The sequence below is a fragment of the Oryza sativa genome, chromosome 11 (genome assembly GCF_034140825.1).
Source record: "Oryza sativa Japonica Group chromosome 11, ASM3414082v1".
In the NCBI taxonomy this organism is placed as follows: domain Eukaryota; kingdom Viridiplantae; phylum Streptophyta; class Magnoliopsida; order Poales; family Poaceae; genus Oryza; species Oryza sativa.
Window position 1 is genome coordinate 19,573,122 of NC_089045.1, and position 72,089 is coordinate 19,645,210.

The 72,089-nt window shown below is 41.4% G+C and overlaps 3 protein-coding genes and 1 long non-coding RNA gene across 6 annotated transcripts in view; 3 read left to right on the forward strand and 1 right to left on the reverse strand.

Annotated features, from left to right (window-relative positions):
* Window positions 1-17,155: 17,155 nt before the first annotated feature.
* Window positions 17,156-23,380, forward strand: LOC4350554 (SUMO-activating enzyme subunit 1A). 2 transcript variants are annotated; one of them, XM_066305343.1, is made up of 10 exons: window positions 17,156-17,390; window positions 17,551-17,949; window positions 18,808-19,003; window positions 19,378-19,457; window positions 19,601-19,717; window positions 20,428-20,478; window positions 21,547-21,613; window positions 21,757-21,860; window positions 21,938-22,045; window positions 23,010-23,380. In XM_066305343.1, exons 2-10 carry the CDS (start codon window positions 17,929-17,931, stop codon window positions 23,121-23,123), a joined length of 858 nt encoding a protein of 285 aa, XP_066161440.1. In that variant the 5' UTR covers window positions 17,156-17,390; window positions 17,551-17,928; the 3' UTR covers window positions 23,124-23,380. The 2 variants fall into 2 exon arrangements, with proteins under 2 accessions (XP_066161440.1, XP_015618029.1); XM_015762543.3 differs by having other exon boundaries at window positions 17,898-17,949.
* An 18,186-nt stretch (window positions 23,381-41,566) lies between these two features.
* Window positions 41,567-42,514, forward strand: LOC136354189 (uncharacterized). The gene has a single exon (XM_066305872.1). The coding sequence runs from the start codon at window positions 41,567-41,569 to the stop codon at window positions 42,512-42,514; it is 948 nt and encodes a 315-aa protein (XP_066161969.1).
* Window positions 42,515-48,981: 6,467 nt separating this feature from the next.
* LOC136354078 (uncharacterized) lies at window positions 48,982-49,826 on the reverse strand. The gene is made up of 2 exons (XR_010737824.1): window positions 49,302-49,826; window positions 48,982-49,217 (listed from the first exon to the last, which is right to left on the reverse strand). It is a non-coding gene; the product is annotated as an uncharacterized lncRNA (long non-coding RNA).
* Window positions 49,827-68,762: 18,936 nt separating this feature from the next.
* LOC4350555 (uncharacterized) overlaps window positions 68,763-72,089 on the forward strand; it is a 3,357-nt gene continuing 30 nt past the window's right edge. The window contains exons 1-4 of one of the 2 annotated variants that reach the window (XM_015759988.3): window positions 68,763-69,090; window positions 69,527-69,591; window positions 70,840-71,047; window positions 71,369-72,089. The exon at window positions 71,369-72,089 is cut by the window's right edge and continues 30 nt beyond it. In XM_015759988.3, coding sequence (XP_015615474.1) covers window positions 68,923-69,090; window positions 69,527-69,591; window positions 70,840-71,047; window positions 71,369-71,857 — 930 coding nt within the window. In that variant the 5' untranslated portion in view covers window positions 68,763-68,922 and the 3' untranslated portion in view covers window positions 71,858-72,089. The remainder of the gene's footprint in view (window positions 69,091-69,526; window positions 69,592-70,839; window positions 71,048-71,368) is intronic. The other variant, XM_015759989.3, reaches the window with a different exon arrangement.

The following is a 72,089-nucleotide window of genomic DNA, read 5'->3' on the forward strand; positions in this document are numbered from 1 at the left end:
TTGGAAATTTTTGCTTTATGACTTGTAGTGCCTTGAGGAGATATCATGCAAAAATATTTGAAAACGCTTTCGAAATATTATGCAACGACATTTCAAAAGGTATATATATTCGGCAACTTGGAAAACTGTTGAATGCCCAATTGTTTAGAATTGCATAGATAATTTGGCAAAATTGTTAACCCTTAAGGTGAAATTGTTGGAATATGTGGGTTTATATGTTAGCCTCAACCTATCTAAATTCTTCATATGAGATCAATCCCACTGATAACATATCACAATGACCATGCATCTAACTACTAAGAGATTGAATTATTACATTCATCCCCCCCTTAAATGGCAATAATAATGCTCACAACAACATGCTATAGATGCCCTACAATGTTTAGAACCATCCCGCGATATTTTTTTTTTAAAAAAAGTGCCTCGTATATATTGATAGAGTAGGAAATCCTGTGATACATGACTATATATGTTATATACGCACTATGATCCCAAAAACACACATGGCCGTGCAATGAAAGATTATGTTCTAATATCAACCATAACACTTTAACTTCACAATCAGCATTAGCCTATATATAGCCCTTCCATTTGGAGTCCATGCGGGCATATATTAGCAATTAATTGCACTTAATTTTGTTCTTGCTTTGGATAAAATGGTTAAGCTGAAAGTCCTATTGTTAAAACCACTTATTATTTCTTTCTCACTTGAAAAGGACTAATATATATATATATATATATATATATATATATATATATATATATATATATATATATATATATATATATATATATATATATATATATATATATATATATATATATATATATATATATATATATATATATATATATATATATATATATATATATATATATATATATATACTACAGTTAAAATGCATAGTTTATATGCCAACCCAGCCTATCTAAGTTATGATTTGGTTCATGGCACCAGCTGGGGACAGAGCAGGTCTCATCCATACGTTTGGGTGGTAGGATGAAACATAGATGGTGCGTGGCCACTGTTTGGAGAACTTGAGAAATATTCCCCTTAGATTTTGTACTGAGAAATATGCCTAGTGAAGGTACAAGAAGAAGGATTGATAAGGGTATCAAGTGACAAATTAGCTTTGATGAGTGATAATTAGCATGCTTTAGGGTTAATTAGTGCATGTTAGAGTAATGTTTGCATGCATAAGTGATAATCATATAATTAGTATCAATGAGGGAGATTAACTGATGAGTAACTAGGTCTCGATCTTTTGATAGGTATTGATAACTCTCGATTTGGGAAAACTTGATACACACAATCCGGCTTCCGATCAACACGATCCAAATCCTGCAATCGTAGCATCATGTCTTCTCTATCAACTGTGCACTGCCTAGTTGGCCTTGCCGAGAAGGTTAATTTCAGCATGCGAATCAAAGAACACTAGCAGAAACAAGTCAGATTGCAACTCAATATGTAGATGAATGATTAAGATCTCAAAGTTCGGGTTCCACGAACCAAACTAACAGTGAAACTGCAATTGTATAAATAATCTAAGGAAAACCCGACTCTAAACGATGACAGGCTACTGAATAAATATAATTAGGGACATCGTAGGATTAGCCCTAGGGTATTCACTCCTTAGGCTTAGCCACGACACAATTATAGGGTTGAATGTCCAAATCAGACTCGAACTGGATGAGGTATGTGGCTTGTTTTGCGGATTCTCGACAGCTGAGGAGAAATTTTGATATGAGACCAAAACCATTGGAAAGTAAACTCCATAAACTTTCCAACTAGTACTCATGGAACTCAAGATTCTTTTCAGATTAATGGCTAGGTCCATTTGAAGTTGATACTTTTAGGAGACCCGAATCTAAATCCAAAACGTGTAAAACTTAATCTTTTGACTTCTATAGACCAAAAGTGATATGGTGATATAGGAGTAGACTTGGGGAAAATCTTGGTTTGATCTCCAATCAACTTCTTTGATCATCCAAGTACTTCGTGAGGCTGATCTTCTTTGCTTCACCCACACAAGTATTTTTGTAAATGAGAAGATACAAAACTCATGGTGTAGTAAGTTTGTTCAAACATATAATAAGTAAACCTTATATAGATTATATGCACTTTTATATTGTTAAGTAAACCTTAACATAAGCATGGTTATATCCGAGACAGTGATGTCCTCATCAATAATATAAAATTATTTATTAAAATTTAGTTCCAAGGGATAGCAGATTAAACAGATGGTGATGAGTTCAATTATAAGAAACATGCATGAAAGGCTCAATGTATACGAATTAGTAGATATATACAAGTTGTCACACTGTAAAGCTCAATAAGTGATCAGTCGACTGCAAGGTAGTGGAGGAATTTAGCGGAGAGCAATAAGTGATCAAGCACAATAGCATATTCATGGTTAATAAAAATTGCATGTGACAGGTCAACCATGAAAAAAAATAGTTTTTCTTATAAATGCTATTGTTATATATATACCCTCTCTCTGTAGAAGAATTATACAGCGTATTATTTTTTGAGAAGTCAAACTTTGTAAATTTTGACAAAAAAAATACCGATGGATTCATCTTTCAAATAGCTTTGATAAAACATTGGCTCTACAGATTTTATGAATATATTTTATGCGTAACTCATGGTCTCTTAAAGACCCCTTTCAAATAAAATACACCCTATAATTTTCTACATAAAAAATGTTGCTTTTTTTCCCCAAGTGTTACACTTACTAGCTATATGGAGGGGGTTATGGCTTTGAAGCCATCCTTGGGTTATGGCTTACCCTCACTAATGAGTAGGGGGTTTAGATATCTCAGTCAAGGATGACCCCAACTTATGTTAGTGGTTACCTTGGCAAAGCTTGTTTGCCAAAGTTATAAGTATCCTCATTCATTTTTAATTATTTGTCGTTAGTTTTGTCCTAAGTTGAATATTTCTAACTTTGACTATAAATTAATTTCTAAACATTTGTATAGTTTAACTATACATGAATTATATATTATGAAATTATCTCATGGTGCAAAAACATAGATTTTATGATGTTAACTATATAAATTTCTAAAAATAGATAATTAAAGTTAGGAATATTCGACTTAGCATAAAGTTAATTAAAATGATGAGTAATTTAAAATGGAAGTGAGTAATATAGTTATGAACCATACACGCCCTCACAGTCTTACTACTACTGAACCCAATTAATTTTCTATCTTATTAACTCTTATTACCCAAATTCATCAACCAATATTTATCCTCAATAACAAACTTACAGTGTTTGTGCCCATATGAAACAATGGAGGAGCAGCTGTGAGATGTTCTGTACTTAGTGCAAGACAAGAAGTGAATAAATCTTATTATTCCATTCGTTTCAATTCAGTTGTCGTTATAGTATTTCATTTTTTTGTCAAAATATTGCCATTCTCACATATTTCGAAGTATTTTTAGAGATGTCTTGTCCTTTCCACCTTTCATCAATTCAAACATATTAGTATTAGTATTCTCACAAGAAACTTTCATTAAGATACTCCCTTAGATAATTTCTTATATGACGTAACGTCATATAAATAAGAACGGAGGTAGTAATTAATAAATGTAGCAATATAATTTGGCATATTTAGCAATTTAATGTGAGATTTGCTATAATGACAAGTAAATTGATTCAGGAGGAGAAGGGGAAAGGATCAGGCTATCCCCGGGTTAAATGGTCATTATTCATGATTTAAGCCCCTATCAACATCAGGATCCACTAAGCATCCCTTAATTTACTCAATGAAAGACTAAAAGTTGTCTAATCAACCGATTTTTTCCAACAACTCAATCATAGATCCAGCAGCCAAACTAAAGTAGCAATTGAATAACAAATAAAAGTTCCCCAAACAAGAAGCAAATAAACCTTAACACAACAAATGTCCAAAACAAATCCCAAGTTAGTTCCTAATATTGTCCTTGCATTGACTTGTTTGTTCACGCCAAATGGTGGTATTCTTGCATCCCGGTGGTGGCGTGAAGGTATATAACACTGCATCCAGAGAGTTTGTGTCACCCAGCTGGCCAGCTGTTTATTTCTTATGTTTAATCAGAAATTTAGAATACACACATGTTTACATCAATTTCAGAGAAGTTTGGTCAGTGTGCCAGATAAAAGTTCTACAATTGTCAAATTTGAGCCTAACTTTATGAATTCATTAATTTGGTCTTTCAGTTTTTAACAAACCAGCTTCTGACGACCAGAGTTTTTTCTTATGTTTTTTGGAAAAATATCGGTCCCGGATAGTGAGATCTCAATGAGATTTACCCAAAAAAAAGTGTGAGAGATAATAAAAGACCTTTTTGTGACAAACATACACTTTGGATATTATATCTTGCATCATAAACCTTTGAATCATCAATATTAAACTTAGTAAGTTTTAGAGTTGAAATGTGGAATTAAAATAATGTCAAGATTCAAAATTCTAAAAATTCATTTTTTTAATAAAAGAGGGGGCCATTTTGCCCTCTTTTTCTCATGTTTCTCTTGAAGCTAATTAAAAACAACGTATATTGTGTATTTTTTTCCAAATGTTTTTGCAATGGCTGCCAATTGGAGTGCCTACTACTCCTATGATCTTATTCTAGCTAAGCTTTCTGCAGAGACAATGTGGATAACTCAGGATGTCAGTGTATACATGTACCTAACTCGTACCGTACGTATAGAGTAGAGTATTCCAGTAGCTTTTTTTTAAAAAAAAAATCAGCTATATCACTATATCAGGATAGCTGCAAGGATTTGCTGCATGTTCCATGCGCCACGTTAGTCTTCATCATATAATTTTAAATTTTGTTAGATTGGCCTATACGGTTTAATTATCATATGTGGCAGCAGGTAGGACAGGGGAACTTGCAGCAGGTAGGACACCTCTCATGATTCAGATGCAGAGAATGCATGCATGTAATCACATAAAAAATGTGATTCAGATTAAGAGGATTACATTATCTAAAAAACAGATTATACACTGTCATATACGCACCTCAGTGTGTTTTTGTGGCTGATATGATGTACATCTTGATACAGAGCTCAGATTCAATTTCATTATCTTTAGAAAACACACACGCCTTAACGTGTTCCGGAGAATTTTATTTAGATTGAAATGATGCCATATATATTAACTGGGCTCTCGTAGGGACTAAAATTAGACCTAATCGAAGTAATTCTCTCCTAGCTAGTTGTATGATCAACTAAATTCTTAATTTTCTTTAGGCACCTTTAGCTTTGACCAAGATGATCGATCATCATGTAAGCTAACCAAGTTGTTTGCATAGGTAGAAGTCGATTGATTGTCCCATTTGAAGTCCTCAAGAGAGTTGAACTCCCTGTTTTCACTCAATGATTCGATGTGTATCCCTGTGCATATGCAGATATGCTTGTCAGCATTTGAGGGGGATTAATTGATAGTAGATAGATAGACAATTAGACAGGCAAGGGACCATGCATGAAAAAATTAGTAGGAGATTATTGCTTAGCTGGTCCTATGTGAGTAATCACTAGAGAATTGAAACAATATTTTTATGTAGGTTTAGGACCATGCCTGTCGTAGGTATCAAGCATTCAAGAAAGATCCGTTCGTTTGCTTGATGGATGTCCATGATCCCTCTTAAATTAGGCATGATTAAAATGTGGTCAAGGCTAATGGAACAATGATAATATAACTTAATTACCAATTGTTGTCGTGCTGAACTAAACATGTATATGTCTGTCAGGTCGCCACAGCAATTGGTGATCTAGGGGAATCTGTGTTGCATTGCAGGTAACCGTATGAAAATACTTATATATATTACCACTCTGCAGTATGTTAATTATTCATTACCATCAGTGGCACGCAGTGTCAGTTCTCACCTATATTTGTTTCATGTTTGGGGATTGATGAGGGGAGACTGAATAGAAAATCTGTCAAGTTAATTTGAGCTCATGAGAGCATATAAAAAAAAATATCACAATCACCCCCTCTCGTCTAGAAACATACTCTTTCTCCCTGTATATGAAACCAATAAATTCAAAAGGCTACCTCCATCCTTTAATATACCTATGAAAGAACAGAGTATATCTCAAGGGGATGGTTGTTTAAATGCAAAGTATGATACCTTATACTTTTTAAAAAAATGTTACCTCAATTTTCTTTTCCAAAATTGCACTTTTGTATTTGTTTTCAAAAATAAATTGCAGTACTGTAATCTATCCTTTTTAGCTTGTTTAGTGTAGCTATATGGTAATTGGTAATACCTTTTTTACCCATACAGACCAAGCCGTTAACATTGTATTTTATATACCTCATTTTAAAGAGGAATGAGACAAACCATACATAGTTAATCAACAAAACTAAAACCACAACTTAACATACTCACAACCAATAAATCTAAACCAGGACAGCTGCCACTACCGAGGCCTTCCCGTGGTCACTTTGCAAGGATATTAACCAATGGGCTGGTAACGGGCTTAATGTGTTTTGCATTGCTTTCACTCAAGGAATTTTTTTCATTTTTAGATTTTTTTTAAAAAATATTTACAGAAATAATCTATCGGCTAAAAAAATTGCAAAAATAGACCCTGCCGCCCACCTCTAGGGTGGCAAGCTGACGTGGCAAACGGGGGAGGGATGGGCGGTGACGGAGGGAGGGTTTTTTGCAGTAAAGCCCTTGCCGCCCTCTGTTGGGGCAGCAAGGGGCCCGAATGCAAAAAAGCCAGTCTGGGTCGGCCATTTTGCAGGCGGCCCCTTGCCGCCCTCTGGCCGGGCGGCAGGCCTCGCTGCCTATAAAAGGCCTGCCGCCCAGCCCCCAGCCCTCATTCCTCCCCCTCAAATCCAGCGAAAAAAAAAGAAGAAAGGGGAGGAGAAGAGAAGAAGGGGCGAAGCCCTGCCAGATTCAGACGCCGATTTCAGGTAATATTCATAGATCCTATATGTGACTATTGAGTTAAATAGTGTGTATTTTTTTAAAACTTTGTTTGAATAAATGCATTATATTTTTAGGGTTTTAGTTGTACTAATCTAGAAGTGTGTATTATAGATATCGGTAACTACGTAGATCTGCTAGTTTGGAATCAATACTTTACCGTTGCATTGGCAAACACAAGAAGATATTACGTTGTAGATGTTTATTGCATGAAAGAGTAATGTGATCTAGTTATTTCGTTGACAGATATGTCAAACAAACAAATATTCCAAGTTTACCATGGCCCAGGAAATGTCCGTTACGGGCCAACTGGGGTAGATCTGTCAGATTTTATTGTATCAGAAAGGGGAATTGATAGACCGGCTGAGAGGAGTGTACCTTCTATAAAAGGATGGTTAATGAGGGGCTTGAGAGTTGATCCACAGACAAGTGACATAACAATCAATGTCATAGTAAGTCGGGCAGCTGAGGGTTTTTATTGGCAACTAATGCCAGTTCAAAACTCTCGAGTATGGAGATGGTATGTGGAAAATGCATTGCAACGCGGGTGGCCTCTAGCTATGGTTCCGTTTGTTCACCCGAAGGATCCATGTGTGCAGATGAACATGGATGATGGCGAGGGACTAAGTGCTGAAGTAAATGAGACTTCTGTGGAGGAGGTCAACGCACGAGAGGACGGGGGTGTAGTAGCTCCAGTGGGCATTCAACCAGGTGGAGTGGCCGACGAGGGGGAGACTGTCGGTGCCATTGTGGATGAAATGGAGAGGGAGGATTCTGACAACGAGCGTGTAGAGGAAGGTGATTCGTCAGATGATGAGACGGATATTAATCCAACAGAATGGGCTAGTGAGGATTTTTCTGAGCTGGTCGTCTCTGAAGAGGATAGTGTGAGATGGGAGTACAAAGAAAATGAGGTTATTCAGGGAGCGATTTATAGTAGAGCAGAAGATATGAAGGAGGCGGTAAAACATTTTGCAGTGTCACTTCATAGAGAGTTTTGGGTTGCCAAGTCCAACCGGTCGCAATATGAAGTTCGGTGTGTTAAGGAAAAAGATAGTTGTCCCTGGAGAGTGCACGCGTATAAGGGGAAATGGAAGGATTATTGGACAGTGTCAGTCGTTACCAAGCATACATGTTTTCTACCTGGTGTTCAGAAATACCACAGGAACATTACATGTGCATTTGTTGCATCTGAGATGTATGCGCATGTCATCGATAATCTCACATATGAACCAAGGTCAATAATACGACACATCGAAGAGACATACAAGTATACTATTAGCTATGCCAAGGCCTGGAGGGCCAAACAGAAAATAATAGAGATGAGATTTGGAACTTACGAAGCCTCGTATGACAATTTGCCACGCCTGCTTGGTGTTATCGAGGAAAGAAACCCTGGGAGCTCTTACGAAGTGAAGAAATTCCCCTCAATTGAACATCCTAGCAAGAGTGTGCTGCAAAGAGCATTCTTAGCTCTACATGCATGCAAGATGGCATTCGTGAACTGTCGTCCTGTTCTCTGCATTGATGGGACATTCATGACAGGAAAGTATCGGGGCCAGATACTAACAGCAATAGGGGTAGATGGGAACAATCAGGTATTGCCCTTAGCATTTGCTTTTGTTGAGAGTGAGAATACTGATAGCTGGTACTGGTTCCTGAAATTGGTTAAAACAAAAGTTGTTGGTATGAGGCCAAATGTGTGCCTGATACATGATAGGCACGCTGGCATTCTGCGAGCGATAGAAGAGTTGCAGTTTGGGAGTATGGAACGAGGATACCCTGGTGAGTGGGAAGATGTACAGAGCAGGTGGTGCATGCGTCATATGGGAGCTAATTTCTTCATGCAATTCAAGAACAAGGAGCTCATGAACATGTTTAAGAGGCTATGCAATCAGAACCAGGAGAAAAAATTCAATGAGCTTTGGAAGAGATTAGATGAGTTGACAGCCAAATGCAGTGATCAGCGTGCAGCGGCTCCATCGACCGCCGATGCTGACCCTCCTCAAGCTCTTGGACCTCTCCCAACGGATAGTCCAACATTGGTTAGAAGAACTGGATTGGAGATTCGGAAATTTTCTCAGTAGATTCTGCATGAACCAAAAGAGAAATGGGCCAAGGCGTATGACACAGGTGGTGCTAGATATGGAATAATGACAACAAATTTGGCAGAAGTTTACAACTGGGTGATGCGCGGTGTCCGTGGACTGCCACTAGTTGGCATAGTGAAGTTCATTTTACATGGGACATGCAGGTATTTTAGGGATCGGTTCCAGGCAGTTCTTCCCTCTATGCCGAACAACAACATTTTGTTTGGAACTTTCATGAAGAAAAAGCTAGAGGAGTTGCGTAAAAAGGCCATGAAACATCGAGCTCTAGTGCAAGGTACCCAACAGCACAGGTTTGAGATACTATGTCAAGATAAGGTAGGCAAGGGTATCTACCGCAAGAGAGTGAAGCAGGAGTGTGTTCTCAAAGCCGATGGCACATGTCATTGCTCTTGTGCAAAGCCGAAGCTGCTCCATAGGCCATGCACCCATGTCATTGCTGCCGCAGCAGAGTGTGGCATACCAGATGCAGTATATGTTTCACAGTACTTCAGTAAGTAAGCAATATATCATACATGGAGCGGCGAGATTTATGGGTTCGGCATAGCTGGGGAGTTCACAGAGACTAACGATGAAGTACTCAATATTCCTGACCCATCGAAGCTCCGAGGCAAGGCTGGAAGGAGGAAGACTCGTCGCATCCGCAACGATATGGACGAGTCGGAGGCTGGCAGGGTGAAGCGTTGCAGCAAATGCGATGAACGTGGGCACACCTACAAGCATTGTCCTAAAGACAAGGAGAAACCAAGTGCGGCGGAGGCAGGACTATCAGGATCAGCAGCAGATGGAGCTAGCCCTACGGGTGAAGGCACTACCTCCACTCGATAATGTCCTAGGCGTCGTCGTGCCACGTCTGGCTACGTGGTGTAGTTCTTATGTTCTATGTTGGCATGTGGCTTTGCTTGTAATTTGTTTCGAACTTATCGATGTGTTTATATTTCGTCGTGTAATGTCAAACTTCGGCATGTCATGTCTTTAGGTCTCGTGATGTAACGTCAGACTAAGGCACCTAGTGTCTTTAGGTATGCTGATGTAATGTCGGACTTCGACATGTAATGTTATGTTATGTTATGTTATATTATCGAACTCTACATATATGTTAAATTGCACGTCATCGTTATGTACCCTTAGTAACGTTTTCTATATTTAAATAGCATGTACTCTTGTTGTACATCATTATTCTCATGATTTTATTATTATTTCATAATTTTACAAGTTATCTTTTGTTTGACATTACTACTTTTTGAATTGTTCTAACACGAAACACTATATTTTTCACAGATGGCACGTCAGGATACCTACTACCACCTTGGTGCCAGCGTCCTCTCTGCCTATGCGGTGATCGATGCCAACTAATGGCTTCGAGGAATCCTAATATTCGAGGAAGGCGCTTTTTTAGGTGCCCTAACTATGACCGTGAGGTATTTTATTATCTGCATATGCTTATTCATTCCGTATGGGCAATCGCTTTATTCTTCGTAACACTACTCTATTCAGCAGACCCGCACTACGGCTTGCGCATACATCGAGTGGATCGATACAGAAAATCCCGTTCTCGACCTAACCACTTGTTTACAAGAAGGTCACTGGTATTTCGCATCCGAAAGTACTGAGCAATACTTACAGAGAAAAGCAGCTTATGAACGACAATGTCGTGAACAATAGAGCGACTGGCGGGTGCTAACTACGGCACTCCGTCCAAGATGCAGGTGTGGTGATCGTTGTCAGGTTCTTCGTTCCATAAAGCCTACAACATTGGGTCGAAGGTTCTTTGTTTGTCCAAATATTCTTGACGACGATTTCATGGTAAGAATATTTTGATTACATGAATCCTTATTTTCTCACAACATTTACTAACTTTGCTCGCTTTACATCTATTCTTTCCTCCTAGGAACCACCAAGGAGATGTCAATACAAAGAATGGATAGACACCAGAAGGGTTCTAACTCCACCTAGCCGTGTTGTGCAGCTTGAACTACCAGAGCAATACAGGGTAACTAAAGCGCGTTTTGAGAGAGGAGAGGGATCCTCACGTAGGGGTTAGCTATTATCGGACAACTTGGCATATTGAAATTTCTACTGTCATGCTTCCTTGTCCCATTACTACATCGTCGTTGTGTTCAACTATTGCACTACCTCCCTCCTAGTTCGAATCTAATATCATCTATATAACCACAATGGAAATAGTTGTATCATGTTCAAATTGTACTACTATTTCTTCATGTTACATAATTCTCCTTGTTTAAGTCCATATAATGTTTCTACGACCGAGACTGCGATAGGCCTATTAATTATCCGAGTACTAATACGTCGAATAAGTTACAAAATAATACCTTACTTAACATATGAAATTGCGAAACAACCAACTTCAATACATTTTTATAACAATATTAACAAGTTTTACCAATAAATACTTCTTTATTTATTATTAACATAACATAGAAAAATCGTTTGGCCGTACTTTTTGCATCTGGGTCCTTTGCCGCCCTCTACTGGAGCGGCAAGTGGCCCAAATACAAAAAGTACGAGCGCAACCTCTTTATGGGCGGCAAAAATTGCAATTAGCCCATTGCCGGCGGCAAGGGGGTAATTGCAATTTTGGCCGACGGCGGCAGACGGCGCGGTCGACCCGCCGTGGGCGGCAGGGTCTATTTTTGCAATTTTTTTGGCCGATAGATTATTTCTGTAAATATTAAAAAAAATCTAAAAATGAAAAAAATTCTTCACTCAAGCAATAAGTTTACTTTGGCTCCCTCAACTTGCTCTTAAGTTAATTCATATTCCCAGCTGTAAATTCGGGTATAACGTCTTCTCCATCTTTAAAAACCGGTATAAAATGGCTTCTTCAGTGGCTTGAAAGACGGTTTCAACCGATGTGACAGCTTTGACCCCCATCAACTTGCTGAGTCACCTTATGGATCCACTTGGCAGTGACTTTCTCCATCATACCTTCTTCCTCACCCCTCTCTCTCTCTCTCCTCTCTTCCCTCGACGATCGATGTGTTGGCATGGCGGTGGCCACAACCAGCGATGGCAGATGCATCCGTGCTCGTGACTCTGCTGACACTCTCCATGGATGGCGCTGCGGCGGCTGGGGCGGAAGCGGCGTGGTGGACACCAAGAAATGGACAAACAAACTAGTGCGTCTGAGTTGAGGAAAAAAAATACTACTACTGGTACTACAGTACTACTGCACTAGCTTTGCGTTCTTGCTGCTCTCAGCTTCTCTCTCTCTCTCTTCTCTCTGGCTGGCTGAGTGAGTGAGTGAGTGATCTGGTTAGGACACACATAATGCATCTGATGGTAGTTTGACGGCGACAGCAGCGATGACGTGGGGTTGAGAGCAGCCGGAGGAGGAGCCAACACCAGTGACATGGAGCGGCACCCCCTGGATCGGCCGCGCCGCCGTCCATCAGTAGAGTAGGTAGGATGCAGGGTTGCTGCCACCGCCACGGCAACAGATCGGTCGTCGGGGAAAGAGAGGACGAAGAGGGAATAGAGAGAGGGGGAGAGGTGAGGAAGAAGATAGGATGGAGGAAGTTGCCAACATAACGACTCAGGAGACAGTTAATAGGATCAAAGCTATCACATCGGTTGAAACCGCCTCCCAAACCAACGAAGGTCTCCATTTGTACCAGTTTCCAACATAGGAAAGACGTTATACCCGGTTTTGCGATTGGAATGTGCGATTCAACCATGAGCAAGAGTTCATTCAGTGATATTGGACCGGAGTGGAGATCCATAAATAACAGGTGCAAAATGATCTCTCTCTCTCTCTCCAGATACCTGTTAAACTGAATAATCACTGAATGGACCAGCAATAATTATCATGCCTGTTCTGTCTTTTGGTTTCTACCTACCAGTACTCACTCAATTAACCAAGATATTAATCGCCTCAGATATTAATCACACGGTGGAAATCGAAGGGTCAAATTAAAAATCGCCTGCTTCTTTCATATGTAGCCACTCGGTTCACCGTTCACACCATCTCATTTCTCTGAAGAACAGGAGCTTAACAGCAGCATATATGCAGCTGCTTTCCGGCGTCCTCTGATTTGCCACGAACAACTGCTGCTTTCTTTGTGTGATGGATCTCTCCAAGTTTGTGGCGAATTTGATAGGTTTCTTCCGCAGGTATGCATGCGAAATTAAATTGGATTCAAACCATTTTTGCAAATCAGGTTTTTGTTTCGTCATTTTTTATGGTTCATTTGGCAAAAGTTTTGGTCAGAAAGTTGATAGAAAGAAAAAGAATTGCCATGCAATGCAGGTGCGTCTCTTCTGATTGTGGTGTTCAACGAGTTACAGCGAGTTGAATTACTGCTAATTTTGTTTGGAAGGCAAGAATTATTTTACAAGATATTCTATAATGTACATGTAAAAATCATACATTTTTTCTTCTTCAAAATATTTTTTTCACTCGATTTTACATGAATATACCGTTTACACGATTCTATCTGAATTACACGATTTTACATGAGTATAACCATGCCATTCGGTGGCAAGGTGCTCATCGCGAATTCAACAGGCAATATAGCAATATGAGTGTATTTTTGCATAATTGTGTGAAAAAATATATTTTGAAAAAAAAATCTGATAAATAAAGTTCTTCAAGAACAAAAACTTCCGAAAATTTTCTAGTGCTTAAATTTATTTACTTGCCAATTGAGATCCTGGAGGAGGGAGTTGGTGAAGGGATTGGTCATTGGTGTTTTACTTTTACTCCCAATCTCTCCTTTTTTTTTCTTTTTTACATCACAATACAAATGCAGGCGCTAACGCACATTCACCCCCCTATGAACGAATACACGCACACCCTATCTCTATGAGAGTAAGGATGGATATAAATTGAATTCGAAGTGATGATGTACGCTAAGATTTAGTTCGTCGTAGTAAAAAAGGGAAGAAGATAGGATAGACGAAGTTTTGACAGAGCTGACTTAGGCAGTCAACGTGGTCAAAGTTGTCACGTCAGTCGAAACCGTCTCCCATACCATCGAAGGAACCAATTTGCATTAGTTTTCAAAGGTAGGAGACATTATACCCAATTTTGCAGTTAAGAGGTGGGATTCAGCCAAGAGCAAGAGTTGAGGGAGGCAGAATAGACTTATTCCTTCATTCAATGATATTGGACCGGAGGAGTGGAGATCCATAAATAACATGTGCAAAATGATCTCATTCTATTTTTTAGGGAAAAATGATCTCTCTTTTAGTAGGCAGAAAATACTTACAAAAAATAACGGTTTCATTTTCCCTGCCTGTTCATATACCTGTTCAACTGAATAATCGCTGAATGAACCAGCAACAATAATCATGCCTGTTCTGTCTTTTGGTTTCTTCAAGTACTCACTCAATTAACCAAGATATTAATTAATCGCCTCAGATATTAATCATCCGGTGGAAATCGAAGGGTCAGATTAAAAATCGCCTGCTTTTTTCGGACGCATCCAGTCGGTTCACACCATATCATTTCTCTGAAGAACTAGTATATGGATAAGATCGTATTGATCCAGTTCGTTATGGTAGGATAGAATTATTTTCCATCTCTATCTCTTCAAGTTTACTTAAGTTCCAATCGTCCCTAAGGCTTATTCGCAGTATCTCTCTCCCTATACTATCTAACACTGGAGCATAACAGCAGCATATATACATGCTTTCCGGCGTGGTCTGATTTGCCATGAACAGCTGCTGCGTTCTTTGTGTGATGGATCTGCCTAAGTTTGTGGCGAATTTGATAGGTTTCTTCCGCAGGTATGCGTCGAATTTTCTCTGGTTCGTTGCTGTAAATTAGATTCAAACCACTTTTGCCAATCAGGTTTTTGTTGTTCATTATTTGGCAAAAAGTTTTTGCTCAAAAAGTTTGACAGAAAGAAAAAGAATTGCCATGCAATGCAGGTGCGTCTCTTCTGATTGTGATGTTCAACGAGTTACAGTGAGTTGAATTACTGCTAATTTTGTTTGGAAGGCAAGAATTATTTTACAAGATCTTCTATAATGTACATGTAAAAATCATAGAATTTTTTTCTTCTTCAAAATATTTTTTTCACTCAATTTTACATGAATATACCGTTTACACGATTCTATCTGAATTACACGATTTTACATGAGTATAGCCATGCCATTCGGTGGCGGCAAGGTGCTCATCGCGAATTCAACAGGCAATATAGCAATATGAATGTATTCTTGCAAAATTGTGTGAAAAAATATATATTGAATAAAAATCTGATAAATAAAGTTCTTCAAGAACAAAAACTTCCGAAATTTTTCTAGTGCTTAAATTTATTTACTTGCCAATTGGGATCTTGGAGAAGGGAGTTGGTGAAGGGATTGGTCATTGGTGTTTAACTTTTACTCCCAATCTCTTCTCTTTTTTTTTAAATTTTTAAAACACAATACAAATACAGACGCTAACAACGCAGTTACACCCACCCCCTATGAACGAACACACACCCTATCTCTATTAGAGTACGGATGTAGATAAATCTAATTCGAAGTGATGATGTACGGTAAGATTTAGGCAAAATTTGCTACAGGACACGCAAAAAACGCGTAATTAGCTGAGGGACACCGAGAAAACGTGAAACTGCCCGAGGACACTGCAAAAATTGTGTAATTGGGCATATGACACTGGTCGCATTATTTTATTATTTCCAGGTCAAAAGAGGTGAGATACTTTTCTAAATGCACGGATTGCCCCTTCTCTTTCCTTCTTTCCCTTTCCCGTTGACTTTACCGGGAACGCGTGATGCGGCGAGGTCGGCGCGATGTGGGCGGTAAAGGGGGGAAGCACCGGCGTGCGGTGGCTAGGCGCATCCCTTTCCCCTCTTCCTCTCTCTCTTCTCTCTCTCTCACGGGGCACGCAAGGGCGGAAGGTGGGCGGCGGCGGGCACAGCTAGGTGCCATGTGGCGGCGCGCGCGGCTGGGTGCCGAGTGTCTGGCGGTGACGCCGTGCCCGTCCACCTCCCCGTCGATTGGTTGGTTCTTAATGGCTTCCTCAAGCGGGAGAGGGGGGAGCACGGTGTCGGCAGCGGCGGGGGGAGGGGGCGTCGTCAGCGGTGGTTGGTGCGGCAGTTGCGGATGCGGAAGCAGCGCCACCTCGATGGCCTCACCGCACAGGTGGCGCACCTCCGCCGCGACAACGCGCACGTCGCCATCGTGCTTGGCCTCACCACCCAGGGCCTCCTCGCTGTCGACGCCGAGAATGCCGTCCTCCGCACCTAGGCCGCCGAGCTCGCCACGCGCCTCGCCTCGCCACTGAAGAAGAAAATATACTTGCCATTGGGGGCAATCTTGTCATTTTGAAAAAAATACTCGCCACTTTCAGCTAGAAAATAATAAAATAATGCGTTCGGTGTCATACGGCAAATTTCACATATTTTGCAGTGTCCTCGGGCAGTTTCACATTTTCACGATGTCCCTCAGCTAATTACGTGTTTTTTGCGTGTCCTGTAGCAAATTTTGCCTAAGATTTATCTCGTTGTACTAAAAAAAAGGGAATTGCCTTCCAAGCATGGAGTTTGCTCAAAGTGCCCCTCCCAACTCCAAAAAAAACTCTTATATATCCACCGATCAAACAATAGACATAAGGGTATCCACAATGTGGTGTAAAAGTAGTCCATAAGCAATAAAATATTTCATTCAACCACCTATTACCATTGTGCAACTAGTTCATATAGAAAAAAATAACAAAAGGTATCCATATACATATGGACTACCCATATGGAATAAATTATATTATCTATCTCTACTCTTCTCTCTTCTCCTAATGATACCTTGTATCCATATACATTGTGGAGATTACCATAGGTAAAAACTATTTATGTGGGTCCCATTCATATGGATCATTTTGCCATATACATTAGTGATGCCCTAACAATCTCCACACTCCAAACTCTCATTCCCTCTATTATATTCCCCTAACCAAACAAGCTGTTAATTAGTGACGCAAACCATCAACCATAGGGCCTGGCCCATCAGCCCATATAGCCCATCATCACCTCAGGGCCGAAACTACCTGCTGGGCCGTTCATCCAAGGCCCAAGGCCCAAGGCCCAAAGCCCAAATCGCAGCCGAACAGAAAAAAAAACAAATAAAAAGAGAAAAAGAAATAGAATGAAGTGAAAGCCATCATCTACTAGCAGCAGCGAAAGCCAAGAACGCCAAAAACCCTCGCTTTGCTGCTGCTCCTCCCCCTTCTCCTTCGGCTGCTGATCGGATTCGCGGCGTCCCAGGCTAGGGATCCGGGCGGTGGCGGCGATGGGCGGCGGCGGCGGCGCGGAGGAGGAGCTGACGGCGCAGGAGACGGCGCTCTACGACCGCCAGATCCGCGTCTGGGGCGTTGACGCCCAGAAGAGGTATCCCCGGCTCCGCCTCTCTCTCTCTCTCTCTCTCTCTCTCTCTCTCTCTCTCTCTCTCTCTTCCCCTAAAAGTCCCGGGTTTTCTTTCGCTCTTCGCTTATGTGGAGGAAATTTTGTTGAGTTGATGCTTCTTCTTTTTCTTCTCTTTTAATCGCAGGTTGTTTCTTGCAGAAAAGGAAGAAAAGAAAATCATTCTTTTGGGGGATTTCATGGTTTATGTTAGAACGAATGGCTGTTGTTTGTTTCTTTAAAAGAAAAACTTGAGCCCGAAGTGTTTGTATTTTTGAAGTGAAGACAGAGATATCCGCTGTTTTCGTATCTTGTGTCTGCTATTGAATTTTCCTAAATCTTTTTTTTTGAGCTTGTTTGGTGCTTTCCTTGAATTTCTCGTAACTTTCACCCCCAAATTATTCTTCCATTCCATCGTATTTGTTAGCTTCGGAACCAAAACTTTTGATGTCTTTCATCTGTTTTTGACTACTGAATCTGTGCTGCTTGGAACAGGCTAAGTAAAGCTCATGTGCTCGTGTGCGGCATGAATGGTACTACTACTGAGGTAGGTATTTTAAGATTTTCCTCTCCAATTGTTGCGTTTTGTTTGTAGTTTACACCGCGTGGGCATTCAAAGCATTGAAACGAAGTTGCATTGAGTTATGGAGTAATAGGGGTTAGTTTCATGGGCCAAATTGCCCATGTTTACCTGTTGCTTTTAGTTCGTTATTATAACTCATTAGTTTTCTGGGCATTTGATTATTGCTCTGTTGTTCTTGTAGACTTTCTAGTGCTATGGATGCATTGCCTGCGAGATAAAATCTCAATGTTCTTATTTACTTTTTAGGCTGGCTTTTTCTCTTTTGTAGGACCCCTGTTGTACCATCTGTTAAAGTTAATTGCTTTTAGTTCTCAACGTTTAGGCTCAATTTTCTGTAGATAAATTCTTTCATTTATTTATGCTAGCTTACGTTGTTCCAATATATGTCTATTTATCCTTTTCTTTTACAGTCATATCCCATGATTATCTGATCAATGCACTTCGCTTTGTTAAGAATATGATTGCTATTATACTATTTACTACTTCCTTCGTTTCATATTATAAGACTTTCTGGCATTGCCTACATTCATATATATGTTAATGAATCTAGACATATATGTGTGCCTAGATTCATTAACATCTATATGAATATGGGCAATGCTAGAAAGTCTTATAACCTGAAACGGAGGTAGTAGTTAAAGTATATGCCTTAGAAACTAGATTTCTGTAGTCATAGAGTATCATAAGCAGCTGCATCCTGACTCAATTGTATATTCATCTAGGTACTTAAGTACCTCAGTTCTTCTGGATATATTGATAAAGCTTAACTCATAATCGAAGGCAGCCTTATACACTAAATGCCATTTCTCTCTTACCCTGTAGTTCTGCAAGAATATTGTTCTAGCAGGAGTTGGCAGTTTATCCTTGATGGATGATCATTTAGTCACAGAGGATGATCTCAATGCAAATTTCTTAATTCCTCATGATGAGAGCATATATGGTGGTAGATCACGAGCTGAGGTTTGCTGTGAGTCCCTGAAAGATTTCAATCCAATGGTCCGAGTTGCAGTCGAAAAGGGTGAGCCTAGTCTGGTTTTCTTCATTGGTTTGGGTGTCAGAATTAGAAGTACATAAAGTAGGATGCCTTCTTGCATTCTTGAATTGCTCTCGTCCTAATGGTTAATCTTTGAATAAAATGTTAAAGAAGAGATTCTATTTCAATTTGTAATCTTACACTTTTAGCTGCACTTTAACAAGGAAAGTTCTTGTAAGAAATCATTTAATTTTAGTAACAGGCACATGTTACTATAGTGTATCATTGTACCAAGAAATCAGCATATATGTTACTGAGAGAATTCTGATATATCTGTGGCCATAACAATGACTAATTCTTTGGATCTTCACAGCATATTCTAAAAACAAATTTCTTACTGTTTCTGCTATTTCCTTTAGGTGATCCATCATTAATTGATGGAGAATTCCTTGACAAGTTTGACATAATTGTAGTTAGCTGTGCGCCTATTAAAACAAAGGTGTGTATTCTTCTCCCGTTTAGTTCTTCATCCTATTGCAAGTTCCAAGTCACTCAGTGTCTTTTAAACTAAAATTCTGCAACAAATTTCTCTTTATTGCGCTCAGTTCTCACAACATTTCTGCATGTGTTGTACTGCTTTAGTTGTTAATTAACGACAACTGCCGGAAGAGAAGCAAGCATATTGCATTCTACGCCATTGAGTGCAAGGATTCCTGTGGTGAAATATTTGTTGATTTGCAGAACCATAGCTATGTTCAGGTATGGGCATATATGACATGCTATATGTTCTGTTGATTTTTCAGTTTAATTTTTTTCCAGCAGTCCACATATATATCTGTAAGCACTAAGCATCGCGCAGATGTCTTAAATTGGTTTATTTTCTCCATAATGTTTCTCATATACTGCTTCCAATATTCCTTCCTGTGTACATGCATGTGGTTTGTGTACTTGTTAGTACTTTTCTTCATGTACTCTAGAGGCACTCATTTTTTTTCTATGATATGTTTGAACTCAAAATTGATGTCATTATGTCAGACTGTTCATGTTAACATATTAAATCTGATGTACTTAGCCTGATGAAGGTGCCATTAAGGATGAGAATTGCAAAGGAGCACGTACTTTTTTTTGGTAATAAAATGTAGTGTACTAATCTGCTCTCACTGACTGGTTTTCAACCAAGTTATTGTATCTGTTCCTTTTCTGCATCATTGAAATGGTGATACAAAGAAAGGTTACTTAGTTTTGGTGCTTAAAATATGGTAATGTGACACTTTCTAGCATATTAAGTTTTGTAATTTGTACCAAGGATTCATCTTGCAATGCTAGTTTTGGTTCAATCGCTATGAATATATAAGCACTTATGCTTTGGAAATCATGATCACTAGAATGTTTCAGGAATTATTTTCTTTGTTCAGTAGTTTGGGCCCTGGATACTTTTTTGAAGGGGTATGTGTTTTTTTTTTTCTCAGAAGGTTGGAGGTGAACCCAAACCAAAGGAGTTGGCATATCCAAGTCTCCAGGTAAATGACTTGTTAAGCTGATCTTTTTTTTATATGTTTGAGAGGAAGCTGATCCAACTTGAGATAACATCTTTCATTTAATATTACATGTTTTGTATTGCCCCTGTAGTTTGTTCTCTCTTGGCTGCCATAAATGTAGCTGTGGAATATTTATGATGCACCTTATACAAGCTACATGGTATATATACATGAAAACCATTTAACCTGAAAAAATAAACAATTTGAATAGTGTCTTCATGTTTTAATAATAGTAAACTTATGTTTTCCTCTGAAAAAAATGATTTTCTGTAAGACAAAAAAATAAATAGACAAAATGCTTACTCTGCTGTTTTTTTGTTTTGACTATCAGAATGCCAGAGTGCTTATTTATTCGAATAAATGTGTATCATATATTATATTTTTACAATACTAAGAACAGTCATCTTCAATCTAAAACAAAGTAAAACCATATCAGCCGGCAATCTACATGTATACATGTGCCAATTTGCAGTTAATCAAATCCTAAAAAGGACATACTTATTTACATAGATATTGACGGAGATCAGTGTAGCATACCAACACCATCTCCTTACTCCTTTTAAGGAGTAGGTAAACTAAGTATGATTGACAATCTGGATAAGACTTGAATACGTAGATACATCTACAGAAGATTGATGTAGAGCACAGCAACACTATTACCAAATCCTCTTTTCACGGCATAGAAAAATACACTTATTTATGCTCATGTAGCCCAGCCTTACTATTGGAGGTCTTCATTTCATGTGGTAATTAAATTGGTTCCACAGAAATCCCCTTTCTGGGTTATAGGTGTTTTTGGAATAATTTTGTAAGAGTTCAAATCTACACTAGACAATGTGCTGATGCTTTCTGGTTTGTTCATTTTGCATACATCCCTAGAAGAATGGAGTAGCGTAGCATGTTGACCTTGACTTTTTAGCTTTCTTTATGTGTATCATCACTTAAATATGTGTTCAATTTGTTGCCATATGCCACCATATATCACCATTTTGGATGCTTCAGTTTGGAATGTTACAGTTTGTTTATCATTGGAAATGATCTTTTATACAGGAAGCTATCTCCGTACCCTGGAAGAATTTACCAAGAAAAACAACTAAACTGTACTTTGCCATGAGAGGTGAGGATGTCAGACTTTTGCAGCACTGTTGAAGATTCATTAGTGCAGTTTTATCTCCCCAAATACTCAAACAAATCAGCCAGCTTTCTAACTTGTTTTTCCCTGCCCCTGCGCATATGTCCTCTTGAAATGTCCTTTTGCAGTACTGGAGAATTATGAGTCATCTGAAGGCCGCAATGCTTGTGAGGCATCACTTTCTGATCGACCTGCAGTTTTGGCTCTGAGGAAGGACATGTGTGATAAAATGGTATATAAGTTTTTGTGTTCCTTAATTTCAATCATGTTCTTTAAGATTTTTTTCATGGTGTGGTAAATAAACTGCAGTCTTTAAGTGAGTCTCAAATTCCTACTGCTCTCCTGGAACGGCTTTTAGCAGCTGGAAAGAAGCAACATCCTCCTGTATGTGCAATCCTTGGCGGCATTCTTGGTCAGGTAGGTACCAATGTTCCATTACTTGAATGTGAAAATTGAGTATATGTGGTTGAACTAGATGGCAATTAAGGATTTACCCTCTAGTAGATGGTAATTGAAGTAAACTACTAACTTCACAATAACCATTTCCCCCAAAAGAAAAAAATAAACTCCTCAACAAATACTATGCATCCACATTTTACTCCTGCAGTAATTCACTTAAACCACATTACTTGGGTCCATGAACTTAGGAACTACATATTAAGGTCCTTAGTGGGTCTTTTCGGACATATTGAAAGACAACTTAATTTATAATCATGAATGATGGCCCCTGGCTGAGGGTGCCTTGCTTGTCCTGGTTGTGGGTCTCACAGCCTCCAGGCCCAATTCCCATGACAGACACTTTGCCCAGACATGTGCTGAAGTTTGACTATCCTTTTGCTACGTAAGATCGATGTAAAGCTAGCAGAAGTGCTGTGTCCTCTAATTATCAGTTATGATTCCCTAGCTCAGCCATACAATTTTGGGAGCATGAATGTGTAGTTCTCAGTCCAGGGGCCCAAGATGCATACTTGGATATTGTGTTGCCACAATTAGATGATAGTTACACATGGAATTGGATCGGTACTCTCACTGGACACCTTCAAAGATGTAAATATTTTATCTACAGCCTTTTGGTGGAATACGGATTTTGTATTGATGGTTCAAGGAATTATACACAATGAAAGAACTAGCACAAGAAAGATTTGAACATTCTGTAGCAATGTAAAATTTTCTGAATTATTTAGCAACCTCAACTCAGTGATGTCTGAAAGGAGTCCAAAAGTAGTAATATTCCTTTTTTTGCCAAGAAAAGTATTCTGTACTTTGTCAAATGTTAATCTTCAAAAGCAGCAGGAACTTAATTTTGTTCTGTTCCAAACAGGAATTTCATCTGTGTTTATGCACAGTTCTCATTGTTTTGCACTCTGTTTTTGCCTAACAGGAGGTGATTAAGTCAATATCTGGTAAGGGTGATCCGATCAAGAATTTCTTCTATTACGACGCCGCTGATGGTAAAGGGATCGCTGAAGACATTCCTCCCCTTTCTTCAGACTGAACCAGTTAACTGCTCGACTCCCATTCAGCCTGGCTTCACTAATCCCTGTACCCATTAATTAGCTTCAAATTAGATTAGCAGTCAATTTAAGTCTGAGAGATACTTAGAACTCTACTATTTGTTATTTAAGTTGTGCCAGCTTAGAAATGGTATCAGATAGAAATTTTACATTTTGTGCCAACAATTTCAAAGCTGAAACCAGGAAAGGTTTTGTGCTGATTGAAAGATTAAATGTGTTGCTCTGTATTCTCTTCCAATGATGTGCCTACAACTATGCCATGCCCGTGTACTAATCTACCCCTTTGTTCTAAAATATAATCATTTATGTGCGTTTTCCAATATCCAGATACATTTTAAAACGCCCAAAAATGATTATACTCTCTTTCTAAATATTTGATGTCATTGACTTTTTTAAATATGTTTGACCGTTCGCCTTATTAAAAAAATTTAAGTAATTATTAATTCTTTTCCTATTATTTGATTCATTGTTAAATATACTTATATGTATACATATAGTTTTATATATTTCACAAAAGTTTTTGAATAAGATGAACGGTCAGACATGTGCTAAAAAGTTAACGGTGTCAAATATTTAGAAACAGAGGGAGTATTTTGGAATGAAGGTAGTATAATTTTATTGGAGTTGGCTTGGTTGGTTATAATATAATACGGTAACACCATATCTTTGCTATAATTAGATGCGCTCCTTTCAGAACTATTCACCGAAACTTGCTGTGATTTGATTATAGAGGAAAGCTCAAGACAACCTGTTGGAACTTACAAATATGATCCAAATGCTGGTTAATTTACTGTTACCATGGGGTAGCCTTTAGCCTTAAAGCTGGGCAGCTGGCAGTGTTGCATGATTGTGATACCACTGAATGAGATTTGGGCAGTATACTTAAGGCATATCAAATCTAGTTTCTGAAAATTGCCATCCCAACCACCTGTCTGTAGCCACTTCAGAACAAAGTCCAGTTCATTCCTGGCTTTCTTTGTGATGAACTTCACTTCACTTGGTAGGGTATTAGTCTATTTTGCTATGGATCCAGTCCTGTCTGTCCTTATGGTTGCTGAGAAGGAAGGCCAAGAAAAAATATTGAGGATCTAGAGCTGCATGTATGGTCGTGTTCAACAGCAGAATGGTTCCTGAATTGGACAGGGAAGAAAGGCACCTGCCACCTGAATTTGTGATCCTGATAGTTGAGCTTAGCCATGAGGGGTGTATGCAAAACATGTCTAATTTTTCTCTCATTATTACAATAGCCTCAAAAACCAAAAGCACAAAAGAATAATGCATTTCTACTTAACTTTCTTCAATGTTGTATATTGTTTTTCTTCCCTCTCATTATTAAAATATCCTCACGAACCAAAAGCACAAAAGAGAAATGCGGTTCTACTTTCTCTCATTGTTACTTTCTTCAGAGTTGTGTATTTGGTTGCTTTCATTGAACCATATCCTCTTTTTATGCAAAGATCATGGCTGTAGGATCAAGGGAGTACTTGTTAGTACCTATATATTCTACATGATGTTTTCTTAATTCTTTCCTTGGACATTCATCCAAGCTGTCACACAAAAGAGGCTCACCCAACAAACCTAAGTCTTGACAAGCAAATAACATGTTCATAGGGGACCATGCAGGCCACCCTTCTTTCAAATGAAAAGGGTTCCCAATGATGAGCCATGTATTTAGTATCTAGTACAATAATACAATTTGTAGAATACAATAAGTACAAACTAACAACCCCTCATTAGCTCCTAATCATAGTCTCTGGTGCACAACTCTCACCCTTCCCTTTAATTCTTTTGATAGCCCCCATGATTCACCAATTAAGTAGATTCCAAGCATTGTGCAATGATGCTACATAACAGAGGATCAGATAGACAGAGACATACATGTATAATGTAATTAAGTAAGCATTTTTTTTAACTCCCAAAAGGAATGTGCACATCTACTTGATCAATCATTTGATCAACAGAAAAGAAAAGAAAAAAAGAGCTTGTAAATGCATATGACCTACTCCACCAAGATGTGGAACCAAGTTAATAAATCTGGTACTACTTGTCATGTAGCAAAATGTACCAATGATGGGTGATGGTAGAACACACACATTGACACATATGCATAATGCACATTGAGTGTTTGCAAGCTAATGAGATCCAGCACATGCTGTGACACGTGTCCCAAATTAAGGCAAGGTCATTGCATATTTGCATTTATATACATAGAGCTGCGTAGTGAGCGTAGCTGGTCAGGTTACTTGGTCTACCCGAGTTCAAATCCTAAATTTGACACAGATACTCATATTTACGGTTAATTATTCTTTCAATGGTAGGTGATGTACCCGTCGACAGCAAGAGATCCGTGGTGACTTCGTTAATCTCAAGATATGTCGACTCAGTTTTCCCGAGGTGCTCATAGGAGTAGGGTGTATGTGTGTGGGATGAGTGCACGTGTTGTGAGCGAATGCGTTTGTAGTTTGTTTCTTTAGAAAAAAGATATACATAGAGCTACTCCATTTAGGCAGGCATTACAAAATGGGAGAAAAAGCTGGAAAAAGGAAGGAATATACACTTGGAAAAAGAATAAACAATGTTTCTGTGTGCTTGCTTGCTAGCTAGGAGTATAGCTCATGATAAGGTGTATGCATTGCCTGTATTTTTATGTGGAAAAAGTGGGCAAATTGATGATCAAGTAGGCAAGCGCGTGGGCTCCAGGATCAAGGATGGGCCACGCATCACCCGATCACCGCCATGATCAGGAAAAAAAAAAGAGAAAAGTTTTTAAATTAAATCATATTATTTCATTGCTTTTTTTTTTTTTACTTTTCAAGTGTGCAGATTGGACTTCTCTTTTCAGATGGTTCTTTGTGCCCAAAACCCCGAAGTCATAAACCGGCCATGCATTACTCTGATTTTTTTTACAAACAAAATATTGGCTATATTTGAATAACAATGAATTAGGAATGCTTAGAACTTGCCAAAAACAAATGAACTGCTTCTAATTGAATTCCCAAACCATATTCTCAAAGGGGGAGACCTTTTCAAACTGTGCGGCGGGCGTACGCTCAATTCAATTCAAACTGTGCATGGATCTCGAGAAATTTGACTTGCAACTCGACATACGAATACGCGTTTCAACTCGTCAAACAACACAAATAATTGAGCTCGGACACACTATCCCGTTTGCTCGAGAGCTGCTAGCTTCAATTCGTACGTCGTATTTGCAGTGATCTTGTGCTCGTTTTTTTCGTCTCTCTTGTCAGAGGAGCACATGACATATACTCTTCTTTACTTTGACGAATGCTCAATTATATATATCAGCAGCCTGGCGTTTTAGAAATATCTCCGGACCAGTGTTCTGACTCCATCTGACTGACGAATTCAGTTCAACAGATACGCATGTTAATTTTTTTTATTCGAACTAAAATAGGTCCTCAATAAGTAGGGGGAATAATTTGGATCTGATCTTATTTGGCACGAATATATGATGTTAAATTTACAGAACAGGAATTAATGGTCAAAATATTTATATGGTGCAATGCAATGGCAATTTTATTACACCTTTACAAGACTCGAGTAGTGCTGGTGAGCGGTGAATCTATCAACACCCACCAATTGAAATTTTGAGCATTAATAAATTAAGTTGGTGAGAATCTGTCACCACATACTCCCACCGTCAGCTGACATGTAGGGCTACTAAGGCTGCGTTCGGGAGGAGGAGGGCACACAAAACAAAATACATATTATTACATAATTAATTAAGTATTAACTAATTTTTTTGAAAAATAGATTAATATAATTATTTAAAATAACTTTCATATAGAATTTTTTTTAAAAAAACACACCGTTTAGCAGTTTGAAAAAGCGTGCGCGTGGAAAACGAGAGAGTTGAGTTGAGAAAACTAGGAAAGAAAGCAGCCTAAACACTGATGCATTTTGGACTAAAAATTATCAAGGCTATGAGAGAGGGAAAACGTATACTTGTTACAATACATGGGTATTTAGCATTTACAAATATATACAAACAAGAACTGAAAAATCAAAATTTACACTACACAAACAAAAACAGGGAGTGCTCGCAGGAAATTAACTTTGATGTTTAAGATAAAATTTTAAAAGTTTATTATAAACAAGGGGACATATCCGGTGAAAACCATCAAATAAGTGAAAATCCATGAAAACCAGACCTAAAAGTTTTGTAAATTCATAAAAAAATTTACCTAAGATAGGTATAGATATGAAATATATTCTCACTAAATTTCAAGTTCAAACTCAACTTTATTATGGAGTGACAAAAAAGAAAATTTTTGAATGAATAATAACATAACACTATTCACCTAAAATTTGTCTTTTTTTTATCTCTCAATTGAAGTTGAGTTTTGGTATGAATGTATTTCAGGTCTATACCTATCTCTAGTCATTTTTATGAATTTTAGATATGGTTTTAGATATGGTTTTCACGGCTTTTTCACTTATTTGATGTTTTTCATTAGATATTTCCCCTTTAAACAAACATTAAATATTTATGAATTGTGTACATGATACCAGCTGATCCAGCCCGAGGTTTAATTGGCCAATCCTGACGATTCTTCCACTTGGACCGTGCGCCCCTATTACGAGTACTGATCCTCTCCACACGGTAAGAATTAAGATAGGAAAATGACACTGGCGTTTTGCACCGACCAGTGTACGGAGGGCAAAAATGGGACACTTCACCAAAACCACGTACTACCATATAGGCAAACAACTGATCTGATCTATCTTAATTCGTTGACCTTAATTTTCATTTCCAAATCAAACTAAATGCTTAAAACAGGACACAATTAATGAAAAGATATGTTGGAGTTTAATTTACTTAATCTCGGTCTTAGTCTGACCATGATCATCCCTGCTAAATGTGGAATTAATCTAACTGATCTAAAGATGAAGCCGTTGAAACCTATTCGTCTATTAATTTCCTTTGCTTGCGGTTCTTTCGTTATTCTTTCTTCTTGTTCTTATGATCCAGTCGTGTCGTAGGAAAAGTAGGGGCGTCGACTTAATCATGAATCGGTGGTCAATACTTTCTGAGTGTGTCTAGTTCATGCTAAAATTAAAATTTGATTAAAATTGAAACGATGTGACAGAAAAGTTAAAAGTTTACGTGTGTATAAAAATTTTAATGCGATGCAAAAGTTAAAAGTTTGAAAAAAAAATTTAGAACTAAACTCGACCTCTATCGATGTAGCGAAATTCTTTCTAGATGTCAGAAACTAGTCAGAGACACTGTACGAACACCTTCCTGGTACGTCAAGTTGATCGGGCGACTTATAATAGGATTTTAAAATTGTGACTTCAATTCATGTATTATCCCTTTTATCTCTCCTCTTTCTTTGACAAAGATAATATAATGGCGGAGGAACTTTGTTATATACCGACCGCACAAAACATAATTTATCTTTAACTTTTTTTTTCTTGATCAGGAAGGAAACGGTGGCTTATCTCCTCCCTAATCGTATCAACAGTGAACCGATAAAATCAACCAACATGATAATGCCATTTCACCTCAACCATTAATTAGCACAGGTATGATTATATTAACAAAATCACCAGATTTTGATCGTGCTAGCTTATCTCGATGAATTAATCGATGATCGACTAGATGCACCCCATCAAATCAGTCACAATACACACAATCATGGCAGGCCCATGCAAATTCATGGGCAACCCATGCCAAGATCCCAACCGGCCGGCAACCGGCCAATCATGCACACGCCGGCCGGCGAACAATTCAAATCTGACGGCCGCCGGGGTAATCGTCGGCGGCGGCGGCTGGCCGGCCATCCGCCGCTCGCAATTATGGATTGGATCGGATCACCAACAAACAAGCTAAAAAGACGTAGTAGCTAGTACGAACCATCCATATATATGCATGCATGGTAGCATTAGTTGTGTGTGTTTGTGTGTTCTACTAGCTAGCTAGGGCCGGCTCACATGGCTCTCAATATATCTATGCGTATTTGTATCTACCTATCTCTTAGCTAGGAGCTCTCCAGTTTCTTAATTATTAATGTTTTGGATAGATAGAATTGATGTTGAATAATTAGAATTTTAACTATCAATAACTTCTAAAATATTTAGCTTAAAGACACTAGAAACACGAGTCTTTAAAAGTATGTGTATGAATAATTATTCTCATGTTTCATATTATAAGTCGTTTGACTTTTTTTAGTCAAACTTTCAAAGTTTGACCAAGTTTGCAGCAAGATATAATAATGTTTTCAATACAAAACAAACTCCCAGCCTCAACATTAGGCTTATCATCATATTTGCAAACGAAAAATAATTTATGAATACAATTTTTATATACATGTTCTTAATGATCTAAAAGCAAAGGCTAAAAAATAAACTACGATGAAAAAACTCCAAATTTAAGGTTGAAAATTTAAATTTTAGCTAATAGGTATAAGCATAAGTGAAAAGATGAGGCCTTTCGTATCAAAATATATCCAATGTTAAATTTAATGAAACTAATTTAGTATCGTAGATATTGCTAACTTTTGCTATAAACTTTGTCAAACCTAAAGAATTTTGACTAAGAAAAAAATCAAATGACTTATAATATGAAACGGTGGAAGTAATCTCTTTAAAAGTATGTTAATAACATTAAATATTTATCTTATATTAGAAGAATGCCCGTGCGTTGCAACAGGTGAACACTATTTTAATCTTATTATTGTTATATGGTTTAGTTAAGATGTAATTTACTATAGGAATTTGATTAGATATATTTTTTTAGAAAATTATGAGCTACAATTAGGAGTCCTTTCTATATTTAAAAAATGAACGAACTTAAAAATCTACTCAAATACGGATATGTATTTCCAAAAGCGAACGAAATTAAAACTAACTCATACATGGATGACGTACCAAAGTACCGACACAAACATCTTTAATTTTTATAATAGTAAAAAATATATGTAATGAAATTATAATCAAAGATATATTCTAGCAACCGTGTTGCTGTCTAAAATATCGAGAAATTATATATGTAATCGGAGGGAGTACTATCACATCATCAATGATCTCTATGTGTGTGTACTGTAGAGAACTAGACAGAGATGTGGATGCATGCATGATGGATGGATGGGTGGCTCTAGTTAAGCTCTAGCTAGGTACATTGTTGGTAGATGGCAGTGAGCCATCGATCGAGTGAGTGATGCGTCACATAGCTAGCTTCCTTTCGATCTGATGCATGTGTACGTGCTCTCCAGCGATGGAGATCGATGGAGCTATATGTGCTTAATTTGGAGCCTATTGGTTGTACCATGCATGCATGCAGATGCTGGCAGTATATAGTCTTCAGGGATGCAGGTCCTCTGCAGTACTGCACAGAGGATCTCAATTGAGTCTTTAGATACATGTTTGCCTGCGTGTACTGTGGTCTGTGGAGAGGATGTGTGAAGAAGCCTCCCATGCAATTGAGCTCGAAATTCTAGTGTTTCATCAACCATTTTGTAAAAAAGTACTACTCCCTCCGTTTTTTTATACAAGAATCCATTAACTTTTAAGATACATTTGACCATTCATTTTACTCAAAATATTTATGTAATTATTTTTTTATTGCGACTTGATTTATTGTCTAATGTATTTTTAAGTATGACTTAATTTTTTTTATATTCACACAAAAAGTTGAATAAGACAAATATTTAAACGTTTATCCAAAAGTCAACGACGTCATATATTTAAAAATGGATGTAGTAGTAGCTACTCTCTCCGTTCCATAATATTATAACCTAGGACTGGACGGGATGTTTCATATAGTACAATGAATCTCATTGCACTATGAAACGTCTCATCCAGTCATAGGTTTTAATATTATAGGACGGAGGGAGTAGCTACTTAGCTAGTTAGGTTTCAGAATGCATGTGATCTATATATACTCCCTCCGTTTCACAATGTAAGTCATTCTAACATTTCCCACATTCATATTGATGTTAATGAATCTAGACATATATATCTATCTAGATTCATTAATATCAATATGAATGTGGGAAATACTAGAATGACTTACATTGTAAAACGGAGGGAGTATCTATGAGAGAGACTCCTTGAGATCCTGGACTAGCTAGCTACATTATCATCGATCGATTTGGGTTGGAACATTATCCAGTTAATTAGATGGATCGTGTGCTTAAACTTTTTTTTCCCACAACCACCATGAAATTAAAGACGATCATCGTGGCAAGGGACAACAATGGCCAAAACCGGTGAACATATCTCTCCTTGGTTTTAGACCAAGTAAACTTCACAACAAGGTCTTGATTGATCCGCCAGCCTATATAGACAGATCAAACAGTACACGTTCGCTACATTAATTACCGGCCAAGATTGAAGATGAGTGTGCAACCGCCACAGCAAAACTACGTACAATTCATCACCATTGAGGGCATGCAAACAAGATTGTACAAGAGAGGAGAACAAGAAAATGATCAAAGAGGACTCGTGCATTTCTATCATCGACATGTCCGATGAGTACATGTGCACTAGTAATAATGTACTATCTTGGCAATATATTTAGGTCGTCTCTACCAAGCCAAAAACATAGGTGACCAACTAATCTTATTGGTTTTTAGTCCTATGATGATCATTGATTGCAAAGGAAGCGTAACTTAAAAGATTGTGACATGTCATAACGATCCATCAGAAGAACATTGTTTTTGGAAAGTTAGCGTGATACATTAATTGTGTTCTCATATGCAGGGGCGGATCAAGGAAAAAAAAATTGGGGGCTTTATTACACAGTTTCTTCAACCTCCAGCTATTTAGGGACCTTTAGTTTATCATTCATGGTGAAAAAATTGAAGGGGGTGCTCCAGGGGTATCCATGGGTCTTGTGGATGTAGGGGGGACTCGAGTCCCCCCTGCACCCACGTTGGATCCGCCCCTGCTCATAGGGACATTATGTTAATCATCTCCTATCAGGAGCGGAACGAGGAGAAACATATAAAATTTTCTAATTTTCTACAAAATTTTGACAGAATCTAATAGAAATAATTAACGGAGATAAGCCTAGAGCTCAAGCCTATCTCTACCCCTGTCTCTCTATGTAAAGGTTTGTATACATACGAGCACTACTATAGAAAACCCTTTTGGTGCCGGTTGCCAGCCCTACATAGGTGCCGGATTTGACAACCGGCACCTCGCAGGCGGCACTTATGAGTATTGTCAATGGTGCCGGTTCAAAAACCGGCACCTTTGAGTTGTATGGATCGCAAGAAAAAAAATACGGCTTGGCTCGTGTCGGAGCCGGGAACTAACAACTTGGATCCGACTATGATTAATGTATCAATCCCTGGATCAGTAAATATTGATACATACAATATATCTGGTTCTTCATTGCATATGTTAAAGTTTTACAATACTAAGGGTTTTACATTAATAGGTACTCACCTAACTAATTAATACACAGCGGAAGTTTCTATACATTCTAACTGGGAGGTATAACCTTTAGGGATTCTCTAAGTTATCGGGGTCATCGTAGTAATAGTCATAAGGGTCATCCTCTTGACCCAAATCTGAAAAAGAGGTTATAAGAGCAAGGATGAGTATTCACAATACTTAGCAAGTTATCATGGAAATATGTTATGCATTAACATATAGTAGGGTTCTTTGCAAAAAGCAGTAATAAACAATCTGAAAGAGTTATAGCAAAAATTTATAAAACATATAGACTTTAGATTTCTAACCAGGGTACCACATGAGTCCCGGTACTCAACTCCATGAGTACAGCTATTCGAATAGTTTCAAAGATATTCTACTCCAGCAGATGTACGCTTTACCCGCAATCCACGACTTGCTGATAATCATCGGTTTTAGTCATGGCCCAGTATTAAGTCATTAACAATTGTGGCACCTGTTCCATGAACTTATATCCTCATATGCTCTGAACGTATTGTTAACAGCAGCAAGAGGAGTTTTGGCGTTCCCGAGGTATTTAAGGGGAACTGATCGTATGACACCACGTCATCTCGATCAGGGTTTAGAAATATACCATATAATTTATACTCGAGTATCACAAACCATTTACCTATACATGGTAATGGTTAAAGTTGCCCTTCGCGGCTATTGTTGCCTCCTGCGCGAGGACTTAAAAATATGAACCACTATACAGAGGAGCCATATTGCTGATTAACATAATAACTAGGTCTGTCCCCATTCTAGAAACTGCGGCGTACTCGTTCGTTCGACATAAGTACCTGGTAAAACTTATATCGATTGAGATAGTACTAGCCACCCGGAAATCAACCAAATCTTACGTACTGTCCCAATCTAAGTATAAGGTATTTTAACCAAATTGTAAGCAAAGTAAGCAATACTAAATTATCTGGGTTTCTATGATTGATTTATGCATATAAAATAGAATATTGAATAGAAGGCTATAAATAAATAATTTGTAAAATATAGGCTTAAATGATCAAAAGGTTTATGGTAACTTGCCTTGCTCGATGTCCTGAGATTGATTGATATTATCTATTAAGTCAGAAGAATCCTCAAGACCTAGGGTTAGACATATATAAAATTCAAATTCAAAAGGAATTCAAATAAAATCCAAAAATATGAAAAATAGAGAAAATAAAATAAAATGCAAAAATAGCAAAAAGGGGATCAAAAGATAGAGAATGATTTTAGAAGAATATTGGTCCAAGTTTCACTGGAATTGGGTCTATATTTTAAAAGATATGGGCTTCTAAAGTTTGAAAATCAAATAAAAGTGAAATGTTACTGTGTGCGGGTCCCACCTGTCAGTCTCTCTCTCTCTCTCTCTCTCTCTCTCTCTCTCTCTCTCTCTCTCTCTTCTCTTCTTCTACCTCTAGCCGTTCCCCAAAAGCGGCCAGCGGTGCTAGGGTTGGCGATTACGGCGGTGATGGAGGGGAAAAGTGGTTGCGGCCAAAGAGGGGAGGGAGCTAGGGTTCTCTGGCTACGGCGAGCGGCGGCGGAGAGATTAATTTGATGTGTGGATGGGTTGGCGGCTAGGGCGGCGGTGGCACGGCTAGGCCGTGATGGTGATCAAGATGATATGAGTTAGACATGGCTAGGGGAGGGGTTCTAGAGCATCTATAGAGTGCCTAGATGGATTCCGATAGCTTGCCGACCTTTGGCAAGGCACGGAGAATAGTTGCCGACGAGCGCCTCCATTGGCGGCGGCCGTGCTCACGTCGGCAGCTCAGGGGGTGGCATGATAGTGCAAAAGGATTGTTAAAATGGAATCTATGTAGTATGTAGATGGTTGAAACGGAAGAACTCACCGAGATCGGTTGAAATGACAAATTGCGGCCGGAAAAACTTCTCGGCGGCGAAGAACAGAGCAGCGCGAGGGCGGCAGTGCTCGGCTTGATGTGGTGAGGTAAAACTTGATGTAGGGCTTTGGTTAGGACTTAGTATGCTAGAACATGGTAGGATATAGGTGCTCTAAGGGATATTTAGGGCGGAGGATGGATGGAGGGGTGTGGAGTCGATCGCGCACAAGGTGTTCGACCGATGGGCGAGAGTGGTTGAAGGAATGTTTGGGGAAGCATAGCTTCGGAGTTGTGGGGTTATGGTTGTTGATGATCGATGATGAACAAGCAAGGGATTGGGGTCCTATTTATAGGGTTAGAAGGAGTGGATGAGCTCGGGCACTGTCATCGCCATGGATGAGCTCAATCTTTGGATAGGGCTGGGGCGGCAGAGGTTGTGAGAGGGCGGCCAAGATCAATTTGAGTGGCAGGAGGCCACGTTTGAATACTTACCGTCGAAGGATTGGCTTGACCGTGTGCGAATTCGGCTGGCGACGTGTTGGCGCCAATCCAGGCGCGACGCGCGGCGGCGGCGAGGGTGAAAACGGCCGACTAGGGAGTGAATGGTTTGAATTGTGAGAGGGGATACCACCGTATATCTTCAATCCAACCGTGCGGCAAGAATTGGCGTGATTCACCCCGGGTAGAAGCGAAATTGCACTCGACGGCGGCTTTGGACGGGCGCGCATGGCGTCGAGCAGTGATTTCATGCGGCAGTCGTCGTCCCGGCTTTGTCGTCGTCAAGATTGGTGCGGCGACGACGGTCTGAGGGCGTCGGACAGGCGACAGCGCGCCAAGGCGGTCGGGCACGCGTGATCAATCCGGAGACCGACGCGCGACGGCTCGGCGCGTGGCAAAGTCGGACGCCAGGACGGTGCGCGCAAGGGGAGGAGAAGGCCAACTAAACCATGGTTTTTGAGTGGGATGTGGTCCCCTAGGATCAATTCTAGACTTTGCACAAGATTGGGTGGGGATTGGGCTAAGTTAGTTGGGCTAGGCATTCTGTCAAACACCTTGAAGGCAATGAACAGTGTTTTTCAGGAATTTTGAATATTTCACTAGGGTTTGAAGTGTAGCAAATCCTCACTAATATTAAGGTAGACTAAAGAAATAATTTATAATTTGAAATTTGAGAGAATTTGCTCAAATTTACTAAGGTTTGGAATAAAGGAAATAATTAGAGTAAGTTAGTAGGGTTCTAAAGAAGTAATACTTGAACCAATTTAAGAATCAAATAGATTTTTTTAAAAAACACACTAATTTAATCAAAAGCCAGCATGATGCAGTCAAATTTTAGTTTAAAATTTGAGGATGTTACAGCTCGGCTCAATTCGAGCCGATGCCTCCAAGCCAAAAAAAATAATCGAAAAATCTAAAAGAAAATGAGATAAGTTCTTGTTCATATAGATAATCACAAATCATACATTAACATCAAACAAATTTATTCACAATCAATCAAAGGAGAGGAAGGAGAGGCCACTGCTGCCGTTCTGCCAAGCCGCCGAGAGGCCCTACTGATGGTAGACAATCGCCGATGGCGAGATCAGCGAGAGAGAGGAGGGCGAGAGAGGATGGCGAGGGAGAGCGGGAAGTAGGGAGAAAACGACAACAAGAACAAGAACAAGAACAAGAACAAGAAAACACTCGTGGGGCACCGCCGCTACCTCCCCTCCCGTCAGATCTGGCGGAAGGGAGGGCGCCGCCCGCCACTATCACCTCTCTTCCTGCCGTCGCCCGCTGCCGCCACCTCCCGCCGACGCCACCGCCACCTCCCGCCGACGCCGCTGCCGCTGCCTCCCGCCGGATCTGGCGGAGGGGAGGGCGCCGCCCGCCGATGCCGCCTTTAGCTCCTCCCGCTGCTGCCGGTATCGCTGTCTCCCCTCCCGCTGGATCTGGCTGAGGGGAGTGTGCCGCCCGCCGATACTGCCTCTCCTCCCATCGCCGCCTGCTACCGCCGTCTCCTGCCGCTGCCGCCGCCACCTACTGCAACCACCGGGGAGGACGAGGCGAGAGAGGAGGCGGAGGAAAGAGGCGAAGAGACGAGTTCGAGAGAGAGATGAGAGATAAGAACGTGACTCTGTTGACTCTGGATGGTGGATGGATGGACAAGAATGGCTTCCCGTGTGGCTCAGCTCGGTATTACTGGGTGCCCTTTTTTTAAAAAAAAAACTGACACATATTCCTTTTACAACAAAGATGCTCGTTTTTTGGTGGGCCCCGCGCCAACTACTCTGATGGGATGGATACTACAAGGTACCGGATTTTCAATAAAACCCGACATCTTTCTCTGACACCAGTAATAGGTGTCGGTTCTTTTTAAAAACCGGCATCTATTGAGAATAAAGGTGACGGTTCTTTGGATTTCGGCGGGCTGACGGGCTCATGTACGGAGAAAGGCGCTATAGGTGCTGGTTTTACCTACTCTGGCACATATAATGCCAGCATCTATTTGATATTTTGTAGTAGTGGAGCGTGACTGAGGGCACCGTACCGAGAATGAAATATGGGTTTCACAATATATATTTCACCAAGAATGCATGAGGTGGAGCTAGGTAGATTAATGTACTAAAAGATATTCCACATTCATTAGTATCATGGAGAGACAAACTGGGGTACCTAGGCACATGTTGCACATATAGGCCAGGACCCAGGACCAACTTAGGTAACAATAGACCAGTTGGTAGCTCATCTAATACCATCAATTGTTGTCAAGTTTGTAGGGCATAAGTTTTGAGTAAACCATAGAAAGTTTAGAGTACAACTTTTTCTAGGTGCATATTAAGGAATATACTCGTGTATTCTCTATCCATTACATCCATGAGAGTTCCCCACAAAGGGTTGAAAACTTTTTAGTTTCTCTAATCTGCTCTCATGCTTTAGTTGAAACACCCCGTTTTCAAAGCTACAGTATATATATGTTTCTTTTGAAAGAAAGCGTTGTTGATTGGTTATACTGACCTTCACTAATAAAGTCGTGCATATCTAAAACCAGTTATGGTGAAATTGATAAGACATTCAGACAATTAAACGGATCCGTATGTTGTCAGTGTCCTATTGTTTCGACATAAAACTAAAATCCGTGCGTGCCTATGGGAATTTATGCCGATGAAAGAAACTAACAATAATTCACAAGCACTGCGATCTGTGGCATATTTATATATAGTTTCTACTGACAGTGCTATGTCAAATTTCTCATCAGCGATCTGTAATACTATCATCAAAAAAAAGGTTCAAAGAAGATATAACGTACAGGGTTCATAAATCTGAATCGTTTCTGAAAACCACTCCTGAGGTTTTTTGGTTTTCATGAAAGCCGTTGACTACGGTGAAATTCGACCAAAATTTGTTAAAATTTTAAATTTTAGTTTGATTTTTTTACTTGATATTGTTACAATCATTGTATAAGGATGTGTCACATCTCGTACTAGATTTGTTTTTATTTGGGATGGAGGAAGTCACATCTCATCCTAGGTTTGTTTTTTATAGAATGGAAAGAGTATATGGGTGTGTTTGATTGCCCGGTATGCACCTGGCTCGCACCTAGCCAGCAGATTAGATTTGTGCCTGTTTGGTTGTGTGCAACTATCTTAGAGCCAGACCCGATGGATGCAAAAAAAGACCCATGGAGCCAGGCTGAGAGGAAATGGTCGAATCAACCTTCGCAACTCAGCCTACCTCGTCTCATGCTGTGAGGCTGCACTCACAGGTGCACTGTTTGCACCCACGCGTGCAGAACCCGTGGATGGGGTCACCACCGTCCCTTCTCTCCTCGGCATTTGTTCCAAACCAGTGGTTTAGTTTTGTATATGTGGTTACACTACTTTAAAAAAAATGTATAAGGACCGGCTTTAAAGATGCCGGTTGGACAAAATCCGGGACCTATTAAACGTTTTTCGCCAAAATCCAGCTGAGAGATGAGTATTTGTATCGGTCTTAATTCAAAACCGGCACCTATTACCCTTCCGCCAATGCCCACCAACAAAATTAATGTCGGCCGCTGGTAAAAATCGGCACCTATGCTATAGGTCCCGGTTGTAATCAATATCCGGTAAAAAAATGACTTGCCATGAGCACGTATATTTGTATGCTTTTTTGAATTGTCAAATATACCAGTGTCGCCGATGAAATTATGTACATGATTTTTGCTATAATAATCACTCTCTTGCATTTTGATCTAGTAAGCCAGGCCATTCCATTATGGACCGGAGCAACTTAGTAAAACATACATACGTAGTACATCGATTCTCTAACAGAAACATGAGCTCAAAAATATTAGTAGGTGGGCATAGACCCAGAGTAACACAATTTAATCTATAACATCTATTGTGGATTAACCTTATCACCCATAAACAGATTTAGGGACTTGAAAAAAATCTCGCTCCACAAACTTTATATGGTAACTTCACCACTCACAAGAATAGATATCTATCCAACCAAACATCTCCTACATACAACCATTCCATCAGCCCTGTGCTACAACTAAACACTTGCATATGTATACGTTAAACCAGGATAAACTGATCAACCTGGATAAGAGAAATGAGCCAGACGTACTCCGGGAATACAAGCAACCAAGCACACCCTATATGCATGCATGGCAGGCTACATTATTCGTTACTAAAAAAAAGCGTGAACTGTACACTGATGGAGAAACCCTTTTTACTCCCGATTGGTAATCCTCTATAGCCAACCGAGAGTAAGAATACGGGACTAAAGATCGCTATCTTTAGTCCCGATTCAAATACCCGAGACTAAAGATCGATCTTTAGTCCCGGATGGTAACACCAACCGAGACTAAAGAGAGAGATATTTAGTCACCAACCGGGACTAAAGAGAGGGTAGCGGCAGTCAGATGGTTCCCTTTTCTTTTTCTTTCTTTTTTATTTTCTCCTGGATACATACCCCAAATCAAAGTAACATCCTAAATCTACATCACAAATCTTAAAGTTACTTATACACACAAATCAAATACATCACAAATCCTAAAAAATACAAACAAATGAAATACATCACAGATCCATACAAATGTGCAATAAATCACAGAATTATCCATACAAAAGTACATCTTAGTGAATCACAAATTAATAAAAAAAGAAAACAACGCGGGCTGCCTTTGCCGCCGCCCACCACAGCCGCCACCTGCGGCCCCGCCGGCCACCCGCCGCCTGCCCGCCGCTGCTGGGCGTGGCCCCACTGGCCGCCGCCGCCACCCGTCCGCCGCACGGTCGCCTGCCACGCGGCCGCCGCCGCCCGACCGGCTGCCGCACCCCGTTCGCCGCACGGCCGCCTGTCGCGCGGCCGGCTCGCTCCGCCACCGCCGCCCGGTCGCCACAGAGAGGGGGAGGAGGAGGAGGAGGCGGGAAAGAGGAGGAGAGGGGAAGGGGGAGGAAGGGAAGGAGGCCTCTCTCTGATCGAGAGAAGGAAGGGGGAGGGGATACCGAGTCTTAATGAAGGAGAGAAGAAAGGGGGAGGGGATACCGAGTAGATAAGATCGGCGCACGGCTCGGCAGTTTATTTTGGTCCTAGTAGATCGTTAGTCTCAATTGTTTATACCAACCGGGACTAAAGATAATTGGAGCCTGACTCGACCCACCAACCTCTTTGAACCGGGACTAAAAATGATCTTTATTCCCGGTTGGTGTTACCAACCGGGACTAAAGATCAAAATTTTTTTAACCGGAACTAAAAATGATCTTTAGTCCCGGTTTTATTGCAACCGAGACTATTGTGAAATTTAGTCGACCGACCAAATATGATTTCTCCACCAGTGGTAGCAAGTATACACCGTATACTCCGTGGACATGGTACCGGAGATAGAGGTGGATGATATGATATTAATGTTAATTTCATGGGATTTAATTACTGGTAAGACATGCTGATAATGACCACAATATGTTCAGCCCCTCGTAGATCCTTAATCAGACATTTTCAACGACACGAATTGGTTAAACTTTCGAGTGATGGCCAACCGCCGCTTAGTGCAGTCGAGTAGGTAAGTGAAACCATGACTATCAATATCGCTGCTTGAGTTTACCAGAGATGAAAGATTAAACACGCATTAGTGTAATTAAGTTTTAATTATATTAAACATAAAAATAGATTTATATGATAGTTTAGTAATTGTTACATAAAATGTTTTCACACAAAGTACACAGTTTTGTAGTTTAAAAAATGGTAAAAAAACCAAAATAAAATCTATATCTTAATAAAAAACAGAGCAGAAGCCTTGTGTTCACTTCTTCAACTTGTGACACCACATTTTAGATTGCCACACCTCCTTAGCGTTGTATTTGATGGCTTGCCATACGTTCTGAGCACCTAGCCTCACGTATCATAAACTTAATTATTTACCTAACTCTACCACAAGTATACAAGTATAGCTTGTAATTTATAGGCCTAAAAAATATAACATGCCACACTTACCTAAAGTGAATCCTGACAATGTTAGTTAGGGTGTGTTTAGTTCACGCTAAAATTTAAAGTTTGGTTGAAAATGGAACGATATGACGGAAAAGTTAAAAGTTTGTGTGTAGGAAAGTTTTGATGTGATTAAAAAGTTAGAAGTTTGAAGTAAAATTTTTGAACTAAACTCGGCCTTAAAAACAAAGAGCACTATTTGCTATTTTGTTCCTTTTGTGTAACTTTATTTCAACTTTCTTTTAAAGTAGTACTAGCCCAACTTCAACTTCACCTTCCCAAACTGTTAAACTGTGTAATTTTTTTTAAAAAAATCCATATAGAAGTTGTTTAAGAAAAAATAAATAAATATATTTTCATAACTAACACTTAATTAATTAATTATATGTTAATAAACTTCTTCATTTTTACATGAAGTGGAAATATTTCTTCCTAAGCATGCATGAAAATCGAACGAGTCCTTAATAAAGTTCCCCAAAATGCCCTCACGCTTCCCCTCCCTCTACCCCACCCACAGAGCCACTTCCCGGTGGGTCCCACACCCCCACCTCTCATAACTGCATCAGAAAAATGGGAGGGCGTGCGCGGGTCCCACCTCCCCATGTGTCCCTCCCTCCCCGCACGCCACGCCATACAAAGCCTCGCCATTCCCCCCCAACCATCTCTCCTCCATCTCCAAGAAGCAGTCTCCACGCCGATCCGAGATGGCCGCAGCAGCGCAGAGGCGGCGGAGCAGCAGCGCCTCCCCGGAGTTCCGCTTCTGGCCCCTCGACGCCGACCCCGCCGCATCCCCCTCCTGCGCCGACGAGCTCTTCTCCGGCGGCGTCCTCCTCCCCCTCCAACCCCTCCCCTACCCCCGCCGCGACGCCGACCTCTCCATGTCCCTCGCCGTCGCGGATGATGATGATGATGAGGACGAGGAGGAGGAGGAGGTGCAGCCTGGTGCGGCCGTCGCGTCCAGGGCGCCGCCCACTGCTGCGGTGGCGGCGTCGGGTGGTGGTGGTGGTGGGTCGAAGAGGTGGACGGATATATTCGCCAAGAAGCAGCAGCAGCCGGCGGCGGAGGAGAAGGAGAAGGATCAGCCGACGAGGCGGCGGAGACCGGCGGGAGGCGGAGGCGGATCGGAGCTGAACATTAACATCTGGCCGTTCTCCCGGAGCCGCTCCGCCGGCGGGGGCGGCGTGGGGTCGTCGAAGCCCCGCCCGCCGCCGCGGAAGGCCAGTAGCGCCCCGTGCTCCCGCAGCAACTCCCGCGGCGAGGCGGCGGCGGTGGCGTCGTCCCTTCCTCCTCCTCCTCGCCGCTGGGCCGCCAGCCCCGGCCGCGCAGGCGGCGGCGTGCCGGTGGGCCGGTCTAGCCCGGTCTGGCAGATCAGGCGCCCGCCATCGCCGGCGGCGAAGCACGCCGCCGCGGACAGGAGGCCGCCGCACCACAAGGACAAGCCAACCGGCGGCGCCAAGAAACCCCACACCACCTCCGCCACCGGCGGCGGCGGGATACGCGGCATCAACCTGAGCATCAACTCCTGCATCGGGTACCGCCACCAGGTGAGCTGCCGCCGCGCCGACGCCGGAGTCGCCCGCGCCTCCGCCGGCGGCGGCGGCGGCGGCGGGCTCTTCGGCATCAAGGGGTTCTTCTCCAAGAAGGTGCATTGAGCCATGGAAGCCTTTCTTTCACCTTAGCTAGAGATCCAAATAACTTTTAATTTTCTCCTCTCTTTTTTACCCTCCTTTTTTTACTTTTCTTTTTTTTTTTACCTTTTGTAACTTTTTTGTTTAACCTTTGGGGTGCTTGTGATCATGATGATGATGATGATGGCTGTTAATTACATGTAATTAAGCCAATAACCTGTTTTTGTAAGTGTGAGTGATTGATATTATGTACTATAGTTTAATTATGATTAATTAATTAGCACTACATATATAATATAATTAGTATGCATAATTAAGTATGGTTATGCAGTTGAGCACTGCCTACACTCTGCAGCCGGCCGGCACAAACACAAGCAGATGATGATGATGAGATGCAGAAGAAGATGCTCTCTGCTTGGAGAAGAGATACTACTGAGTACATTATTCCTTTGCATAATAATGCTGCATGTGGATATGATTGTGCCGGCACAAATGGTTCATATTTTTGCAATGAATTTTTGTTATGCCGACGCTTGTTTTGTTCTTGGCTAAATTTTTTTTTTCAGGATCATCCTCTGATTGGATCTTTGCACATTTTTATATTGCTCTGAAAGGGAGAAAAGAATTTCTGCGTTTTATGTTCAGTTTAAATTCAGCCCCCGGAAACTGAACTTTGTGCAGAGATTTCTGCATTTTGCACTGATGAATTTATGCAAAATGTAGAAGTATTTTGGTATGCAAAATTTCTCCCTTTTGAGGCTTTGACAAAGGTGGCAAGTGGAATTCATTAATTAGAGCAAATTGCATGCTTCATAATGGATATCTCTGCCTACTAACCACACCAGTCTACTAGTTGGAATATCACATTAGCTCATCCTTAATGAACAAGACTTTGGTCTACTCAAGGTGTGTTCCAAAGTCTTCGTGACGTCTGGGACCATCATGGTCACTCCAGGATTACAAAATGTAAGAGCAAGTCGATGTCGATTGTAGTTCTATTATGTTGGGCCTGCTCGTTTGATAATTCGGATATTTATTTTTCTAAGATAATAGAAATGATTTACATCTTCGGTCTCAGAGATAAAGACATACATCCTATAAATTTTGGTACCTAAAACTAGAATTTAGTCTTAGGATTAATTTAGGCTTAGGCCAAGTTTAGATCCAAATTTTTTCTTCAAACTTCCAACTTTTTTATCACATCAAAACTTTCCTACATACGCAAACTTCCAATTTTTCTGTCACATCGTTTCAATTTCAACCAAATTTTCAATTTTGACGTGAACTAAACACACCCTTATTCTTCAAGTTCTTCTTTTTAAGTGAAACACTCTCCATGCGTAATTGAGCAAAGGTAATTAAAATCTAGCCTTATTACCATTTTTTCTTCCACAAACGTACTACCACTACATATTATTCTCACATTGACTTTGTTGGAATCAAACCAAACAACATCCCAATCTTCACTAGCCATTTTTTTATGATATTAAATAAAAACCAATTCATATTGGTGTCAACCTGGCCTGCCGGTTAGAGGAAAATTTTGTCAACTTGATACTCCGAATCACAGCCCTCAAGTAATCAAGTTGACGGACAGCATATCAACGTTGTTCTGTTTTCTTTTGAGGTAATGTGTAGAGGTGTGAATGAATTAAACCTAAATTAACAAGTTGTTCCGGTCCATAATATTGTTAACAAGTTGACTCTTGCTTACAACTTGGCCATTAATAAACGGATTTTCATGGTACGACAGCATCTCGCACAATTCGCCTCAAAAAATTCTTTTAAACCCAAAATGCTGTGTGATGATCAAGCTCGAGTAGTTCCAGCGACGTGGCGACGATCGATCAGCCACGTGCGCCGGCGTGGCGTTCGAGGCCATCTGGCACGGTTTAAAATTCAAAGTTTCGAATCCACGTTTTTTTTAAAAAAATTCCCGTTCCAAAAATCTTTTTCCGTTCCAAACTTTTAGTACGAATGTGATACTCCAGCGCTGCTAGTAACTTGTTTGGACTGTTAGTACTGGGATCTATCATATCTTATACTGATTTAAGGTCTTAGGGCCCCTTTGAATCAAAAGATTTATGTAGGAATTTCATAGGATTCAAATCCTATAAGAAATTTTTCTATTTGGCCCTTTGATTCAAAGGATTGAAGCTTTTCAAATCCTATGAAATTCCTATGGAATGGCACATTGCATGTAGATTTTGGAGAAAATTTAGCAAGAGCTCCAACCTCTTGGAAAATTTCCTTTGAGTCTATCTCTCTCATCCGATTCCTTTATTTTTCCTGCGCTCCAATCAAATGACAATTCCTGTATTTTTTCTGTGTTTTGCAATCCTCTGTTTTACACTTCAATTCCCATCAGAATCCTGTGTTTTTCCTATTCCTCCGTTTTTTCTACCCTGCGATTCAAAGGGGGCCTTATCGTTTGGCTTTTTTCGTAATAAGCCAAAACGACTTATTAGAGAATACAAATGAATTTGTAGATAAAACTTTTATATATGTGTTCTTGGTGACTTAAAAGCCAATGCTGAAAAAGAAACTACGTTGAAAATATCTCAAAATCAATGTCAAAATTAAGTTTGAAAATTCAAATTTTGGCTTTTTCTTTGACTGAATAGACCATCCGATGGGAGCCTTACTTAGTATATCTTGAGATAAAGGATGTCTTATCTTTACACTACGTAGTAATATCTAGTACTATATGGCATGATCGACATTTAAACATAATTATTTGACAATTCCTTTTATCAAAAATTCAGTGAACATATGTAAAACTATAAGTTATTCTTAGATTATATTATTGATAAAAACAAATAATAACAAACTAATTTGAATGGTCAAGTGTCTTGCAGAAAAGTTAACACTGTCACATATTTGAAAATAAGGTTGCAGTCTATTGGTTACAGTGACTTGAGTAGTACCTTAAGGTTTGAATTCAAATCTCCAAAGAAGCGAATTTCATATTGAGTTGTTTGAGGGGCTAAGTTTCCAATTTAAATGGTTGCATTAGCAGGTTGAATCTAGAGGTCGAGTGAAAAAGTACCCTTCTCAAAAAGAATTTTGAAAACAGGGTTTTTAAGTTGAACCAATCTATAATTTTGGGCTGTTGTTTGATTCTCCTTTTGCAACAAGCTTTGTTTTGGTTTGCTTGGCTTGGCTTGCAATGGATGTACTCCTACACGTACTGGTAGACGTCCACTTGGCGAGTTCGATTGGACTTTGGAGGGAGGGCATTGGGGTCGCTGCGTGCACCGTGCCAAATTAGGTTTAGTTTCGAGGCGTACGTACGTGTTTGGACTCTTCCTTCCTGGAACACGTACATCTCGCTGCTGCGCTCGTGCACATGGATCCTTTTGCCCATGGGAAAAAAAATACTCGTAAAGAGTAAGGGCCTGTTAGTACATGTCACATTGGATGTTTAGACACTAATTTAGAGTATTAAACATATACTAATTATAAAACCTATTTTATAACTAAGGACTAATTCGCGAGACGAATCTTTTGAGTCTAATTACGCCATTATTTGACAATGTGATGCTACAGTAAACTTTTCATAATTATAGATAAATTAGGCTTAAAAAATTTGTCTTGCGGATTAGCTCTCATTTATGAAATTAGTTTTTTTTATTAGTCTATGTTTAATACTCCAAATTAGCGTCCAAACATCCGATGTGACATGGACTAAAAAGTTTTAACCCCATCTAAACACCCCCTTACTAGCAAGTTTAGGGGTTGTTTGGGAACTTGGGACTAAATTTAGTCCCTCTCACAAAAATATAAGTCCTTGGTAGGGACTTATATAGGGACTTATATTTTTTTGAGAGGGACTAAAGTTTAGCCCCACTTTAATCCCTCTAACTAAACACCACCTTAATAGTATATAGCTAACCATTGGCTCCAAATTATCTATAGTTAATCTAATAGCCCATTCATACAATAGTTAGCTATAAAATCATGCTACACCATTAATATCCGGTCCCACATCTCATACACATATAACGTTTTGAAGTTCGTGTTACAGCTAACTACAAATCTGTAGTCCGCTTTCTTCTTGATATGTGGTTATAGCTGGCTTATAGCCTGCTATTGTACATGCTCTAATTAAGAGATTTGTGTGGAATGTCATACTCATAGGCCGGTTTTGTTTTCAAGCTGCCCACGGTGATGTATGGCTGCGGTCGAATATGAGGTTTGGGCTTTAAGCTTATTTAACGTAAAAATGAGATGAGTTATATTAAGTAAACATACTGTTTAAGAAAAATACACGGTTTAACACATTTTCGTGATAAATCAGCAGCCAGTAGCTTAAAAAAAACTATGAATCCTAAGTAAGGCGTATAAATAAATCGAACTAATAAAACCTTTGATGTGACCCGTGGTTATGAAGGGTTTTTAAGGAAACCATTGTTGTTCTTATATGAACTCATGAAAATATGTTGTATGTTAGTCAATTTGGTGTTGTTGTAATGATAAAGTTTTTAATGGTAAATAATTATCTAACCTTATGCATGTTATCTTCATATTAGCTTCACTTTTGATCTACATTGCTACCACAGGAGCAGCAGGATATTATGCACAGTGTAACTACACTCTTGAAATCAGTAGTTAAGATTTCTTATTCCACTATAAGCGACGTAGTTCCATTAAAATTGCTAGCTTAAAAAAAATCTATGTGGTTTAACGCTAGTCAATAATAAAGGGGAGTTGAGGATTTATCCCATCACCTCATCTCTTATTTTGATTTATTTTTATCTTTACCCTTTTTTTAGCAAACTTACGGTTGTGTGTCTTATGATAAAAATCAAAGATATAATCTATTTTCATTATTAAAAAATGAAAATGTGTTATTGATATGTGGGATCTGTTTATCAGACTGTCATTCTGTCCCCCTTTTCTTTTCCTTTGCTTTGTTTATGGAAAAGAAGTGGTCTCTCGCTTTGCCCGGTGTCCCTCGGGAGGTGATTCTGAAGTATTGAAGCTCAAGCTCTTGGGACTTGGGAGGGGGGGGGGATAGGGAGCAAGCTTCATCATTCCCTGTGCTCCTCATGTTCCCCTGTTTCTTCTTTGGTTTTGTTCTAGACGGGCCCTTTTGTGTCATTGTCCCTATCCAAAGTGTCATCGCTTGTTGCTGGCTACGGCAACAGGGCCATCGTCGATTCAAAAGGTTTCTTGGTGTTTTTTGTACGGGCAGGTCAGCAGCACTGCATGGATGCTTGGCTGCCTTGCAAGGTCCTCTCTCTTGCTCTTTTGGTTCTTGTGTAGGAGTAAAGGCCAGAGGAGAGGAGTTTGCACTGTCGTTGTAACGTGCTGGATTTGCTACTATATGCTAACGATGTACATCTTCGTTATCAGAAAAAACGAACTTACAACTATAAATCTATATATATAGACTATGTCTAAATTTAGAAGATTTTTCTTTAAGACAGTGGAGTAGACCTTTTTAACTAGAAACTCTAGAAGAGTGGACGACCTAATATATGTCATATGGATCCAGGGAGATGGAGTCATGAGGTAGTCCCTGTCACATCGAATGTTTGGATACTAATTCGGAATATTAAACATAGACCACTTACAAAACTAATTGCATAAATGAGAGATAATTTGCTAAATATTTTTTAAAAGTTTAATTAATCCATAATTAGCATATGTTTAATGTAGCATCACATAGGCTAATCATGTATCACTACACTGGCCAAGGTCACCTGTGACGGGCCCAAACCCTCATCTTTGACGGCTTCGCGCATGGTCAGTGATCAGTGGTCACTGGTGAGTTTTGACGGGTGGCCGGCCGTCACAGGTGACACCCACCTCTGACGGGCAAGTTACTAGAAGGCCGTCAGAGGTGTTGGTCTCCGCTAGCCTTGAGCGAGTTAGGACCCGTCACAAGTGACTCATCTCTGACGGCCCTTTAAATAAAGGCCGTCAGAGGTTGAGGTCTCCGTAGTTAGAAGCTGTCACAGGTGATCTACCTGTGACGGCCCCAAAAGTAAAGGCCCGTCACAGGTAGGTCACCTCTGACGGGCCTTTATTTGCTAGTCCGTCACAGGTTATGTTACCTTTGACGGATTTTTGTTCCGACCCGTCACTGATGAGTTAATTCCAGAAAAAAAATAAATGCTAAATATTGGCTAGCCTCAGGATTTGCTAGCCATGCCCTCTGAAAAATAGAAACATCACAGATATATTCCAGTCACAGATCCATCACAGATACATCACCCCCCAATATAACATCACAGATCCCCAACAACACATATATGCAGTTCAAATGCCACAATTTTGCACAGCAAATTCACACCCCTTGAAAGCCACAATTTCGGTCGTTGCTCATAGAACCGCATATATACTTACCAAATGGATTAAAGCCATAATGTCATCGACCTGCACAACTTGTCAATAAGGAAAAAAAAAGGAGAAAACAGATGAATAGTACAACATAAATCGTAGTTGATCAAATGTGATGACAATTTAGTAAAGTACCATAAATATTGCACATATGAAAGTAAATTACATTGCACTCTATAAAAACATAATTTTTTACATCGCCAGAAATTATAAAAACATCTTTTTTACATCACAATAAATTATCTAGCCAAGTTCATGAGTCTATTTGGCATGAAAACGTCCTTTCTTGTTCATTATTTCTGCAAGAATAAAGGCGCACAATTCGCCTCTGATAGCGGGGGGGGTTGATGGGTGAGATCTTGAAGCCAGCTCTACCTTTCTGTTTAATAAATAAGAGGTTAATTAGCACGTTTTGAATAGCAATGTAGATATTGAAATGAGCTTATTCGCCATTAGCAACAACCTCAGGGTCGAAATCTTTCACCTCTCTTAGAAGTGTTGACATGTTGTGGCACACGTGGAAACCACATTGGTCTCCGATCTGTTGTGCGCATGCAAACTTGGTGTCATGATAAAGTTCATTCTTGCCCTCCTTGTGCCTACCACCCTTTTCCACATATGGGCCCCAAGCCATATTTAAGGCCTTGGTGATTTCACTGAAATCATAATCTTTGGACTTATTGGAGTTAAGGTAGGTAACCCGACTCCACTTAGGTACGATGACTAGGAGAATCCAATGTCGCATGCGCAGTGGTTATGTAGCGTTAGTACTAAGAACCTTAACTTCAAAAACAATATACACGAAGGGTATTGTCCTCTTACTCTTGGTTGTGTGCGCACATGATGTACTCCTTGTCTTGATGGGCCCATAAACACCGGTTGACATAGTCAACCACCTCAGTGAAGCTCTGTCGTAAATTAACCTCATTCACCATGGATGGATCAAGGAACCCAACCTGATTACCATGGCGACGACTCTCGATCCAACACAACCTTAAAATATGTACGTATTAGAACTAATTTAATTAGGAGATATAGTCCAGTCATATCACAAGTATAGAAGGTATGCACTTACAAGGAGTAGCATTTAAGAAGACCAGTGTCCAACTTCCGGATCCTGAAAAGGTCGAAGAGGTCATCAAAGCCTATAGTTATATAGGCAGGCGACGATAGGAACGGCTGGTGGTCGTGATGTCCAACTATGGATGACTCCCTCATTTTCCGCTTGGCATTGCTTAGCTCCATGTATTGCTTATGTAGCTCTCGGCAAGCAATACCCATCACAGCTAACACATTGTCCTCCACCAATGGCATGCCTAGCTCAAATTGGGCTGGCGCCCTCACGACCTTCCCCGATTTGCTCACCGGCATCGACGTCGCAGCCTTGCCCCTTTTTGGCTCCGGCGCCAACTCCCCGACCTTCCCCTTGCCGCGTTCACGCTTCTGGCCCTTGACAAGTGGTGGGGAGCTATCGGCCTTTCTTGTGGTCTTTATTGGAGCCAAGCTTTGAGCTATATCTGCCAAGTCCATATCAGCTCCACCGGGAGAATGAGGTACTGACAATGCCGGTCCACGGGGAGCCTCAATTGATAGCTTAGACTTGGGAGGTGTAAGCTCCGTCGGTCGACTTGGACGAGGAGTCATCTTCACAACTATGTCTTCTTTGGGCCATTGTATGAACGTCTTGCGCGCATCGCCCAAAGTCATGATTTCATCATTTGGGGGCACGGGCAGCGGATAGCCTGACCAGGTGTCCTTTACTGTATCGATGGACACCTTGGCATACCCAGCTAGCAGGTCTGCGCCGTGGACCTTGTCTATAACCGAGGGCTTGAAAGCCATGCCCTCAGCGACTTCAGGAGCGAAAGTTGGGTGGACTCTCGCTAGTAGGACACACTGTGCTGCGCCCTGCATAAGGTGAAAGTTTGAATTTAATATTGGAATGTGTACATGTCTTTTATTAGATATGGATCGGATAACAACAATTACCTCGATGTGGTCCACTGCAGCTAGTGGTGCGATCGGGAGACCAGGGGCCGGCACCTCTGTGGATGCACAACTACTCCTATGCTGTGACGGACTCGCGTCGTGTTGTACACGAGGAGTTGGTTGCACAGCAGGTGTTGTGACTCGGGGTATATTCATGTCGGCGAGGACCTTGTTAACCCTTTCTTCCACCCTTGCATTCATGCTAGCTTCTAGTTCTTGAATGACCTCAACCTTAAGTTCGGCCTTCAAACGAGCGTCCCTCTCTTCCTTGGAGACTTTCCGTTTCCTGTATTGGGATCTGTACTGAGGGAGTCCATGCTTCCAGGGCACATCGCTACCAATTCCCCGAGTTCGGCCAGGATGTTCTTTGGTTCCGAGCGCCTTTGTGAGGATGTCATCTTCGCGCCTCTTCGGCGCGGACTCAACCTCGCTTTGTGAAGCTTGTTCAGTAACCAAGCCCAACTAGAAAAGAAGATAGTCGTTTATATGAACTTGTACTTTATACGAACGGAAATTAGTTAGGTTAAGTAGTGAACTCACCAGTTCCTGATAGACGACGGCATCACTTTTGTTCTCAAATGTGACAGAGCCGTCCGGGTTGACCTTACCCCTTGCCCGCGCCCAGTTGCGAGCTCTTTGTTCAGGGATGTCTGAAAACGGGGCAGGGACATTCGCTGCTGCAGCGGCTGCATCTTCTTGGGCCCATATTGCCTCCTTGCCGATGTATCCTGCGGTGCCCAGCCGATGCGGGTGCTCATTCCGCTGTTGCAGTAGGCGATGTGCCTCGCTTGATTCCCTAAACTCTTGGGTGGTCTTGAGAGAGCAGAATTCCTCCCAAACCGCTTCGGTTATTTGAGGGTATTCATCGAACGGCGTATGATTGCCGGGCGGGTTGACAAACTCGGTGAAGAGCTTCGACTTCCAATTCTTCCAAGCTTTGCCCATCTTTTGGAATGCCTTCCGCTTGAGCCTATCCTTTGCTTCGGCTGGAAATGTGAACCATTTCTCCATTGCCGTCCAAGCTCGCTCTTTCTCGGCTTCTGTGACCTTCCCGATATCTTTATGGAGGATCCCGAAGTTCTCACGTGCCGCTATCCCGCAGCAGTTAGACCATCTTCCAATGACAGTCCTGGGCGCCGTGGGCCTACCACTAGCGTCAACCTCTCTTATAACTTGCACTGTGGTCGGCCATATATTTTGTGACCGCGGATTTCTACTAGACCTACTTGCACTTGTCCCGCCCGACATCGACGTATGTTGTTCATGCGGCAATTCTGCAGCACAAACAGAAGGCAATATTTGCTAAGGGGTGCTAGCTAAAATTTATGTGGTCATGTGGTGAAAATTTATCCTATAAATTACCATGAATTTCGGGTTGTTGGACCGCCGTTGTCGCGGGATGACCTTCGGCAACTGCCTCTGTGGCTGGGTTTGCTTCTTCCTGGATCCTCGCAGGTGTTGGGGAGGGCGGGTTTGCGCCGGGCGTTGACATGGTTTAACTTTCGCGAAAAAGATTATAAATTTCCTACCATTAGACTAAATAGCATTAGATCCAATGTAATACGGGGTATACTATGAAAGATATGGCCTCAGTTTTGCTGAGAAATATGCATCAATTACAATCATTTGCATGAAGGGATAAAAAGAGGAAATCATAACATCAAAAGAGCAAGTGCAGAAAATATGTTCTTATGCATAAAAAAAGAACAAGTGTAGAGGTATATAACCACTGAATCAATCATGCAAATTTAAAAAACAGCAGCAGCAAGGGTACAGAATTTGCATGATTGACATAAAACAGCAGCAGGAGGAGTATATATGCCACAGGGGTATCAACAGCATGGGTATATAAATGAACAAGTGTAGGGGCAAAAAAATGAACAAGTGTAGATAATATGTTCTTATTGAGCAATTCATCACTGGCCATTTAATAAGGAACACATTGGGCAGCAGCAGCAAGGGTATATAAATCATCAAAGAATGACAGAAAACAAGTGTATATAGTCTCCTCTTATCAATCCAGAAAAAAGAGCAAGTGCAGAAAATCTGTTCTTATGCATAAAAAAAGAACAAGTGTAGATAATTTGTTCTTATTGAGCAATTCATCACTGGCCATTTAACAAGGAACACATTGGGCAGCAGCAACAGGGGCAAAGATACTCCACAGGGGCAGCAACAATAGGGGTGTATTAACAAGTAGCCCACAATAACAGCAGTGGCAGGGGTGTATTAACATAAAACATCACTGGCCATTTATCTAGTTAAAATCATGCAAAATTCAACCAATGCAGCAAAATTAATCCTAAAATCATCTAATACAAAAAGACTAATTCATCTAATACTGCATATATTTCATCCACAAATAGTCCAAATTCATCACCTCATATATTTCACATCTCAAATATGCATATATTTCATCAAAAAAAAGGAGACAGTACTACTAACGTCATGTAAACAGCAATTCATCCATTCAATTCAATCAAGTGTAGATAATAAAACAGCCCACAATCATTTATGTGGCAGCAGCAGCAAGGGTATATAAATCATGTATATAAACAACAATTCATGCAATTCACCTATTCATAGACAAAAAGGGTATATAAATCCACAAAGTTTAGATAATCTGCAAAGTTCCTTAATCATCAAAGAATGACAGAAAACAAAATGCATGGAGAATTTTGGTGTCTAGGTCGGTTCCGTCCATGGACTACACTGACCAATCCACCAAAATTCCCCATGCATTTTGTATTCTGTGATGGTTTGATAACCTCGGAACAACATTAAATCTGCGGCCAATCAATCAATTTTTCCATTTGAACTAAATTTCAAACCCTAAACCTAATAAAGTTCCTTAATTATCAAAGAATCAATTCTTCCATTCATGGGCATCAGAGAGAGAGGGGTACCTGGAGAGGAGACGACGAGCAGAGGAGGCGGCACACGGCGACGACGAGTCCCGGTCGAGAGGAGGAGGCGGCGGAGAGGAGATCCCGGTGGCGGCGACGACGGTCCTGGCGTGGCGACTGAGAGGAGGTCCCGGCGGCCGTCGAAAGAGTGAGTGAGGCGGCAGCGGTGGAGAGGTCGAGGCGGCGGTGGGGAGGGCGGCGTAGAGGGCGGAGATGGCGGTAGAGAGGGCGGCGGAGATGGCGGCGGAGAGGTCGATGGAGATGGACGGCGGCGGTCGAGAGGCGGCGGCGGTGGAGAGGGCGGCAGAGAGGTCGAGGCGGCGGTGGGGAGGGCGGCGTAGAGGGCGGCGGCAGAGATGGTGGCGGAGAGGTCGAGGTCGAGGCGGTGGAGAGGAGGGCGTAGAGGGCGGCGGATTTGGCGGCGGCGAGGACGGCGGTGGAGAGGTCGAGGCGGCGGTGGAGAGGAGGGCGTAGAGGGCGGCAGAGAGGTCGAGAGAGGCGAGGCGGCGGTCGAGAGAGTGAGTGAGTGAGAGTGGGCGCCGGATCTGGATCGATCTAGAAGATGTCCAACCCTAGGTCAACCCTAGTCAAACTCACCTGTGACGGGCTCCAACTATGTGGCCGTCACAGGTGGCCTCACCTGTGACGGGCGCCAACCGTGGAGCCGTCACAGGTAAGACCACCTGTGACGGGCCCAACACTCTGGGCCGTCACAGGTGAGGTCACCTGTGACGGCCCTACAGATAGAGCCCGTCACAGGTGAGTTTGCCTAGAGCAATTTTATTTTATTTTATTTCACTTAGTTCTTTTATTTTCCTTAACATATTTTCACATACACTACATATTTTTTTATACTTAATTATTTTATTTCACTAACAGTAGTAATTGCACTTCATTATTATACTACTTTAATTATATTATTTCCAATGCTTATACTTGCTTAATTATTTTATTTCACTTCTAGTGGGTGCTTCACTTAATTATTTTATTTGACTATTTCATAAGCAATATACTATTGATCATTGCGAACATATTAGAGTCATACAGATAACAGACATGTAGACATAAACTACGTACATAAATTACAAAAATAATCCTTCCTCATGGTCGACACGTGCATATTGAACTTCATCTTCTTCCTCCTCCTCTTCTAGAGGTATTTCTTGACCTATGCCGTGGACGTGCTGGTTGTAATCATCCTCGTCTGCAATATTGTCCAATCCAACAATTCTCCTTTTCCCTTCACGAACAACATGTACTTTCTTGTTACACGGGTCAACTATGTAGAACACTTGAACAACTTGTTTGGCGAGAACGAACGGTTCATCCTTGTACGCGTTGTTAGCCAAGTTGACAGTGGTGAAACCTTCATTGTCAACTTTTACATTGCGAAGATCGACCCATCGACAACGAAACAACGGGACTTTGAACTTCAAGTAATCTAGCTCCAATATTTGCTCAACTCTACCATAGTATTGATCACGACGACCACCGTCACTAGCAGCCTCGATGCGTAACCCACTGTTCTGCACTGTGCATTTGCTGTCTTGCTTGACCGTGTGAAAGGTGTATCCATTTATGTCATATCCTTGCCAGGTGGTGGCACTCCATTCAGGACCCTGTGACAACCACTGAAGTGTTTCACTAGGCAAGTTCTGCAACCTGGCAATTCGGTTCTTCAGCCACTCGTTGAAAGAAGACATGTGCTTATTCCTGACCCAACTCTCTGATCGGCCTGGGTTCTCTTGTCGGATAACTGCAAGGTGTTCGTCAACGTACGGCACCACCTCAGTCATATGCTGTAGTACCGTGAAATGAGCTTTATCGTACACCTTCCGATCCAACCTAATAGTCTTTCTTCCAACAGTACCAACACCTTCAAGCCTCCCTTCGTGATGAGATCGTGGTAATCCAATTGAAGATGTTTCTGACATGTAGTCCACACAAAATTCGATGGCCTCTTCGGTGGTGTAACTCTCGATGATACTCCCCTCGGGGTGTGAACGGTTCCGTACATAACCCTTAAGGATCCCCAGGTACCTTTCGCAAGGATACATCTGCGTCATGAATGCTGGACCATAGCACTTTGTTTGCCTCACAAGGTGCACCGGAAGATGTTCCATTATGTCAAAGAAAGTTGGAGGAAAGTACATCTCAAGATGACATAGGGTTCTCACAAGTTCTGCCTGTAGTTTATCTAGTCCCTCGGGATCAATGATCTTCTGGCCGATTGCATGGAAGAAGGAACACAACCGCTGGATCGGGTGTTGCACCTTAGGAGGCAAAATATTCCTTATTGCAACGGGCAACAGCTGTGTGATAAGAACGTGGCAATCATGCGACTTCATTCCAACCAACTTAAGATCTTGCAGTGAAACGAGCCTACTGATTCTTGATGAGTAACCAGATGGAACCTTTATACCACTCAAACATGTTAGCAAATCAATCTTCTCTTCTTTCGAGAGAGTGTAGCAGGCTGGAGGAAGGTAAACCCTGCCGGATTCCGTGGTTATGGGATGTAGCTCCGACCGAACACCCATATCTTCCAGATCTCGTCGGGCGTTGAGACCATCCTTTGTAGTACCTGGGTTAAGCAGTAATCCCATTAAACTCTCGCATACATTCTTCTCGACATGCATCAAATCTATGCAGTGGCGAACTTCAAGATCCTTCCAGTATGGTAGTCTCCAGAATATTGACTTCTTTTTCCACATGCTCCTCTCTTTTGTCTTTTGTTTTTCCACATGCTCCTCTGTTTTTTCCTTCGATGTGCTCTTCTCTTTTCGCTTTCCAACTTTCCTCTTTTTTCCAAACTCGTTGGTTATTCCCATCACTAAGTTGTGCACCTCTGTCCCTGTTAGCTCTGTCGGGGGTCCGGCTGTATCTCTGTGTCCATTGAAATTCTTTCTCATATTCCTATACGGGTGATACCTTGGGAGAAATCTCCTGTGACCCATGTAGACCGTCTTGTGTGAATGCTTCAACCATTTGCTTCTTGTTTCCTCCATACACTCTGAACACGCCCATTTCCCTTTCACAGTTTGGCCAGAAAGGTTGCCAAGGGCCGGATAATCGTTGATGGTACAAAACAGCATCGCATGGAGGTTGAAATACTCTTGTGCATATGCGTCCCATGTTCGTGTGCCCTCATTCCATAGCCTTTCGAAGTCATCGATTATCGGTTCAAGGAACACATCGATATCGTTGCCAGGTTGTCTCGGTCCTTGAATGAGCATGGCAAGCATAATGTACTTTCTTTTGAAACACAACCAGGGAGGAAGGTTATAGTTAACAAGCAGAACTGGCCATGTACTGTGACGACTGCTCAAATCACCGAAAGGATTAATGCCGTCCGTACACATTGCGAAACGCATGTTTCTTGGGTCATTTGAGAATTCCTGGTAAATCCTATCGATTGTCCTCCACTGCACTGAATCTGCTGGGTGCCTCAGCATAGTATCGACTTTCCGTTCTTCGGCATGCCAGCGCACAAGCTTAGCTTGTTCCTTGTTCGCAAACATTCTCTTCATGCGCTCCGCAATTGGGAGATACCACACCACCTTTGCTGGGCCTCCCCTCTTTGACTTACTTCCTTCACCTTCACTCTTTGCTCGTTTGTATCTTGATCCCCCACAGATAGGGCAGACATCCAAGTCAGCGTATTCCTTGTAATACAAAATGCAGTCGTTCGGACATGCATGAATTCTTCTGACCTCCAGGCCCAACGGACATAATACTTGCTTCGCTTCATATGTCGTCTGAGGTAAATTGTTCCCCTCTGGCAACAGATACTTTAACAGCTCAAGGAGTTCTGTAAAACTCTTGTCCGACCAGCCATTAATAGCCTTAAGCTTCATCAGTTCCAACACGCATGACAACTTGCTGTGCTTCGACTTGCATCCATCATACAACGGCATCTGGCAATCTTCCACCAACTTACTAAACTTCTCATAATCTCTGTCGTTGTCCTCTGCGTCTTCAATGTCATGCAACATTGTAGATAGACATTGAGTGTCCAAATCTATGGTCTCTCCACCTAAAGGAGAAGGTACGAACATGCCTTCTCGAGCTGCGGCGGTGTTCTCTACACCCTGATCCAACACTTCTTCAGCTGCGACATCAGGCGCCTCTTGCTCTCCATGCTTGGTCCAGCAGGTATATTTCTTCATGAATCCATTCATTATCAAATGAGCATGCACTTCATCCTTGTCTTCGATCATCTGTTCATTCTTACAGTCCCTACATGGGCACAACATGTGCATGCTCATCCTACTTTTTCTGTCATTATCCGCAAATGTGACAAATTCAGTGACCCCCTCTCTATACTCGGTAGACGAACGATGCGCATAGTACATCCATCTACGATCCATCTGAAATCAACAACATACGAAGAAAAATAAATGATGATCGATATGTTGAGAATGAATGGAGAATAATGTGTTTTTTACCTTGAATTTTAGTAAAAAATCGCCCCCCTTGCCCTCCCAACCGATTTGTGAACAGTACAATGGTCGGGATGGAAAGCAGTTGGCAGTTTGGGGGTATTTATAGACCCAACACACCTCAAACGGGTTAGATAAAAAAAGCCCGTCAAAGGTATTGCTCATACCTTTGACGGGCTTCTATTCAACGGCCCGTCACTGGTATCCGCTCACCTGTGACGGGCCAGAAATGAAAGCCGTCACAGGTGGCGGCCCATCACCTCTGACGGCTTCTAATGTATCGGCCCGTCACAGGTGAGGGGATACCAGTGACGGGTTGGAAGAAAAACTCGTCACTGGTATACCTCTGACGGGTTTTCCTTTCGGCCCGTCACAGGTGAGGGGATACCTGTGACGGGCCGCGGCCAGATGCCTCACCGGTGACGGCATCCCGTATAACCCGTCAAAGGTAATGGTCAATACTGACCAATTCGTTTGCCCGTCACAGGTATCCCGTCAGAGGTGTGAGGATCTGGCGTAGTGTATTAATTAGGCTCAATAGATTCGTCTCGCGAATTAGTCCAGGGTTATGGAATATGTTTTGTCATTAGTCCGCGTTTAATACTTGTCATTAGTATCACAACATTTGATGTGACGGGGACTAAAATTTAAATCCCTGGATCCAAACAGGTAGTATTGGGCCTAGAGTGGTTCATGACGAAAAAAAATGGAAGGATGGCCCTTACATATTGCTACTAGCTCCGTCCAGAAAACATATGTACATAAACAGTTCAAATGAAGTAGCCCGAGCCTGGAGATAAAGCATATTTTAAGGTCTGTTCGGTAAAACTCTAACTCTTAAATTTAGATTTAGGAGTTGGGTTTGGAATGGAGTTGTGGGGCAGACTAAACTCAACTCTATCCCTCTAGTTTATTTTGTGAGAACGCTCCACACAGATCCGCTCCTATTTTAGGTGGAGCTGAAACTGTTTGGCTAGTCTCCAACTCTAGGAGAGGTAGAGCTGGAGTTTAGACGGAGATATTAGTACTATAAGGACGTATAAGTTGTAGTTTAGTTCTTGGAGAAATTCACATCTATTCAAGGTATTTTATTTCATGGAATAGAGGAATTTCAGTGACTATGAATTAATTTTTGTGAAATTTTCCAAAGAGAATCACCGATCTATTTACCCAATTATATGGCTTTTATAAACAGAAGAAATACGATGTACTGGCACAAAGGATAACCCTTTTTTAGTGGAAGGATAACCGGAATTTTGGGTAAGATTTTTATACTACTGCTCTGGATGGTGTGCAAGTATATATATTGGCACGTGACAGTGATAGGGCGCCCTCAGTTTCAAATTACGGCATGTACTTTACTCTAACATCTAAAATTTGTGACAAAAAACTTGTAGTACTACTACATAATGGCTAATCGGTGCCGGTTTTCCTAACCGCCACCACGGAGGTAGCACTGATGACATGTTTAAGGATAGCTAGTGTATTTTACTCTAATATAAAACAAAGATAAAACAAAGAGAATAATAATTTATCGTTTACTATTACAAACCGTGCGGAAAAAAAATGAGGATGCACATTGGAATAAATACAATAAGGACCATTCTACCCCTAAGATAAAATTGATATTTTTTTGGCACAAACCCATGGCACATTAAATATTTCTACTTTTTATCAATGCGAAAAAATTATCAAATCATGCCATGAGTACACATTTAATTTCTTCCATAGTGGTAAAATTAATGGCATAGATGGAAGAAAACATTAATTCAAAGTTAGCATGGCATTTGAGAAATCTAAACATAAAAAGAATTATCCCTAAAACAACTCATAATTGTTTTGTAACACATAGTAATACAAATTGACAAGCAAAATTGAATCGGGGTGAGAAATAATGAATATTTACTTTCTAAGCTTCAATCTTCAAAAAAAAAAAGGAGCAAAACTGCCCCCTCCTCGAGCTGATCGGGCAAGAACGAGAGGCGCCGCTCTATTCTTGCTCGATCAGATCAAGTGGGATGGTTGCTTATATGTGCTCGGCTAATAGGTGCCGGTTGTGGACAAAACAAAGACATAGGTACCGGTTTTTTGTGTGGGCTCCATCAACTCCTAGTTATATGAAAGGTGCCGGTTTTGAATGAGAACCAGCACATATTTTTTTCCACAAAGATGCCGGTTCTAGGGTTGGCTCCGCGCCAACTACTCCGTTGGGATAGGTATATAATCTCTTACAGGGGTAATTAAAAGGTGTCGGTTTTTAAACAAATGATAAAGGTGCTGGTTCTTGCGGTTTGGGCAGGCTAACGGCGCGTGGGCAGGAAAGGCACTATAGGTGCCAGTTTTACCACTTCCGGCACATATAGTGCCGACTTATATTAGCTACTATGTAGTAGTGAGTCAGTGGCGCAGGATTTTGAGACTAGGTATTTACTTGGAATTTGCTAAGTATATTGTCCTTTATGTTTGGTGAAATAGGATTTAATGCTCTAATCCTATTCCACCAAGTCATATTAATCTATTTTTTAAGTTTTTATATCTAGTACTTAATTAATCATTTGTTAATCTATCACTTTGTTTTGCATATGAAGGTGAGGAGTTCCCAACCCCTCTAAAACAACACAGTCTAAAACGGGTAGAGTTTCACAATGAGCTGCAGTTTATGTTGTGTATCCTCTAATCTACTTCGGATGATGAAAAATAATCTAGTACGATGAATTTGATAGGTGTAGATTATGAGAGATAATCTAGTACGATGAATTTGATAGACATAGATTATATTTTATCACATTTTAGAGAGTGTTATTATGGGACGAATGAAAGAAGATGTACTACTACACACGCGTACTTACGTTTCACTCCGACGAGACGGGGGGCAGGAGCCAAAGGGTTGGATTTCAGGGGGAGATTCGTCCCCTGAAAATGGGGGCGTGTCACGCACTGTGTCAGCAACGGCATCATGGGACCATGGAAACCACATCCATCGACCGATGCAGCAGCGCGCTGCCATCCATATGATCCACGACGCAGCTGCCTGTTTTCTGGTTCCATATGCATTCCGTGCGGGCTGTGTATCTCATGGAAGGACGGCACGATCGATCTAGGGCAGGTCGACGCAGACGTCGGCAGTAGAAGAGCCTCTGGCAGTCTGCCTCTGCCTCTGGCCGGCGAAGTGACACATCGCGTCAGTTCAATCGTCGTCTCCGCCCCCTGCTCAGCGCAGCAGCAGCAGCTTTCTCGATGGGTCGCAGCTCTCTCTCTCTCTCTCTGCCTGCAATGGATGACTACCGAGGGATGCAGTACTCCTTTTGTTTGTCACTCGTGCGGTGTGCACAAAATAAATTTCTTGGCCAGCTGCCGCAGTAGAGCAAGTTTTACTGTGAACAAGTTACTGCCGCAGGTGGTGTTTGGTTCAATGACTAAATCCTATCAAATCGGATGTTTAAACATTAATTAGAACTATTAAATGTAAATTAATAATAAAACTAATTGTATAAATGAGAGTTAATTTATTAGACAATTTTTTTTAAACCTAATTAATCCATAATTAGTATATGTTTACTATAGCATCACATAGGCTAATCATGGACCGCTCGTGATGCTACTGTTGGAATTAATAGATGGGCTAAGGCCCATTCGAAGATTAATTCTTTGGAAAATCACAAAAGCCCAACTCATGGGATGGCATGCATGTGGAGTTTAGTACCACCTTACTTATTCTAGGAGAGGGAGACCTCCTTAAAAGGGAGGATGTCCTCCTAGCCACTTGAAGCATGTGGGGTGGAGAGAAGAGGGGGAACACATGCTTGCGCAGATGCAGTCTCCTTTTGCAGTTTTGTTTTGCTGCAGGAAAATTCGGATTTGTTTTGTTGTTGGAAACATTCCGAAAAATCCGGTGCGTGAAAACGGCGTGGAGTCCGGATAAGTTACGCACGACTTATCCGGATCGGTTACGCAGAGTGATGATCGTGCGAGCGCCCTGATCAAGCGACCTATCTCTATATAAACCGTGCCTCCGCCTTCACGCAACACACGCGAAATCAATCTAGGGTTTGCCTCCTCCTCTGTGTTGCGCTGTCGCTCGTGGACTACTCCATCCCGCTCGCCAGCGTGCACCGGCGATCGGAAGAGCAGGTCTCCGGAACCTCTGCCTTCGACGTCCTGCACTGGGAGAAGGCGGCAATAAGGTTTTTGGGAAGCGCTTCGCGCGACTGCTCCCTGTTCGTCCGCGACGGCTCGCCTTCCTCTCCACTCGCGTGCTGCGCGCCTTCGTCGACGCTCGCAACCGCGAGTAGTTCTTGCTGAGCAACCGGTCTTTCCGCCACCTCGGTACTTGTTCGACATGTTGCGCATATTTGATCTGGTCATGTTTTACTGTTTAGTTTACATGTGTAGATCTAATAATGCGTTAATACTAGTATACATCTGTAATGTCATGATTTATTTATGGAATATATTAAATCATTATATGCCTATATTCTCAACAATCCAAAAACCTTATTATAGGCGCTGTGATTTTACTATGGCTGGTTTTGCCGATACACTGAGGCCAGATAAATTCACCGGTGTGCACTTTAAGAGATGGCAGATCAGGGTCACTCTGTGGCTGACAGCTATGAAATGCTTCTGGGTGAGTACTCGCAAACCTGAAGGAATTCTTACTGCTCCTCAGCAGAAGCAATTCGAGGAAGCCACTACTCTCTTTGTGGGATGCATTCTTAGCGTTCTTGGCGATCGTCTGGTCGAGGTGTATATGCATATGACCGATGCTAAGGAGTTGTGGGATGCACTGAATACTAAATTCGGTGCTACTGACGCTAGCAATGATCTGTATATCATGGAGCAGTTTCATGACTACAAGATGGCTGAAACCGTTCTGTAGTCGAACAGGCTCATGAGATATAAACCATGGCTAAGAAACTCGAACTCCTTAAGTGTGTCTTACCCGACAAATTTGTGGCCGGGTGCATTATTGCGAAACTACCTCCATCATGGAGAAGTTTCGGTACTGCACTCAAACACAAGAGATAGGAATACTCCGTTGAGGGGTTGATAGCGTCTCTTTATGTTGAGGAGAAAGCTCGGGAAAAAGACGCCGCGTCTAAGGGCGATGGTGGGCAGTCCAGTGCCAATGTTGTGCACAAGGCCTATAACAAGAGCAAGGGAAAATACAAAGCTCAACAGACCACCAACTTCAAGAAACAGAAGAAGAACAACAACAATCCTAATCAGGATGAGAGGACTTGCTTTGTGTGTGGGCAACCTGGTCATCTGGCTAAGAAGTGTCCACAGCGCAAGGGGATGAAGGCACCTGCAGGGCAGACTTCTAAGTCTGCTAATGTGACCATTAGCAACACTGGAGATGGAAGCGGGTATGGTAATTTACCTACTGTTTTTTCAGTTAATCAGTCTACTAATTGGTGGGTTGATACTGGGGCCAATGTACATGTTTGTGCTGACATCTCATTGTTTTCTTCTTATCAGGTCGCATGGGGTTCCACCGTCCTAATGGGGAATGGGTCACATGCTTCTGTTCATGGTGTTGGCACGGTAGATCTGAAGTTTACTTTGGGAAAGATCATGTAGGTGAAGAACGTGCAGCATGTCCCTTCTATCGACAGGAATCTTGTTAGTGGCTCCTGTCTGACTAGAGACGGATTTAAGTTGGTTTTTGAGTCTAATAAAGTAGTCGTGTCTAAACATGGATATTTTATTGGTAAAGATTATGAGTGCGGAGGCCTGTTCCGCTTTTCCCTTTCTGATTTCTGCAATAAGCCTGTGAACCATATTTGTGGCAGTGTGGATGATGAGGCTAATGTTTGGCACTCACGTTTATGTCATATTAATTTTGGCTTGATGTCTCGGCTTTCCAGCATGCGTTTAATTCCTAAGTTTTCCATTGTCAAATGTTCTAAGTGCCATAGTTGTGTGCAACCGAAGCAACCTCGCAAGCCTCACAAGGCTGCCGAGGAGAGAAACTTGGCACAACTAGAACTCCTACATTCAGATCTTTGTGAAATGAATGGGGTATTGACGAAGGGTGGAAAACGATATTTCATGACGTTGATTGATGATGCTACTAGATTTTGCTATGTGTACTTGTTGAAAACGAAAGACGAGGCTCTAGACTATTTTAAAATTTATAAGGCAGAAGATGAAAATCAACTTGACAGAAAGATAAAAAGACTTAGGTCTGATCGTGGTGGAGAGTTCTTCTCAAACGAGTTTGACTTATTCTGTGAGGAACATGGCATCATACATGAGAGGACGCCTCCCTATTCTCCCGAATCTAATGGGATTGCTGAAAAGAAGAACCGCACACTGACTGACTTGGTGAATGCCATGTTGGACACCGCGGGACTACCTAAGGCATGGTGGGGGGAGGCATTGTTGATCTCGAATCATGTGTTAAACAGAGTTCCTAACAGAAATAAGGACAAAACACCATATGAGATATGGATTGGGAGAAAACCATCACTTTCTTATTTGCGCACATGGGGGTGCTTGGCGAAAGTCAATGTACCAATAACGAAGAAGCGTAAACTTGGACCTAAGACTGTGGACCGTGTCTTTCTGGGATATGCTCATCACAGCATTGCCTATAGATTTTTAATAGTTAAATCCGAGGTACCTGACATGCATATTGGTACAATTATGGAGTCTCGTGATGCTACCTACTTTGAAAGCTTTTTCCCAATGAAGGATACATATAGTGGTTCGAGCCAACCCTCTGAAATAATTCCCAGTTCAATCACACCACCAGAACAAACTGAACATTTATATGAACATGTCACTAAGGAGGATGTCAGTGAAGCTCCTCGAAGGAGTAAGAGACAAAGGACGGCTAAGTCCTTTGGTGATGATTTTACTGTGTACCTCGTGGATGACACTCCTAAGTCAATTTCAGAAGCATATGCATCTCCTGATGCAGACTACTGGAAGGAGGTTGTCCGTAGTGAAATGGATTCCATTATCGCTAACAGGACTTGGGAGGTGACAGAGCGACCCTATGGGTGTAAACCTGTGGAGTGCAAGTGGGTGTTCAAGAAGAAGTTTAGGCCTGACGGTACTATTGAAAAGTACAAGGCTCAGCTTGTTGCTAAGGGATATACTCAGAAAGAAGGCGAAGATTTCTTTGACACTTACTCACCTATTGCTAGATTGACCACAATTCGTGTGCTACTTTCCCTAGCAGCCTCAAATGGTCTTCTCGTTCATCAAATGGACGTTAAGACAACGTTTCTTAATAGAGAGTTGGATGAGGAGATCTATATGGATCAACCTGATGGGTTTGTAGTTGAAGGTCAAGAAGGCAAAGTGTGCAAATTGTTGAAGTCTTTGTATGGTCTGAAACAAGCTTCTAAGCAATGGCATGAGAAATTTGACAAAACATTGACATCTGCAGGCTTTGCAGTAAATGAGGCAGATAAATGTGTGCACTATCGCCATGGTGGGGGTGAGGGAGTTATTCTGTGCTTGTATGTTGATGACATACTGATATTTGGGACAAACCTTGAGGTGATAAATGAGGTTAAATCATTCTTGTCTCAAAATTTTGATATGAAGGATTTGGGAGTAGCTGATGTTATCTTAAACATTAAGCTAATTAAAGGTGAGAATGGGATTACACTTTTGCAGTCCCATTATATGGAGAAGATCTTGAATAGCTTTGGCTACATTGATAGTAAGGCTTCTCCAACACCTTATGATACTAGCTTGTTGCTTCGCAAGAACAAGAGAATTGCTAGGAATAAACTGGAATACTCCCAAATCATTGGCTCGCTGATTTACCTGGCTAGTGCAACTAGGCCTGATATCTCCTTTGCTGTCAGCATGGTGAGCCGGTTTACCTCTAATCCGGGAGATGATCACTGGCGTGCGCTTGAGCGAGTAATGCGCTATCTGAAAGGTACTATGGAATTAGGGCTTCACTATTCTGGGTATCCTGCGGTACTGGAGGGATATAGTGATTCTAACTGGATCTCTGATGTGGATGAGATCAAAGCCACTAGTGGATATGTCTTCACACTGGGTGGTGGTGCTGTTTCGTGGAGGTCTTGCAAACAGACTATTTTGACGAGGTCAACCATGGAAGCAGAACTGACGGCACTGGATACTGCTACTATTGAGGCAGAATGGCTGCGTGATCTATTAATGGATCTACCTATTGTTGAAAAACCGGTGCCGGCTATCCTTATGAACTGTGACAATCAAACGGTAATTGTCAAAGTGGATAGTTCTAAGGATAATATGAAATCGTCTAGACATGTGAAAAAACGATTGAAGTCTGTCAGGAAATTGAGAAACTCCGGAGTTATAACGTTGGATTACATCCAAACAGCTAGAAACCTGGCAGATCCCTTCACGAAGGGACTATCACGAAATGTGATAGATAATGCATCGAAGGAGATGGGTTTGAGTCCCATGTGAGTTATACTACGGTGGTAACCCAGTCTATATGATCGGAGATCCCGTGAATTAGAACCTGGGAAGAACAAACCATTAGTAAACTAGAGGAGAGTACCAATCTATACCCTCTCTAAGTGAAGATGCATGTACTCTCGTGAGCTGCAAGGCAGGTTGGCTATGCCTTAATGAGTTCTGTTGGTTTTAATTAGCAAAGATGCTGTCCTGCAGAGCATTCTTGAAAGAACTCACCTTTGTAAGCTTGACTGTTGGTCACAATCTATGAAGATTTTGGGTGAATCTTCTAGGAAGCTTACTAAAGACCTAGGAGTATGACTTATACGCTCCACCCGAGGGGTAGTGTACAGACGGTCTAGTACCAGATAAGACTCTGAGTGAAACTTGTTGGCACAAGACTTGCAATTCAAGGCGTAGTCCATTGTTCAAGTTGTGAGTAAGTGTAGCTTGGAGTTCTAGGTGGATGTTCAACCTTAATCGGTCTCCATCGAACCGCTGGTATATAAACAGTACATTGAAAAAGGCAAATCACAGTGGGAATTTTGAGATTTGGTGGGGGATTGTTGGAATTAATAGATGGGCTAAGGCCCATTCGAAGATTAATTCTTTGGAAAATCACAAAAGCCCACCCCATAGGATGGCATGCATGTGGAGTTTAGTACCACCTTGCTTATTTTAGGAGAGGGGGACCTCCTTAAAAGGGAGTATGCCCTCCTAGCTACTTGAAGCATGTGTGGTGGAGAGAAGAGGGGGAACACTCGCTCGCCTCGCCTGGCAGGGCAGGGCAGGCGGCGCGCGTGCACGACATACGCGTCGAATGGTCCGAAAAATTAGCTCCTCACCCTTGCACAGATGCAGCCTCTTTTTGCAGTTTTGTTTTGCTGCAAGAAAATTCGGATTTGTTTTGTTGTTGGAAACATTCCAAAAAATCCGGTGCGTGAAAACGGCGTGGAGTCCGGATAAGTTACGCGCGACTTATCCGGCTCGGTTACGCAGAGTGGAGATCGTGCAGGCGCCCTGATCACGGTGTGGAGTCCGGATAAGTTACGCGCGACTTATCTGGCTCGGTTACGCAGAGTGGAGATCGTGCGGGCGCCCTGATCAAGCGACTTATCTCTATAAAAACCGTGCCGCCGCCTTCACGCAACACACGTGAAATCAATCTAGGGTTTGCCTCCTCCTCTGTGTTGCGCCGTCGCTCGTGGACTACTCCATCCCGCTCGCCAGCGTGCACCGGCGATCGGGAGAGCAGGTCTCCGGAATCTCTGCCTTCGACGTCCTACAGCGGGAGAAGGCGGCAATAAGGTTTTTGGGAAGCGCTTCGCGCGACTGCTCCCTATTCGTCCGCGACGGTTCGCCTTCCACTCCGCTCGCATGCTGCGCGCCTTCGTCGACGCTCACAACCGCGGTAGTTCCTGCCGAGCAACCAGCCTTTCCGCCACCTCGGTACGTGTTCGACATGTTACGCATATTTGATCTGTTCATGTTTTACTGCTTAGTTTGTGTAGATCTAATGATGCGTTAATACTAGTATACATCTGTAATGTCATGATTTATTTATGGAATATATTAAATCATTATATGCCTATATTCTCAACAGCTATGACAACGAGCCGCGACTCCGACGATGATAGCCTCGGTGGGATCCCCATCCGTACTCCTCCTTCGTGATGCTGACACCCACATCATGTGGTCTTATGCACCACACACAACGTCTGCTCCTGCATCACCGACGCATTCCATGGACGAATTTCGAACTCGACGTCAAGATGGGGGAAGGATTGATTTGTTTTGAAGCCAAAACTTGCCATACCAAAATATTGACATTTTGAGCAGTATTTTTGGCAATGTTTGGTTTAATACCAATACTCGCCAAAACCACATGAATATTACCAAAATATTAGCATTGGCAAAAACTTGCCCATAATTTAGCATTTCCAATTTTTTTTTGGCATGGTTGCAAACCAAATAAGCCATTCTTTTTTTTGTGCACGCGGGGGGGGGGGGGGGGGGGGGGCTCACGGCAGAGGCGCGGAACGAGGCCGGCCCAGTAAGACGGGCCGTGGTGGATATGGGGATTCGGCCCAAAACACCCCCACCACTCCCAACACGGCGACGCGTTCCTTCTATCCAACAAAATCCATCAACCCCTTCTCTCTCAAAAACGAAAAAAAAAAATCAAAATCCTTCCCCCTTTCAAATTCGAAATTTCGAATCAAACACGCGCACGCTCCTCTCTCCTCTCCCCTCTCGATCGAGGCACGCTTCTCCGCGGCGGCGGCGCGCGACCGGATCACGGCGGCGGGGGAGGGGAGGGGAGGGGAGGATGCAGCAGAAGCCCGCGGCGGAGGCCATGGAGGAGGAGTTGAAGGGGGAGGCCGTGGGGCCCCGCCGCCCCGGGCTAGGGTTATGGTTGGCGGCGCGGCGGCGGCTGGCCCCCGACGACCCCTTCTTCGCCGCCGGGGACATGGAGCGCGAGCTCCTCGCCAAGCAAGTGCGTTCTCTTCCCCTTTCACCTCCCTTCCTTCTGCTCGCTTAATTTGGGCGCTTTAGCTTCTTCGATTTTACGGGGATTTTTTTTGTTAGCTGTATTGAGCTGGAACCCGTGGAAAAGATGAAATAGAGATAGTAAAATCAGCCATGATAACCTTTGATTTTGCAGAAATTCAGCTGTACTGTACATAAGAGGAAAAGCTTTTGCCCTTCTTTGAAAAAAAAAAGAGAGAAGAAATTCAGCTGCACTTAGCATCAGTTAGGTGGGAATTCCTTAATGCTCTGCAATACTTGTTTCTTTGATTTCTTGAACGGATCATGGCCGATTAGCTCAGATACCCTGCCCTGATGTGAAAAGTGTAGATGAACTGTGCTTTTACTCAACAAGTCCCCTATACTCCACTGTTTTTTTAGGTGTCTGATGTTTTCTTGTTTAGGTTGCTCTGGATCTCTCCGAAGATGAACGGTACCAGCTTGAGAGGATGGAAGTGGCGAGTGCCAAGTAAGAGATTGATCTTTACTTATGCTTACTCTTTGGATTGATGATTATTTATCCTTTCCGTTTCACGCCGAATTAGGGGGGGGGGGGGTTAGTCCCTGTCACATCAGATGTTTGGACACTAATTTGAAGTATTAAACGTAGACTATTGACAAAACCCACTCCATAACCTTGGACTAATTCGCGAGACGAATCTATTGAGCCAAATTAATCCATGATTAGCCTATGTGATGCTACAGTCAACATGTGCTAATTATGGATTAATTAGGCTTAAAAAAAATTTCACGTGAATTAGCTCTCATTTATGTAATTAGTTTTGTAAGTAGTCTATGTTTAATACTCTAAGGGCCCCTTTGAATCGTAGAAATGAAAAAACGGAGGAATAGGAAAAACATAGGATTCGACAGGAATATAAGTGTAAAACAGAGGATTGCAAAACACAGGGAAAACACATGAATGATCGTTTGATTGGACCAGAGGAAAAACACAAGAATCGGATGAGAGAGATAGACTCAAAGGATTTTTTCCAAGAGGTTGGACCTCTTGCTAAGTTTCCTCCAAAACCTATATGCCATAAGCCATTCCATAGGAATTTTGTAGGATTTGGAAAACTTCAATCCTTTCAATCAAAGAGCTATATAGGAAAATTTCCTACAGGATTTCAATTCTATGAAATTCCTTCATAATTTCATTTGATTCAAAGGGGCCCTTAATTAGTGTCTAAACATCCGATGTGCCAGGGACTACAGTTTAGTCCCTAGATCCAAACACCCCCTAACATACCCTCTCTACAGATTTAAAACAGCATGTTAATGTACTGTTTTTCTGCATCCCCATAACACCATAAATTTCTTCGCTGTAGCTAAGGAAGTCCCTGAACCAGTGGTCCACACCCCACAGTGACTAAAGTCTGAGAAAATGACAACTGGATGTCTTGAACTAAATTATTGTACGAGTTCTCTAGAACCTATAATTCAAAATGATTGGCGAGTATTCCATCCTGACACCTGCTAAATCATGTCACCTTTTGCAGTTGTATGTTCTCTGTGTTGTGTTAGTACTGCAAGTTTTGGTCTCATTCTGTTTATTTGATCATATATACTACTGCAAGTTTATGTCACCTTTTGCAGTTGTATGTTCTTTGTGTTGTGTTAGTACTGCAAGTTTTGGTCTCATTCTGTTTATTTGATCATATATACTACTGCAAGTTTTGGTCTTATCTGTTCGATTTATTTGATCATATGTCTTAAGCTCTTGCAGTGCCCTTTTATGCCCAATTTCTGGCTGTGGTGCTCATCTAGATTGCCTGGAGAACTTTGAGGACCACTATCGCACCCGTCATACTGCTTCATGCTCTGTATGTTGGAGAGTGTATCCAACTTCAAGGCTGCTGAGTATTCATATTTCTGAGGCACATGATTCCTTTTTTCAAGCAAAAGTTGCCCGTGGTTTTCCAATGGTAATAAATTCATAATCTATCCATGCCCCCAGTTCTTTAATTGGTTTAATTTTGTGGCATCATGCACACTAGCCAATTTTATGCAAACCCAGAACTTCCAGTGGACTGTGCCTGCTGGCCAGTTTAAAATTACTACTCAATGTCTTAGCATTAGTTAGCATTACATGGTTTTCTGGTCCCGCTAATGAAGCTTTCCAATTTCCACATGTCACCTTTACTGGCATCTGATTCTTGTATAAATTTACATAGTAGTAAGTGATACTTTTATATTCCCTCAACTTTCTATAGCAATTCACATTGTGTATGCTATTTTTGAAACAGTATGAGTGTTTGGTGGAGGGTTGTGGGGTGAAGTTGAAGAGCTACAAAAGTCGGCAGCAGCATCTTCTTGATAAGCACCAGTTTCCCAAGTCATTTGAATTCTTCAAAAAAGCACGCCCTTCGCAACGCCAGCGGAACAAGAACCAGAAGCAACGGCAAACAGTTCACAAGGGAGACGAGACAAGCGAAACACTAATGGATGTTGATGGGAAGAAGAGCTCAAGGTACATGAATTCCAGATATCGGCCAAAGCAACATGATGGAAAAGAGTCAAAAGAAAATGAGCATAGTAGCTGTAAGGAGGCCAAGAACAACGAAATGGAGGTTGACAAGCAGGTTGATGAGCTTGCTTCGGCCGTATCAAGACTGAGCACAGCGGATTCAACTCCTTCTAGCATAAGCTTTGGTCATCGTCGCTCTCGCGGTCTTGCTTTTGTCCCTAGGTCGATTCGGCAAAACAAGCAGGTTTCTCAGACAGAACCAAAATGACAGCATTTGATACCATCTTTCTCTTCATTGCTGATCTCGGATGCATCAACAATCCTGAATGTGCTGTTTCCTGTACCTGGACATTCACCGAATCCACTAATATACATTCTTGTAGTTGTATCACGAGATATGTCTTCTAGCTGGTTATCCTTGCTTATGGATGTACTGAGCTTCCTGTTACTGCCATGTAGTAGAACAATTTTTCTGAAGCGGCAAATATGAAGTGCAAAAT

Bases quoted from the DNA above. Each gene is read 5' to 3' on its own strand.
- LOC4350554 (XM_015762543.3), top strand. From the start codon at position 17,293: ATGGGCGGCGGCGGCGGCGCGGAGGAGGAGCTGACGGCGCAGGAGACG. The intron at 21,861-21,937 runs GTATATAAGTTT...AATAAACTGCAG, and splicing joins AGGACATGTGTGATAAAATG to TCTTTAAGTGAGTCTCAAAT. The intron at 22,046-23,009 runs GTAGGTACCAAT...TTTGCCTAACAG, and splicing joins TTGGCGGCATTCTTGGTCAG to GAGGTGATTAAGTCAATATC.
- LOC136354189 (XM_066305872.1), top strand. From the start codon at position 41,567: ATGGCCGCAGCAGCGCAGAGGCGGCGGAGCAGCAGCGCCTCCCCGGAG.